The sequence below is a fragment of the Rhineura floridana genome, chromosome 2 (assembly GCF_030035675.1).
Source record: "Rhineura floridana isolate rRhiFlo1 chromosome 2, rRhiFlo1.hap2, whole genome shotgun sequence".
NCBI lineage: Eukaryota > Metazoa > Chordata > Lepidosauria > Squamata > Rhineuridae > Rhineura > Rhineura floridana.
Window position 1 is genome coordinate 187,749,811 of NC_084481.1, and position 60,948 is coordinate 187,810,758.

The 60,948-nt window shown below is 42.2% G+C and overlaps 1 long non-coding RNA gene across 2 annotated transcripts; it reads left to right on the forward strand.

The window, feature by feature from the left end:
• The first annotated feature begins 20,454 nt into the window (after positions 1 to 20,454).
• LOC133378388 (uncharacterized) lies at positions 20,455 to 59,633 on the forward strand. Of its 2 annotated transcripts, none has more exons than XR_009760995.1 (3): positions 20,455 to 20,587; positions 56,237 to 56,353; positions 59,271 to 59,633. It is a non-coding gene; the product is annotated as an uncharacterized LOC133378388 (long non-coding RNA). The 2 variants fall into 2 exon arrangements; XR_009760994.1 differs by lacking the exon at positions 20,455 to 20,587 and adding an exon at positions 43,117 to 43,192.
• Positions 59,634 to 60,948: the final 1,315 nt, after the last annotated feature.

Sequence of the window (60,948 nt, forward strand, 5' to 3'; positions counted from 1 at the left end):
GCCAAGGACTCTCAGTTGGTTTGGGTTGCTTTTTAAAAAAAAAACTTTGCAAGAAGAGGGGAAAAAGTCAGGAGAGAAAGTCTCTACTCCAGTGACCTCTCTTAGCCTTTTAAGCTATTGAATGTCCTAAGCCCACGCTGTTGTGTAGAAATAAGTAAATGGTACTCGTCAGCCCTTAAGAGCCCTTCAGCACCAAATATTTGCTCTTTCTCTTATGGCTTCTCTCCAGTGGCACCAAAAACGCTCCTCTTCCAGCCTCTGTGCTAGCTAAGTACACCAACCCTTTAATAGCTCTTCGGAGTATCTGGTTGTGCAGTGCTGGGGAAAAGGGAATTCCCTCGGGTGGAGGGGAAAGGAATTTGCTCTCAAGTCACCAAAATCTCTTGATTTAAACTCAATCTGTTCCCACCTACTCCAGACACGTTGTTCTCAACTCAAGTTTTCTGGCGGCACTCTGTTCCCCACTCTGTTACTTTGGGGATATGTTTTAGCACTTGCTCTTGCAGAAGGAGCAAGCCTGTGTCTGGACTGTACCCCTTCAGACTGCGGAGGGGGATGTCACATAATGGAATCAGTCCCCGTGCAATCAGTTGGTCAATCCTTGTGCATAGAAACCTAGCGTGTCAGTGTCTCCCTGACATGCTAGGTTTCTGTTGTGGTGTTAAATTTGTTAAGCAGAGAGTAACAGCGGTCTGAAATGCAAGTGTGTCAGTGTATGTGCGCGTTTACCTAAGAAAGCAGGCTTTTATCCTGCATTAGGATCACTGAGACTTAAGACTTAGTAAAATAAGAAAAACTACTTTATTTATAGAAATACATAGTAGATAGAAAGGCATACCTAGTTCTAACTAACTAACTAAATTGGAGGCGCAATGCCCAGGCTTGGGAATTGCCCTCATGGCTAGGAGAGAGAGAGCAGAGACAAAGGTGTCTCCTCTCTCCCAGACAGTCAGAGAAGAGAGGAGAGGAAAGGCCGGAAGGAGGAGGGGCAGATAAGCTTCCCTTAAGACGTATCAGTCTAGCGACTGGAAGGAAGTCACTCAGAGCATCACAGGTAAAGGTAATCAAGCCTGTCCATCTGGAGGACCCTAACTCTATCTCTCTTCTGGAACATAAACAAAAAGAACAAAACAGGAGTTGCTCTTGCCCCACTTCCAACAGTTTCCGTGTACAAAGATTGACTGACTGTATGGGGAATGATTCCATTATGTGATACACAAACACACCCGTAGTCTGAAGCTGTACAGGGGTTTCTTTGGTTATGGCTAAGATTCCTACATGTGAGCTTCCAACATGGATTGGGGGGGGGCACAAAGTAAACCACGGAAGGGCAGAATGGGAACATCTAGCCTCTGCCCTGTTTCAGATGATGTGTGATTATTTTTCAGGTGGAACCTTTACATTCCTGCCCCAATCAGCGGTTCTACTCTCTACTCTGTTATAAGCAATTAAATGGGCCCATATTTAGATATTCATGAAAAAAGAGCTAAAGTCTTTGCTTGATACAAGACATGACTGATGTGTATTGATAACATTGATGTCACCTGAACAAATGCTCTTAGAATTCTCCCCCCCCCCCGTTTCATCTGGAATTAAGTATAATATATCCAACAGCTGACTTTACTTAGCATCTTGTGCACATCCATTACCAAAGGCCTTTGCTCCCACTTTACTGAAATATGAGTCAGTGTCCTTAGGACCTTCCACAATGAACCCAAATAACCAAAGCAGCCCCAAAAGCAACTCACATAGGAGCTCAGCAAAATCCCAATTTATTTTGAGCAGATTGGCTCTTTATCTCTAATAAGGAAGAGAAGACATCAAAAGAATCAGCTAGGTGCCCTTGGCATGCCCTGAGAGTCATCTGTCAGTAAAATGGGGTTGTTAATGTGCTCCTCACAGGACTGTTGTCAGCATGAATGACTGTCAGCGAATTCCACATGAGGTAAGAATCAATTATAATCTCCCGTGGCTTTCAATGGAGTTTACCTCCACTGGCAATTAAACTCTTGACATTTCTCAAGCAGTTCTATATTGATTGACAATTTTGAACTGGATTGTGGAGATGGAAGGGACCTTGGAGGCCATATAGACCAAGAACAAATACAACTCAGCTTGGTTTTCAAGGAGGTTGGAATTCGTGGAATGAAGCTGATAGCCATGATTAGGATTGGGTCTGATTTTATTATGAGTCAATAAACACCTATGTGGATGTGTGTGTGTGTGTACTACCTTCAAGTTGATTCCGACTTATGGCAACCCTATGAATAGGGTTTTCATGAGGCTGAGAGGCAGTGACTGGCCCAAGGTCACCCAGTGAGCTTCATGGTTATGTGGGGATTCGAACCCTGGTCTCCCAGGTTGTAGTCCAACACCTTAACCACTACACCACACTGGCTCTCAAGTGTGCAAGTTGAACTCACAATCATACTGAAAATGTTGAATAACCTATCATATTGTGGTGTGGAAAGTATTTCAATTTGCATTCCTCTAGACCCATCATCCTTGTTCCCATTTCCAGTACATTTTTGTTTGTGCACCAAAATCATATATATGTACGATCTCCCTGGGGGAAGGGATTTCAGATTTCCCTCCCCCAAACCCATCAGTTATTTTTTGAAATCAGAGGCTAAACCCCCGTTCATTCCACTTAGATGAGAATTAGTAAATTCAAATACAAACAGCTCATTTCACCACTTAGTTCTGGCAAGGTTGTGGCAAGGTTGTCCTTATCAAATCAATAGCTCAGGCTCCCCAGTTCTAAATGTACTGTTTGGAGGCAAATCCCATTAACATCAGTGAGGTTTATTTCCATCTATGCCATAGGGTCTATGGTGTTTAGCACTGGAATATAAAGTAGCATGAAATGCTATGATTTAGATCCCAATCCCATACACATTTGCCTACATGCCAGATTAATTGCAATTCAACTTGCAAAGACTTAGTCTCTAGGTTCTGTCAAATCAAAGTTGCCACTAACTGCACTAACAGGCATGCAGACAGATTTTTCTAGGAATGCTTACTCAGAAGTAAGCTTACTACTTCTTCCAAGTACCTGTGAATTAATATAATTGTGGGTCAGGTTTATTCATTCATTATTTTTTTTTATTTTTTATTTTTAAAAATTATATACTGCTTGAATGTATATTTAAAAAATTCAATAAAATTGTTAAAAACAAGTAATTAAAACATATTTAAAGCAATTAAAATAGCTACTAACTAAAAAGATTAAAACAGATCAAGATCTATATGTCTGGAAAGACTTGCCTAAATAGAAAGTTTAAGCAGGCACCAAAAGGAATACAGCAAAGGGATCATCATCCTGGTCATCAGACAGGAAGTTCTAAAGAGTAGGTGCTGCCACACTAAATGATTTCTTACAAGTGTAGAAGAAGTATTATGTGGCACCTGTAACAGTGCCTGTTCCCCAGAATGAAGTGCTCAGGTAGGCACATAGAAGATAAAGTGGTCTTGCAAGTAAACTGGTCCCAAGCTATCAAGGGCTATATACAGTAGCAGTAACATCTTGACCTTGGCCTGATAATAAATTGTCTATCAGTGCAGATCTCCAAGCAGAGGGGTTATGCTGACATGGTCTCATCCCACCAGCAATCTGGCTGCATCATTCTACATTAATTTCATCTTCCGGGTAAAGTGCAAGGGAAGTTCCACATAGAATGCATTGCAGTAATTCAGCATTGAAGTCACCAGTGCCTGAACTACTGTGGCCAAGGTCTCAAGGTTGTAAGGCATTACTGATCCCCCCAAAAACCCCAACCCTTAATCCAGAGTAGGTCCATTGAAACTCAGATCCAGAACAAGTAGGCTTAATTTAGCAGTCTGACTAGTTTGTTTTCTTGGAAGCTTGTCCTTTTATTTCAAAGGCTATACAGGCAGCCACTGCCCAGGTTTTTCTGGTGGACTGAGTTGGTTGTCCCAGGTAAGATTAGTAAGAGAAGCCTGAGTGAAAAAACCTTTATGTATGTTGAGGATCTTGAACTGTTGTTTTACTGGAAGGCGACCTATGTGCAAAGTAGGTCTGGGTGGTAGAAGCCTAAAACTGAACTATGCTGTGTCCCAGAAGATCCTCAAGGGAAACACTGGAGACTAAGTGGTTTCCAGTCACTCATTGATAGTCCCTGGCCTCAAGCAAGGTCAAATGATATAAGCAGCACTGATTTCCAAATCCAGCTGTTTAGGATGGAGGCTTGAGTGCCTTTGGAAGTACAATATTAAGTCACCTACATTCCAACTGGTTCTTTTCAATTAGCAGGTCCTTTCTCTAAATAAGCTTGTGGCCCTCTAACAAAATTCAGTACCAGTTGAAAAACCCATGGGGGAGGAGAAAGGTGGATTTTGCTGTCCAATTACTTTTGGCCATCTGAAAAGTGATCTCAGGTGCAACCCTCCCCGTCCCCCTTCTTTTAAAAAACAAAATAGGTAGCCACTCTATTTTACTGTTACGTAGTAATCAGTGACTATTCTATCTGTGTTACAGAAATATATATATGCAGAGATACTCAGCCGTCTGAGCTGTGTGTCTGCCAGTGTGTGTATTTACCTAAGAAGCAGGCTTTAACCCTGCATTTAGATCACTGAGACTTTAGTAAAATTTATTTAGTAAAATAAGAAAAGCTACTTTGTTTCTAGAATAAATTTATAGAAATACATAGTAGATAGGAAAGCATACCTAGTTCTAACTAACTAAGGGCTCATCCAGACGACTGCAAAATGTGTGACACGCCCGCTATATGTGTTCATTATTTTTCGGTCATCCAAATGACGTCTCGCACTGTTATGCATTTTCGTGGGTTAAATCCGCTCCTTAAAATACTGGCAAAATTGTGATTTCCTGTTTAAAATCAGGAATAATCCGCTGTGCCTTCAGGAGTTAGGATGCAATACCTCGGACTTTACAGCTGATTGGCAGTTCTTCGGCGTTTCTCCTTGCCCCTTCTCATTCCAGCCAATCACGTATCTGCACTTTTGCGCATGTGCAAGAATAAGCCTGGGAAAATTGAACCAATCATCGCAATGGTGGGGTGTTGGGGGGGTCTGCAACTACTGCGCAGATGCATTTTATTTTTTGCCAGCCTGCAAACTGGGCGGCCGCTCTGGGTGAGATCTGCAATGCACAGCAAGCAAGAAAGGGGGGGGGTCAGTTTCAGCCTGCCTCTGAAAGCTTTGTCAATTTCATTCTACTTGCTGGGGTTTTTGCTTCAAATAAAAAAAGCATGCATTCCTTTAAGTGTAATATGGCAAATGCAAACAAGAAAAGGGCTTCTAGTCGGTTTCAAGCCTGCTCTGGAAAGCTTTGTCAATTTCATTCTCCTGGGAAGGCGGGTGTGAAACGACCAGCAGCCTTTCCTTCCTAGGGGAGAACTTCTTTACAGCCTTATTGTGCTTAGTTGCAAAGGGGGAGAGGAGCATACGTAATTTTTTTGCTGACCAATTGGTTGATAGGGGGAGGTTTTAGAGGAGGAGCTTAGAAAAAGCAAAAAGAATGTAGGGGTCTTACCGCTGCGTGTTCATGTGCAAAAAAGCGGGGTTTTTTAATTGGGAAAGAGCGAACTAAAAGGCAAAGTGAGGACTATCAGATGACAAACCGAATATTAAAACCGTGGATTATCCTGCTCCGTTTGGATAAGCCCTAAGTTGGAGGCAATGGGTATTGCCTTCATGGCTCAGGACAGAGAGCAAAGACAAAGATGTCTCCTCTCTCCTCGGACAGTCAAAGAAGAAGACACAAGAAGTGTTTAAAGTGGGGCAAGAGCAACTCCTGTTTTGTTCTTTTGTTTATGTTCCAAAAGGGAGATAGAGTTAGGGTCCTCCAGACTATCTTGACTAGGCTTGACTATCTTTACCTGTGATGTTCTGACTGACTTCCTTCTGTCGCAGACTGATATGCTTAGAGAAGCTTATCTACCCCTCCTCCTTCCACCTTTCCTTTCTTCTCTTCTTCCACTGTGCGAGAGAGAGGAGACATCTTTGTCTTAGCTCTCTCTCCTGAGCCATGAGGGGAATTCCCACATCTGAGCATTGCGCCTCCAACTTAGTTAGAACTAGGTATGCCTTTTGTATCTACTATGTATTTCTATAAATAAAGTAGCTTTTCTTATTTTACTAAATCTTAAGTCTCAGTGATCTCGATGCAGGGTAAAAGCCTGCTGCTTAGGTAAACGCGCACACACACGCACACTCATCTCAGACTGTTGATGATCTCTGCTCATTTATACAAATTTACATAACAGGAAGGAGGAGCAGGTCAGAAATGCCTACATCATTGAACAGTTCAAGCAGCCATGTCAACTGTCTGCTAGTTTCAGAAGCTGACACATACTCTGCTTCTGTGGAAGAGAATGCTACAGTCTCTTGTTTCTTAGTCGCCCAGCTGATCACAGAATCTCCATTGTAGAAAATGTTTCCACTGGTGGAGTTTTGATCTGTAGTATCTTCAGCCCAATCAGCATCTGCATATCCCACTAGTTTGGGATCTCGGGTAGCCTCTAACTTCAGATCCATGGTTGCAATCCCCTTGAGATATCTCACCATCTTGATTGCTTCCCAGTCCTTCTTGCTGGCAAGCTGGTTTTTCTGCACTGGCATCCCACTGCTACCGCCACATCTGACCTGGTAAGAGTGCTGTTATATAGAAGTTTCCCGGTGGCTTGTATTGTATCTTTCATCATTTCCTTCAGCATCTGACTTTTTCTTGAAATCCACTTGCAGCTTACAGCTTTTCTTCCTTGACGAAACTTAGTCAGTGTCCAAGTTTTATTGCTGTGTAGAGCTTCCAGCTCTTCCTTGGCTGCCTGCCTCCACCTCTCAGCTTCAGCTTTGGGTAAGGCTTCAATCTCTTTCCAGGTCTGTGGCTCTGGAAGTTCATCTCTCACGAGGTAAGCAAGTATTTCTCATGGTACACCTTTGTTGGTGCATTCAGAGCATCTGGGTACTGACACTTTCACTGCCCCTTCTGGCTCTGATGCCTGTTCTGGCTCAGACACCTCATATTCTTCTGCTGGTGTATTACTGTGATCCCTTCTGTTGTGAAAGAATAGCTCGGTGTCTTTTTCCATTTCGTTGTCATCTGCTTGGTGTGGCTCCCCTTCTGGTTGGTGTACACACTTTCCTTCATCAAAGTGGACAGTTCTGTATACTCCAACTTCACCAGTTTTGGCATCTATGACTCAGTATCCCTTCTGTGTTGAAGAATATCCAATGAATATTCCTTCATTGCAGTGTTGTCAAATTTTGACCTCTTTTGTTTCATGATTGTACAAAGACCTTGTAGCCAAATACATGAAGGTGAGACTCACTTGGTGTCCAATCATGCCATAGCTCACAAGGTGTTTTGTTGGTTGCAGATGCCAGAAGTCAGTTCTGCAGATAGGTGGCAGTAACCACTGCTTCCCCCCAGTACTTCTGTGGGAACTGTGCATCTTCCAACAAGCAATGAATCATCTATCCAAGAGCCCAGTTCATGCATTCTGCAACCCCGTTTAGTTCTGGAGTATAAACAACAGTAGTCTGGTGCTCTGTGCCTTCCTCATAGAGAAAGTCTTGCATAGCCCTGGACACAAATCTCCTCCATTGTCATATCTTATAATTTGTGGCTTTCTGCCAAATTTGTTGGACACGATTCTGATATAGTCCTTCAGTTTTTGAAGTTCTTGATCTTTCTCTTTCAGTATATACATTGTAGTATACCTTGAGTAATCATCTATGAATAAATAAATTTCTGCCGTGTGATGGCATTTTAATAGGTTCACAAAGGTCAGTGTGAGGCAATAGTGAGACCACTCCTGAAGAGGCCCTCCCTGGACCCAGAAAATCTTAATAACTATAGGTCGGAAGCAATTGTTCCATTCCTGGGTAAGGTTCTGGAATGAGTGGTTGCAGGCCAGCTCCAGACACTCTTGGATGAGACCAATTATCTAGATCCATTTCAGTCGGGTTTCAGGCCTGGTTTTGGCATGGAAACAGCCTTGGTCGCCCTGTATGATGACCTTTGTCAGGAGAGAGACAGGGGGAGTGTGACTCTGTTGATTCTCCTTGATCTCTCAGCTACTTTCAATACCATCGACCATGGTATACTTCTGGGGAGACTGGCTGAGTTGGGAATGGGAGGTACTGCATGGCGGTGGTTCCGCTCCTACTTGGCAGGTCACCTCCAGAAGGTGGTGCTTGGGGAACATTACTCAGCACCCTGGACTCTCTAGTATGGGGTTCCACAGAGGTCAGTTCTGTCACCCATGCTGTTCAACATCTACATGAAACCATTGGGTGCGGTCATCCGGAGCTTTGGAGTATGCTGATGACACACAGCTCTATTTCTCCTTTTCATCTTCTTTAGGTGAGGCTGAATGTGCTGAACCGGTGCCTTGCTGCGACAATGGACTGGATGAGGGCTAATAAACTGAGGCTCAATCCAGACAAGACTGAGATGCTGCAAGTGGGTGGTTCTTCTGACCAGATGGTGGATGTCCAACCTGTCCTGGATGGGGTTGCACTCCCCCTGAAGGAGCAGGTTCATAGCTTGGGGGTTCTCCTAAAACCATCTCTGTCACTTGAGGCTCAGGTAGCCTCGATGGCACGGAGTGCCTTCTACCAACTTCGATTGGTGGCCCAACTACATCCCTATCTGGACAGGGATAACCTGGCTTCAGTTGTCCATGCTCTGGTAACCTCCAAATTAGATTACTGCAATGCACTCTACATGCAGCTGCCTTTGAAGACGGTTCGGAAGCTGCAGCTTGTGCAAAATGCAGCAGCCAGATTGGTAACAGGGACAAGACGGTCCGAACATATAAAACTGATTCTGACCCGCTTGCATTGGCTGCCTTGCATGTTTCTGAGCTCGATTCCAGGTGCTGGTTTTGACCTATAAAGCCTTACATGGCTTGGAACCACAATACCCGATGGAACGCCTCTCCTGATACAAACCCACCCATACACTACGTTCAAGATCAAAGGCCCTCCTCTGGGTGCCTACTCCAAGGGAAGCTCAGAGGGTGGCAACAAGGGAGAGGGCCTTCTCAGTGGTGGCACCCAAATTATGGAATGATCTCCATGACAAGGTGAGACTGGCACCAACCCTGTTATCTTTTCGGCACCAGGTCAAGACTTTCCTCTTCTCCCAGGCATTTTAGCATGTGTTTTAAATTGTTTTAAATTGTTTTAAATTTTTAAATTGTGTTTTAAATCGTTTTTAAAATTTGTGTTTTAAATTGTTTTTAAAATATGTGTTTTAAATTGTATATTTGTTTTAATGTTTTTGGTTGCTGTAAACCGCCCAGAGAGCTTTGGCGATGGGGCAGTATACAAGTGTAATAAACGAATAAATAAATAAATAAATAAATAAATTCTAGAGGTTTTGTAGTTTTAATTTCACTTAAGAAATTTTGGTTTCACACTTTTTGTCTTTATACAACATTCACATTTTTCTGTGGATTTATGTTGTTCAATTTTAATGCCTCCAGCCAAATTTTCCTTCTCTAGAACATTGATTCTGGCTAAGCTGGCATGTCCCATTCTTTGATGTCAAACATGTAAACATCCAGAATCACAGGTTTCTTTGGCTGTATTTGCATGCATAGTTTCAAAATATTCCAAACGCAAAAGTCCATTTTTTCAATTTTGCAGTACAACATACTTCTCCATCATCTAAAACTTGGCAAATTTTGTTACTCAGATAAAGTTGACATCCAAGCTCCGTTATTTAATGGTACTTATTAAATTATCTTTAAATGCTGGAACAAAAAGGCAATTTTTCAGTTTAAGCTGTCTAGCACCCTCTGGCATTTTGCAAAGCAGACCCACTGTGCCTATTCCTTGAGAACAGAAAACATCTCCTGATGCTGTAATTACATTCTGTGTATATGGAGCCTAAAGTTCTTAAACAAGTTTTCATTATTTATTAAATGTGCAATACAAGCCGTGTCAATTAAAAATCTGGTTTTATAATCATCATTCTTTCCATCGGATACATAGTAACTGGAATGCTTCACTTTAGTTTGGCTATTTGATTTTCTTTCAGCTTCCTTCTGTTTAAAATCACCTCTTTCTCCTATCTCTCTTCTAGGATAATCTCTTTGAAGGTGATTAGGAGATTTGAAGCAACTCTTCCTTTGTTTGTCTGTGCCCTGCCGTGGCTTCAGGGCATGACTCATCTCTCTACCCTGCCTTTGGTTGCTGTTTCTGCCCACAGTAAAATTTGCTTTTTCAGACAGAGCTTGTTCCTGTCTCTCTTTATAGTCCTGACCTTTCAAATATGCAATAATCTGATCCAATTTCTGATCTGTCTGTTGAAGTATGCAAGCTGTTATATAATAGCATTCATTTAGAGAGGCCAGGAGTATTACTTTTTGTAAATCTTTGTCTAACAATCTTCCACATCTTTCTAATTCTCAGAGCAGACTTGTAAATCTCTCCAGATGTTGATTCAGATCCTCTCTATCAGATTGTTTCAGCTTGTATGGTGACATATAGAGAAACATCACATGATTTCTAGATTTTCTTTGATATGGTTTTTCAAGCTTTTCCCATATTTCCTTCACATTCCTACAGCCTATGCAAACATTTAGTGCCTCATCTGATAAAGTAGAATAAGAAGCTTATGTTTCCAGGAGGCAGTGGCTGCTTCATCCGCTGCTGAGGGTTCAAGATCAGTCAGGACTCCATGCAGATTCTCGCCTTCCAGAAGTGCCCTCATTTGGAGACTCCAAATGCATAATTGTCTTCCTCCAGCCTTGAGATTCTTGCCTTAAGTGTTGATTCTTCAGCCATAGTTTCCTATCTTTTGTTCTGCTTTTCTTTCTCTAACCTAAAGTCTCCTTTTAATCTCTTAGCCTTTTTAGCTTTCAGGCACAACTCAAAATTCAAGCTGGTTTCTGGCACTCATAACCCTTTGTTTATTATGTACGTGTTCGATTTTATTTTTGTAAGCTGACCAAGTGCCCTATTATAGGGTAGAAGGGTGGGATAGAAATATTTTAAATAAATAAATAAATAAAATATATGCTGGTATGAGCTCTATGTGTGCCAGTGTGTATATTTACCTAAGTAGTGTTGGGCAAGAACAACGCCTGTTTTGTTCTTTTGTTTATGTTTCAGGAGGGAGATAGAGTTAGGGTCCTACAGGTGTATAGGCTTGACTACCTTTACCTGTGATGCTGTGACTGACTTCCTTCCATGGTTAGACTGATATGCTTAAGGAAGCTTATCTGCCCCTGCCACCCTTTCCCTTCCTCTCTTCTTTGACTGTCTGAGAGAGGAGACACCTTTGTCTCTGCTCTCTCTCTCCTGAGCCATGAGGGCAACTCTCAAATCTGGGTGCTGCACCTCCAAATTAGTTAGTTAGAACTAGGTATGCCTTCCTGTCTACTATGTATTTCTATAAATAAAGTAGCTTTTCTTATTTTACTAAATCTTAAGTCTCAGTGATCTCAATGCAGGGTAAAAGCCTGCTTTCTTAGGTAAATGCACACACTGGCACACAGCATCTCAGACCATTGACAATCCCTGCTGATTATACACTAGAGTGGCTGTATACTACAGCCAGGGTGGATTTTTCACATTCCGCAATGTTAAATTGGGAATACCCCCCATGCCATTCTGATGCTTCCCACAAGCTCATTTCAAAACAAAACCTTACAAAACTTATAGTCCTGAACTCAGAAACACTTGCTTAACAAGCCTCTAAATTTTCATGGCAATAAACAAAACTGTCAGAAAGAATGGAGAGTTCAAAGTCTAAAGAGAGGGGGGGAAACCCTAGACCCCTTTTTGACTTTTTTCTCTGTGTTCTCATAATCTGTTGAAATTCATTAAAAATCAGCCATGTTCACAGAGGACCTGTAATCCTAATACTGATGTTGCCCCATACTCTGACCTTCATCTTCTGCAGTTGAAAAGTTTAAAAAATGCCTGGCTGATTTTTAATTAATTTAAGAAATGTAGCATTGAACTGAATGGTTATGTTGGGCATGCTCAGTAAGAACCAACTGTCAGTGTTCTAAAAGCCAGACTCACAGCTGCTTGGCTTGCCTAATCAGGGGGCCACACCCACACCAGACTTTGATTTCACATGAGACAGTCATGCCTTCCCTCAGAGAATCCTGGGAAGTGTAGTTTGTGAAGCGTGCTGAGAGGAGACTCTTATTTGCCTGAGGGAGCTCCAGTGCCCAGATGGTTTAACAGTCAGCCACTCTGATTGAAGGTCTGTGAGGGGAACAGGGCATCTCCTAGCAACTCTCAGCACCCTTCACTAAGTATACTTCCCAGGATTCTTTGGGAGAAGCCATGACTGTCTAAAGTGAAATAAAGGTCTGGTGTGGATGTGGCCAGGGACAGCTTTGGTTTAAATTTGGGTGGGAGACTACACGTGCCTGCTGTAGAATAAAAAGGTGGGGAAACCCTGAAAAGCAATGATACTGTTCACAATGTTTTCCTTTTGGAAAGAAAAGGGGCTTCACCTCTGCCCAGTGCCCACCCATCTAATCTCCTCCCCTCCCCCTCCTCCTCCCCTCCCTGCCCCTCCCCCAGGTCAGTGTTGGACTACAACCTGGGAGACCAGGGTTCAAATCCCCACACAGCCATGAAGCTCACTGGGTGACCTTGGGCCACTCACTGCCTCTCACCCTCAGAGGAAGGCAAGGTAAAACTACCTCTGAATACCGTTTACCATGGAAACCCTATTCATAGGGTCCCCATAAGTTGGGGTCAACTTCAAGGCAGTCCATTTCCATTTTCAAACATGATTGCACAGAAATAATTCCCATTGAACTCAAAAAGTATGCAACTAATCAAACCCACCCTCCCTTCTCCTCCCTACTATCCCCTCCCTCTTGCCTGTTCCCTCCCTCTCCCCCTCCAATCCCCTCCAATCCCCTCCCCCTCCAATCCCCTCCTTCTCCCCTCCCCTTCCCCCTCCCCATGGTCAGTTTTACCTATCTTAAGCATAATTGCATGGGAGTAAATACCATTGAACTCAATAAGCATACACATTTTTAAACCTGCCCTCTCCTGCCCCTTCGTTTGCCCTTCTTCTCCTTCCACTCCCCTCTGCCCTCCTTTTCTCCTTCACTCTCCTCTCCCCTCCCCTGCACCTCTCCCACAGTCAGTTTTACCTATCCTAACCATGATTACATAGGAGTAAATCACATTGAAATCAATAAGCATGCAAATGATCAGACCTGGCTTTCCCCTCCTTCCCCTCTGCTCTCCCTTCCCCTCTCCTCCCCACTTCCTTTTTCCTCCTTCCCTGCCTGCTCCAGCCATCCCTCCCTCCCCCCCCGGTCAGTTTTACCTATCCTAAGCATGATTGCATGGGAGTAAATCCCACTGAACTCAATAAACATGCAAATGATCAAACTTGTCCTTCTCCTCCCCTCCCCCTCCTTCCTGCTTCTATCCCCCTCCTCCCCTCTTCCCTTCCTCCCCTCCTCCCCTCTTCCCTTCCTCCCCTCCCCATCCCCTGTGGTCAGTTTCACCTACCCTAAGCATGATTGCAGGGGAGTAAATCCCACTGAACTCAATAAGCATGCAAATGATCAATCCATTCTCAGCAAGCTTGCACAGGATCCCATTTCTTACCTCCTGGATTAAAAAGCAGAGAAATTCACTAATAGGCTAAAACATACCTATAGCCAACAGATATTTCTATTAAACTTTAAAAAGCAGGGAAACTGGGCAGCTATAGTGAATGCACCAGGGGAGCAGACCTGATCTTCTCTCTGAGATATTGTACTGCCCTACAAATTTATAAAAATGTAAACACAATTTGGGTTGGTCTTTCACGTCCAATCCACTTGCCGTGTAGCTTGGAAGAATTTGATAACCTGTGCCTCTAGTTAGTTAGAACTAGGTATGCCTTCCTATCAACTATGTATTACTATAAATAAATTAGCTTTTCTTATTTTACTAAATCTTAAGTCTCTGTGATCTCAATGAAGGGTAAAGGAGACTTTCTTAGGTAAATGCACACACTGACACACAGCATCTCAGACCGTTGACAATCTCTTCTAATATCTCTACAAATTAACACAACAAATAGGCGTTTACCCTGCATTTAGGTCACTGAGACTTAAGACATAAGGGAGGAAGAGCGGGATATAAATCAAATAATAAATAAATAAATAAAATAAGAAAAGCTACTTTATTTATAGAAATACATAGTAGATAGGAAAGGCTGACCTAGTTCTAAGTTGGAGGTGCAGACTTGGGCATTGCCCTCATGGCTCAGGAGAGACAGCAAAGACAAAGATGTCTCCTCTCTCCTAGGACAGTCAAAAAATAAGACAAAGGAAGGAAGGGCAGGTCAGCTTCCCTGAGCATATCAGTTTACAATGGAAGAAAGTTAGGTAGAGAAGAGCACAGGTAAAGGTAGCCAAGCCTAGCCAGCTGGAGGACCCTAACACTATCTTCCTTCTGGAATACAAGCAAAAGAACGCAAACAGGAGTTGCTCTTGCCCCACTTCTAACTATCTTCAGGGCATGGTTTGAAGGCACATGAGGCCACCACCTTGCTAAAGCTAAGCAGGTCTGGGTCTGGTCAGTGCCTGGATAGTTCCTTGATGAAAAAAACTTTCATCCAAATTTACACAACATAGCCTCCCTCCTCTCTGTGGCATTTCCTTAGGCTGGCAGCAGCTTATATGAATTCAACTGAATATTGCTACTGCTTCTGGGCTGCAAGGATTAAGCAATTCAGAGGTTATATTCATTAATTAAAAACTGTTTGTGGATTGAAAAGATGTCCTTATTAAATGGGCAACAAGGTTTTTAAAAAAGAACAACAAAAATATTTCTTTTAAAAGTGGAGAAGGTAAGCACTATCACAGAATAAGTATCCCTAGGTTGACTCTTTGTTTAACTGGGAAACACCACCCTGTTTGACTTGAGACAGCAGTGATGATGACAGTAGTTGCATTAGAAGTAGCAGTAAAAGTCACAGCAGCTGTACAGCAAAGTTGTCCTCAGTTGTCATACCATCAGAATGATTAAGCTGCTCCTCTCCATTTTTTTTTCTGAAGGAAGAGTCTTGATGCTGTCAGGAAAGACAGTAACTGTAGCAAGACAGATAGGGGAAGTTTTTGCAGCTGTTTGTTCTTATCTAAGCAGATGCCCTAATCTGGCAGATCTCCAGATCAAGGCCAAGCAGGCAGCCTAGGTAGTTAAGAGAAGACACAGCTGTTGTGAGGAGCAGCCGGAGAGAAATCCATGTGTGAAAGAAGGAGTGCACAAAGCTACAGGGCCTGAACTACACACACACACACACACATATACAGAAGGGGAGAGACTGGAGAAGAGGATGAATTTTAATTTGTTGTGCAATCTCCACTCTAAAGTTATCCGGGAATAAATAATAATTTCCCTCTTAACAGAATACTGGGAGTAGATACTATTTGATTATTATTTACTACAGGTAATAGATGCTGCTATTACAATTACAGTGGGCATTTACTATTAGTAACAGACCAAGCTGAAATCCTATTCCATTTTGCCCAATGCTAGAGACAGATCTCTCTCTCTCTCTCTCTCTCTCTCTCTCTCTCTCTCTCTCTCTCACACACACACACACACACACACACACACACACTCTTCTTCAAAGGTACAGTCATTCTTCTTTGTGTGTGTGTGTTCCTGATTAAATAACAAAGAAACAAAGAAAAGGGCCGTCAGCTGCAGCGAGCAAAAAATATAATTTCTGTGTGGGGTTAAGGGATGCTGAAGTCCTCACAGAAAAGCTGTCAAGAGTAGTGGTGGCAGGGATGGGGAACCTGTGGCCCTCCTGTTATGGTTGGTCTACAGCTCTTATCATCCTGACTATTGTCCAGGAAGGGGAGAGGATGATGGGAGTTGGAATCCAATTGCATCTGGAGGGCCACAGGTTCCTCATCCCTGCCTTCAAACGTGACTGCCTCAGGGGTTTGGCAGTGCTCTGATCAGCATGCTGCTCAAGCCCTAATTTATTATTTCTAATGAGAGTAACACTTTTGAGAAATAAGGGACCTGGCATGCAACCCCACTGAGTTCAAGGGTGTTATGCGTTAGCACAGCAGAAAATTGAAGATGCAGCAGAGTTAAGCTACGTGTGTCTGTGTGATTTACCTGAAGGGAGCAGGTTTTTACCCTATATTCAAATCATTGAGATTTTAGACTTTGTAAAATAAGAAAAGCTACTTTATAGAAATACATAGCTGATAGGAAAGACATATCTAGTTCTTACTAAGACTGCAATCCAACACATGTCTTCTCTGAAGTAAGCTCCATTGGGTTCAATGGGACTTACTCCCAGGTAAGTGTGTATTGGATTGCAGCCTAATCACTGGACTCGGTCATTTGCCTTATGCTGGAGGAGAGGAACAAAGACAAAATGTCTCCTCTTGCTTGGCTGGATGGTGAAGAAGGAGGCAGGAGAGTTTGGACATGAGATCCGCACCCTGAGTATATCAGTTTACAACAGAAGACAGGTAGAGGAGCATCGGGTAAAATTAGTTGTGGGGTAACCCCTACTGAACACAGTGGGACTTCCTTCTGAGTAAACATGCATAGGGATGCGCTGTCAGGCACTTAGAAGCCTGGCACTCTGCTACTAAGCAGTTAAGTATGTGATTCTAAACATCCTTACTAAATGGGGCTTGCCTTTTAACAATAATGCTTAGGATGATACAGTCTTGTTCTCCCAGGAGGTTTTTAAGATCAGTTTGTTATCCTCAGCACAACAAATCTGTTGAATAAAATATTTCAAGGATGTGGTGCATATGGTCTGATAGCTGTGCTCCTGAGCATTACTTAGAGGGGAAATACAAGGGAAAGCTCAAGGGAAAGTTTACTACCAGCCCAGGACAAGCACATTTCAGTCCCATTGACTCCAGTGAAGCACGTTCTTAAATCTTTAGAATCAATGGGCCTTAAAAGTGCTTTGCTTGCACTGTTGGAATTCTATTGAGTTGCGTAGCAGAGCAGAGAGTATTGAGCGAGCTTACATGTATGTTTGAATCTTTGCTAAGATTCTACCTTCCCTGCAAATTAGTCAGGCAGAGACTTTAAGCTGTAAAATAAGAAACAACTACTTTATTCTGGAAGTACATGCTTGATAGGAAAGAGTCCTATATCTAGCTAACTATGTTGGAGCAGTCTGCACTGGTCCCAGTGCAGCTCTCATGCTGGTTGAGAGGGAGAGACAAAGGAAAGATGCCTGCTCCCCTCTCGAGAGAGAAGAAGGAACTGGGAAGGCAGGAAGGAACTGGGATCAACATCCTTTGCATATCAGTCTAGCAGGAGGTGGAGAGACAGCAAGGATCAAAGGACAGGTATAGCCTAGCAACAAAGAGGTCTCCTCCCTAGCTACCCTTTTTAACCCCATGCAGCCTCAACCCATCAAGTTGGAGTTGAACCTCATACATTCCAACATGCACTGGGTCATTCCCAGGAAGTTTATGGGTGCAGTCCAGTTCCAGCTGAAGTTAGTGGCAAAACTATTCAACTCAGCATAAAATTGAGCTGTACATCTATAGTTACTTTGGTTACTAAAGTGCCAGGTTATTCTTTTTTTGGAAGAAATTGTTTTAAGTTGGTTTACTTAGGCTATAATCTGTTGTTCTTGGAAGTGATAGGAAAACTCTCATTACTTTTAAAAGAGCTATATCACGACCTACAATATATATACAAACTGGGTTCCAAAGAGAGAAGTTATAAATACCATATACTAGTTGATTTCTGTTTCACGAGATGACCATTTTCATGAAGCTGAAACTGGAAAATCTGTAACCATTTTAGGGTGATGGGGGCAGTGGGGTTTTTTTTGGATGCAGACATATTTCAACATACCTTGAAGAAATAATAAGCATAAAGCAAATCAGGGGTCTCTCTTCAAAGCAGCTTAACAGGCCAATGGGGGGACCTAGTGCTTTAAATCCAGACTTTAAACAAAGAGAAGGTAGTGACAGGAACAAGGCTCTGCTCTGCAACCAACAGGATCCACGTGCATAATGGCTGAAAGGGTGACCACCCAAAGTGACAACTTGTGGCATGGATGATGAGCAGTTTGACCCTTCACTTGTGACTAGACAGAGTTAAAGAGATGCTCACTGCATAGGAAGGCCACTTGAACCTTGTTTGTGAACAAACATCAGTGCCTTAGAAAACTGAGGCAAAATCGTCTGGTTGTTAGAGTATTGGTCAAATTAGCAGAGTTTAACTGAGTGTAGCTTCCTCAGCATTTTATGTACAGAGTGAGTGTGTGTGTGGCTTTTACCTTGCTTTGAATCACTGAGACTTTAGACTTAGTAAAATAAGAAAAGACAGCTTTATTAATAGAAACACATACTTGGTAAGAAAGGCTCTAGTTCTAGCTAACTAAGCCGGAGGCACAATGGCCAGGCTTGGTCATTGCCCCCATGCTAGAGGAGAGAGACAAGGGGAGATGTCCGCTCTCCCTCAGCTGGTCCCAGGGGAAGAAATGAAAGAGAGGATGGAAGTGAGGTCAGTTCCCTGAGAGTACCAGTTCAAAACAGAAGGAAGACTAGAGCAGCATCAGGTAAGACAGGCAGCCTAGCCAGCTGGGGGACCTTCTCCCTATCTCCCTTCAGGCATACAAGGAGAACCAAACGGGAGTTGCTCTTGACAGACTTCCAATAGTGGCAATATAACCACGATGTAAAAGTCAGGGAGGAGAGGAGAATTTTAGCTGTGTGTGCCACAATTTGGACTGTAAGCCAGAGGGCAAGGCCTGTTTCCTTTTTAATTTTTGTACAGCCACAAGCGATTTCAGGCGCATCCTCATCGACAAAAAATGATAATGAAAGTAGTTATTGTTTTATTTTTATTTATTTAAAATATTTTGATACTGCATTTCATAAAAACATCTCAAGGCAGTTTACAATAAGGCATTAAAATAAATAAAACCCATCAGTGCATCAGAACAAAGTCAGGATACACTCAACATGCTGAGATTCATGGCCAGAAAAAGCTTGAGGGGAAAAGTAAGCAATCCTAGCTGTTCCAGAATAAAGCATCATGGATCTCTTGATCCTGAGTATTTTCTGCTGAAATGTATTGGGTCTCCACTGCCTCCAAGTAAATAGTATAGGAAGGATGAGCTCTGCTAGCAATAAGCATTAAGACAGACTATCCCATCCCTATTTCCCTGGGAGCAAGCCCCACTGAACTCAGCGGGACTTACTTCTGAGCAGGCATGTATACGATTGCGCTGTCAAAGCGAAGGCATAGCTCCATTTTGTTGGAATATGTGGTTCCAACTTGTGGGTTGAGGCTGCATGGGGTTAAAAAGGGTAGCTAGAGAGGAGATCTCCTGATTGTTGTGCTGTGTGTATTTGTGTGTGCTTAATTTCATTTTAAAGCAACACCACAGCAGCAGAGTAACAGCAGATGTTGAAATGCGAGTGTGCCAGCGTGTGCGTGCGTTTTACCTAAGAAAGCAGGCTTTTACCCTGCTTCAGGATCACTGAGACTGGAGACTTAGTAAAATAAGAAAAGCTACTTTATAGAAATACATTGTAGATAGAAAAGCATACCTAGTTCTAACTAACTAAGTTGGAGGCATAACGCCCAGGTGTAGGAGTTAGCCTCATGGCTTGGAGACAGCAGAGACAAAGGGATGTCTCCTCTCTCCCAGACAGTCAGAGGACAAAGGAGTGAAAAGGGCAGAAGGAGGAGGGGCAGGTAAGCTTCCCTAAAGACATAACAGTCTAGCGACAGAAGGAAGTCAGTCAGAGCATCACAGGTAAAGGTAATCAAGCCTATCCATCTGTAGGACCCTAACTCTAGCTCCCTTCTGGAGCACAAACAAAAGAACAAAACAGGAGTTGCTCTTGCCCCACTTCCAACACTGATTGGTAGGCTAATACCTATCCTTTGATCTCCAGCTGTCTCTGCCTTCCTGCTAGACTGATATGCATAGGATGTTGACCACATCTTCCAGTCTCCTTCCTTCTTCTTCTTTCTCTTGAGAGGGAGAGCAGACATATTCTCTTTGTCTCTCCCTCTCCTCCAGGCATGAGGGCAAACACTAGGCTTAGTGTTTGCATCTCCAACTTAGCTAGTTAGCTAGATGTAGAACTCTTTCCTTTCAAGTATGTATCTCCTAGAATAAAGTAGTTATTTCTTATTTTGAAGCTTAAAGTCTCTGACTAATTTGCAGGGAAGGTGTAATCTTTAGCAAAGATTCAAACACACATAAGGGCTCACTCAGTCTCTCCATTCCCAGTTTCGCCACTCTCTGACACATTTCACATTGGCGACACCTATTTCAAGAACATTTGCGTAGGGGGGAAAGGAGTGATTAGAGGAGACTTTTGAAATCTGCATGAGAACCAGCGTGAGTTCTGTGCAAAGTTTTTTAACCATCCTGGCCTTACTAAGAACGGGGCCTTCCTGAAATCAGGCCAACAACCCATCTAGGCCAGCATCACCGGATGCCAATGGGAAGCACGCCAGGGGACAGGAGCGCAACTCTGCCCCTTATCATGGCTCCCAGCAACTTGTGATTCACAGAGGCATCCTCCCTCCTCAGGCTGGATCTGCCTCTCTGACTTGAATGAAGGATTGTCTGCAGCTGCACAAGGTAAGAACCAACCATAGCCTCTTGGATGAAAAGGGAATGGCGCCAGCTATGTAATTTCAATCCTCTCATTGCAGCTAGAGATCAGGGTAAATATGCATTGGAGACCCCACAGAGGGGAAGGCGCTGGGGCGAAGGAGGCTCGGAGAAAGTCCCAGGTTCAATCCCCAGCATCTCCAGGTAGGGCTGGGAGAAACCCGTGCCTGAAACCTTGAGGAGTGGCTGCCAGTCAGTGCAGACAATAAAATGCTGGGTGGACCGATGGTCTGACATCAGTATAAAGCAGCTTCCGATATTCCTATTATAAATTCTTCCAGGCACAGCCTAGTCTCTTTTTTTGGCTTATACCATAAAGCACCCTATGGCGCTGCACAGATAATAAGTGAGGGCGCCACGCGTGACTCACAGGCACTGGACTCAGTGAGAGTTTCGGCCCGCGCTGCCCAGGCCTGAAATCCACGAGCCTTCCAAGTCATTTTTTCTTTTCTTTTCTAAGAGCATCGCATTTCACATTCAGTTAAGGACGTTCAGCTTTTCTGATTCAGCAAGAACTCCTGGGTTTTTATAATCCGGTCATCCCACCCTGTGGCAAATAAGAACAATAAATGTTTAATAACCATAAATATCAGCGCCGTTATCTCATCTAATTGATTTCGCCGTTGACTGGCAGGGTGCGGGGAGACAGATAAGAGGCTGGGCAAGTTTGGCTCTCCTCTCCCGGGTTTGGTTTGGTTTTTAATTTGCTTGGATGCGGCAGCTGTAACCCAGCTGCAGCCACAACGTCCTCTCTGGCACCCTTTCGTGCTCTCAGCAGCTCTTCCCAACTCGCTTTGTGCTCCTCCCTTCCCCGCTTTTTTGTCTTCATGCCGGGAGAAAGAGCATTTATTTCATGTAATTAATTTATGTATATGGAGCAGCACTGTTAGTGCTCCTGCTGTTAGCGCTTTGATCCTTACCAGGATGCTTTAAATGTTCACTTCTGCAATCCCATTCACCGAGGCTGATCCGCGACTGCTGGCAACGCAAGTGCCAGAGCGCCTCGCAGCAAGCCAAGCTGGCTTCGGCTGGTTGAAGTCCGCGGAGGAAAGCCACCTTAAATCCGAGTGCACCGCGTTTAACTGGGTTGCAAATTGTTTTTACAAATCCACAGGACCCCAGAGAGCTGGATCATTAGCATGTGAATTAATACAGGATTGCTTTGTGGTTGTTGTTTTATTCCTGACAATAGGAAAGTCTGGTTTTATTATTCTTATTTTGAAACTGGGTGCAAATGCGTTAAGATTAGCTATGCAGTATTCTTACACAACCTAAGCAACATGATGGTGCATCAGAATTGCGAGTTTTGGAAGATGCTACTAAGGTTGAGCATATTGGCCCAGCAACAATTAAATTAATTACTTTTTATTTTTTTAAAAAAGTTTTTAAAGCTGTTTTTAGAATTTATTTATTTATTGTACTTATATACTGCCCCATAGCCGAAGCTCTCTAGGCAGTTTACAGTAACTAAATGTTTTTAACTTTTTGTTTTAATGTATTTTAAGGTCTTTTTATGATGTTTTAAAGTGTTTTTAGCATTTGTCTGCCACCCTGGGCTCCTGCTGGGAGGAAGGAAAAGGTAAAGGTGTCCCCGCACTTGTAGTGCGAGTCATTTCCAACTCTTAGGGTGACGTCTTGCGACGTACACTAGGCAGACCATATATATGGGGTGGGATTGCCAGTTCCTTCCTTTACCCCCCAGCATATGCCAGGTACTCATTTTACCGACCATGGATGGATGGAAGGCTGAGTGGACCTTGACCCCTTTTACCAGAGATTCGACTTCCTCCTTCCGTTGGAATCGAACTCTGGCCGTGAGCAGAGCTTCACCTGCATTACCACCACTTACCACTCTGTGCCATGGAGGATCTTTGCTGGGAGGAAGGGTGGGATATAAATCAAATAATAAATAAATAATCATATGAGTACCAAAACCATACCAACATTAATACTGATATGTCTAAAATCCCCTTTTGGATTTTTCTGCCCCAAGCAATTGGAAGTAAATTTATGTGGCAATATGTCCTAGATGAGAGTTGCATAGGAGTTGCTGCCTTTATTTTTCACTTCCAAACCAGCCTTCATCAACCTGATGTCCTTCAGATCTTTTGGACTACAACTCCTACCCACCCCGGCCTTATGCAGCTGAGCTGGCTAGGGTTGATGGAATTGTAGCCCAAAACATCTGGAGGGCACCAGGTTGGCAAAGGTTGATTGTTGCATCCATTGTTGCAATCCAACTTTTACTGGGGTCAAACCTCCCATTGTTTTTTAAGGTTGCTCCACTTTTCTCTGGTTCTGCCAGAAACCACAGAGTGGATTACAGCATCATGGATAAGCCCCTTAAACCTGAGTTGATGATTCATTGTGAGTGATTAACTATTCTGGAGGGTTTAGCAGTGTAACACCAATTTCAAAGAGCAATCCAGAGGAGATACAGGAAATTTCAGATCAAGTCTGTTCTGGAAATTGTTCAGTATTATAAAAATACACACAGAAATAGGAACTAATTTGGTTGGTCCTATTTCTTAGCAGAGTTGTAAAAATACAAGCACCAGAATGAGAATATAAACCAGCCCCACCTTTCTCTATATAAGTAACAACAGACACAATCCTTTAGGTATTAGATAAAGAATGTTTACTCACAACCTCTTCACATGTTCAGAAGAAGATAGGCTCTAGCTTAGAAGAAAGAAAAATATAGAAGTCTCAGTACATCTTGGTGTTTGTAATGATGCTCTTAGAGAGAGCATCATGCCATGCGGCCTCTCTCAAAGGTAGGAAGATCAGCAATGGAGAATATTCAAAAATCCCCCAGGACAAAGGAGAAGGAAGTCAGGTAACTAAACCCCACCCATTAGGAAGTTACATCATGGTAAACAGATACATGGGATATTCCCCAAATATCCCTTAAAGTGACCATGCAATATTTGTTTACTCCAACAGAAATATTGGTAGAAATTATTAATAAATATATACTTACCAGGCATGTATAACAGGGGTAGCCCATGTTGTGCTCATCAGATATTGATGAACTAGAACTCCCATCAACCCCATCCAGCCTGGACAATGCTCAGGAATGATAAGAGTTGTAGTCCAGCAACCTCTGGAGGGCACCATGTTGGCTACCTCTGATATAGAAGAAGGCTTGCTGAAGCAGAACCAGCATGGCTTCTGCAAGGGTAAGTCATGCCTCACTAGCCTGTTAGAGTTCTTTGAAAATGTCAACAAATATATAGATAAAACACATTGGCAGAAGTGATCCAGCAGACATTTTGTACTTAGACTTTTAAAATGCTTTTGTTAAAGTACCTCACCAAAGACTCCTGAGTAAGTTTAGCAGTCCCATTGTGTGGAAATGTATGTTAGTGAAGAGGGGGATTACCCCCCCTCCAAAATTGGGACTTAATCTAAATTTCTGGTTTACTGTGCCCCTTAAGACTTCCCTGATAGGGTGGAAAAAACTTCCTGACTTGGGTAGAGCTGAAAACTAACAGGCTCATTGCTCCTAGGATTTAGCTCCTGATATCTAAGATTTTACATGGTTTAGCTCCTTACACACAGTTCCCTTATTACAGTTGATGTTTTAATTAATTAAATGGGTGGAATTTACCCTGTAGTGGCTTGGCTTGTTAATTCATTTGTTACCTTGATCCTTTGTCACTGAGACTCAGAGTCTTCATCAGTTGGAGCTCCCCTCTTACTCATGAATCCATCCCATTCAAGTCCTGCTTGTGAGCTTCAGAGGTACTTGGCTGACCATTGTTTGGAATCACTGTTTGCCCTAAAAGGCAAGGTGGGTTATGTGTCTCCATAAACTGTAAGGATTAACACACTTTTAACATTGCAGTTTGCACTGATATGAGGAATCCCTTTCTCTGTTACGGAAATATGCAGAGATACTCAGCCTCTGAGCTGCGTATGTGCCAGTGTGCACAGCAGCGTCACTAGCGGGAGTGCGGGGGTGTGTGCGGACCTCTGGTGCGCGCCCTCCCAGGGGCATGGACGAGGTGCCTGGGCTTGCGTGTGTGTGCGCACTCGAAGCCAGCCACCCCGTCCATGCCCCTGGGAGAGTGCACACCGGAGGGGCACCCAGCCAGAGAAGGCCTGGGAACGCCGGTGTGCCTCCCTCACCCCGCTGACGCTACTCCTGGTCTCGTCTGCCCACCCGCCTCCAAGAAGGAGTTGGAGCAGCCTTGCCGGGCAACGGCGCGGGGCGGGGCAGCTCTGGGTGTCACCCCCCTCATGGTGACACCCGGGTGCAAGCCGCACCCTCCGCACCCCGGTAGTGACGCCCCTGAGTGTGCATATTTACCTAAGTAGCAGGCTTTTGCCCTGCATTGAGATCACTGAGACGTAAGACTTAGTAAAATAAGAAAAGCTACTTCATTTATAGAAATACATAGTAGATACGAAAGGCATATCTAGTTCTAACTAAGTTGGAGATACAATGCCCAGACTTGAGTATTGCCCTCATGGGTCAAGAGAGACAGCAAAGACAAAGATGTCTCCTCTCTCCTGAGTTTCAGTCTACAAAGGAAGGAAGTTAGGTAGAGAAGAGCACAGGTAAAGGTAGGCCAAGCCAGCCAGCTGGAGGACCCTATCTTCCTTCCAGAATCAAACAAAAGAACCCCAAACAGGAGTTGCTCTTGCCCCACTTCCAACATTCTCTTTGTAGATTTCTTTCTAATGTTCTTGTCACCAAAATCGAGAAAGGGTCATCAGTGACATGCTTCTTTCTTTCTTTCTTTCTTTCTTTCTTTCTTTCTTTCTTTCTTTCTTTCTTTCTTTCTTTCTTTCTTTCTTTCTTTCTTTCTTTCTTTCTTTCTTTCTCATTCGCAATGTTTATTCTCTCCTTTTCCAAAATTATCCAGGTGACATAGATTAGCCTTCTGGATGTGATTCTTAGTATACAAAAGAATTCTGCAGGGTGACATTTTCAGTATAATTTTGCATAATGGGGGAGCGGGCATGGCATAGTATTTTGTGATATCTTGTTCAGTTGATCACCTCATGCTTATCTGGTCAAAGGGTGCTCTGGGCCGCAGAGGCCAGTTTTTGCTCCTCCCCCTTTGTTTTTGTCCCAGAAGGCTGGGCGACTGGCCACTTGGCTGCCTTGTGCACCATCATCAGTAAAGCTGTCTGTCTGTCTGTCTCTGTATGTGTGTGTCAGTGAGTGAGTGAGAGAGAGAGAGAATTTTTGAGGCAGTTTTCACAGCAAACTTCTTGGCTAAGGGGGAAAGGGATTTGGATCCTTTATTTTAAGTCTGCTATTAACTGTGTGTATGTGTATTGGGGTGGAGGTGCACCCCTGCAGGGCTGCTTTTAGCTTTGTTGACAGCTTGACTTTGCCCTGGACTTGAAACACCACCCTGATAGGTGAGTATCTTCTGCACATTGCAGATGACGTTTGTTATGTTGGAATATGTGGTTCAACTCCAACTTGTGGGTTGAGGCTGCATGGGGTTAAAAAGGGTAGCTAGAGAGGAGACCTCCCGATTGCTAGGCTAATACCTACCCTTTGATCTCCTGCTGACTCTCCCTTCCTGCTATACTGATATGCTTAGGATGTTGACCACATCTTCCAGTCTCCTTCCTTCTTCTTTCTCTTGAGAGGGAGAGCAGACATCTTCTCTTTGTCTCTCCCTCTCCTCCAAGTATGAGGGCAAACACTAGCCTTAATGTTTGTATCAAGTATGTAGTCCTAGTTATTTCTTATTTTAAAGCTTAAAGTCTCTGTCTGACTAATTCCAGAGAAGGTGTAATCTTTAACAAAGATTCAAATACACAAAGCTTAGAAGCTCAAATATCTAATTTCACTACTCTGCAACATGTTATGGAATATGCAAAGTAATTCAGCAGTCTGAGCTGCATGTGCCACTGTGTGTATTTCCCTTAGAAGCAGGTTTTACCTTGCATTGAAATCTCTGAGACAGGACTTAGTAAAATAAGACAAAACTACTTTATTTATAGAAATACATGGTAGATAGGAAAGGCATACCTAATTCTAACTAACTAAGTTGGAGGCCCCCCTTTAGGATGCACACCTTAACGTGGTGAGGGGGTTTCAGAGTGTTGAAGAAGCTAAGAGCAATGTTGTCAGAAGTCTAGACCAAGAGGCTAAACTCCTAGCAGGGACACCAAACTAATATGCATCCAAACTCAGAGGTATGGTAAACCACCTCTGAATTCCTCTTACCACAAAAACCCTATGAACAGAGTATCCAAAATGCAACAGGAGATAGTGCTGGAAGATGAGACCCCCAGGTCAGAAGGCACTCAACGAACTACTGGGGAAGAACAAAGGACAAGTATGAGTAGTGCTGTGACTAATGACACAGCTGGGTTAAAGACGAAAGGAAGCCCAGAGGCTTATGTGCGCAGATGCGAAAGGAGAGTCCGGAGTTGTACAATGCACACAATAGGAACATGGAATGTGAGAAGCATGAACCAGGGAAAGTTAGAAATTGTCAAGCAAGAAATGGAACGTATCAACATTACAGTACTTGGTGTGAGTGAATTAAAATGGACAGGAATGGGATATTTTCAGACAACTACAAAATATTTTATGCAGGAAATGAGAAATTAAGAAGAAATGGGGTTGCTTTAATAGTGAGAAGTGATGTAGCAAAAGCAATTAGAAGCTACAATGCAAGGTCTGAGCGAGTGATATCAATGAGATAAAACGGGAAACTTATTAACATAACCATCTGTTAGAATGTATGAGGTTCAACTCCAACTTGGTGGGTTGAGGCTGCATGGGGTTAAAAAGGGTAGCTAGGGAGGAGACCTCTTGGTTGCTAGGCTATACCTGTCCTTTGATCCTTGCCGATGTTGATCCCAGTTCCTTCCCGCCTTCCCAGTTTTCTTCTTCTCTCTCGAGAGGGGAGCAGACATCTTTCCTTTGTCTCTCCCTCTCAACCAGCATGAGAGCTGCACTGGGACCAGTGCAGACTGCGCCAACATAGCTAGTTAGCTAGATATAGAACTCTTTCCTATCAAGCATGTATTTCTAGAATAAAGTAGTTCTTTCTTATTTTAAAGCTTAAAGTCTCTGTCTGACAAATTTGCAGGGAAGGTAGAATCTTAGCAAAGATTCAAACACACACACACGTAAGCTCGCTCAATACTCTCCGCTCTGCTACACAACTCAATAGAATTCTGACACCATCATCCAAATCTATGCTCCAAAGGCAAATGCAGAAGAAGAGGAACTGGAGAGATTTTATGCAGAAGTACAGGAAGAAATTGATCACACACCAAAACAAGATGTGCTGATAATCATGGAGGACTAGAATGCAAAAGCAGGGAACAGAGAAGAACTAGGAATTGTGGGGAAATGGGGCTTAGAAGACAAAAATGAAGTAGGAGAAAGACTGATTGAATTCTGTGAAGCCAATAATTTGTTTCTTGTGAACACATTTTTTGAACAACCAGAAAGAAGACTGTACACATGGACATCACCAAATGGTCAATATAGGAATCAGATTGTTTATATAATTGGTAGCAGAAGATGAAGAAGTTCCATACTTTCTGCAAAAACAAGACCAGGAGCAGACTGTGGTACAGATCATGAACTGGTCGTATCGAAAATCAGAGTAAAGCTAAAGAAGACCAACAAAGCAATCATAATGCCAAAATACAATTTAAATAACATCCCAGAAGAATATAAAGAACAAATAAGGAACAGATTTCTGGCTTTAACCTTAGTTGACAGAGAACCAGAAGAACTATGGAGTGAAGCAAGAGACATGATCAGGGAAGAATGCAAAAAGACAATACTTCTAGTTAAAAAGAGAGAAAGACCTCAATGGATGAGTGAAGAAACTCTTAAAATGGTGAAAGAGAGAAGGAAAGCAAAAGCAAGAGGAGACAGAAACACGGTCAGAACCCTAAATGCAAAAATACCGCGACTAGTATGTAGAGACAAACAGAACTATTACAATAGTTATTGTATAGAAATAGAAGAGGACAACAAAAAGGGAAGAACAAGAACAAAAGATTAGAGAAATTAAAGGGAAATTTAAACCAAGAGTAAGAATGTTGAATAATCAACAGGGGAACAAGTTGACTGATTGAAATGAAATAAAAGGAAGATGGGAGCAATACACTGAAGAACTCTATAAAAGAGATGACAGGATGACAGATTCATTCACGGAGGAACTATATGATGAAGAACTGGAAATTTTAGAATGTGAGGCAAAAGCTGTTCTTAAAATACTTGGAAGAAACAAATAATCAGGAACAGATGGCATACCAATAGAGTTGCTACAAGCTGCTGGGACTGAATCTGAATCAAAAATTTGTCAAGAAGTATGGAAAACTAAACAATGGCCTTATTTCCTCCTTCCTCCTAATCCATTTTCCTTTTCTGTCATGGCTTTTCAGATTGGAAGCCTGGAAGCAGGGACTGTCTTTCTTTTTAGTGATCTGTATGACAGCTCTAGGAAACTTTTTTGGCTAAAAAGTGGGATTAAAAAGTATTTAACTAAAAAGTATGATTTCTAGCCAGCCAGCATTAACATTAAAAAATGTAAATGTACTGCCCTCAAGTCAGTTCTGACTTATGGCAACCCTGTGAATAGGGTTTTCTTGAGGCTGAGAGGCAGTGACTGGCGCAAGGTCACCCAGTGAGCTTCATGGCTATGTGGGGATTGGAACCCTGGTCTCCTAGGTTGTAGTCCAACACCTTAACCACTACACCACACTGGCTCTCTCGCATTAACATTAAATACATCTTTTTATTTGTGACTGTGCATGTATATTCATGCAATAATTGAGTTCAGGAATAGTTTAGAATTATATTTTATTTATTTTTCTAATTCTAATCTACAACACATCTTCTAATCTACTATCCTAATGAAGAATATGGCTATCAGTGGCTACTAGGCATGATGACTATGCTCTGCCACCATAGTCAAAGGCAGTATGCTTGTGAAAACCTGATGCTGGAGGCCACAGGAGGGGAGAACACTCTTGCACTCAGGTCCTGCTTGTGGGCTTCCCATGGGCATCTGGTTGGCCACTGTGGAAACAGGATGTTGTACTAGACGGGCCACTGGCCTGATCTGGGATGCTCTTCTTGTGTTCCTTTGGCCTTAACACTTCAATAGCAACAAGCAATGCAACAGACAAGAGTTCACAGTGTTTGGGTAAAGGAGATTCCTGTAATGTGTTTGGTTCCTTATATTTTTCAAACCTTTTTTTTTAATTTAAAGTTTCCATATTTGTGCATTTTGTGGTCCTGTCTCTTTCTGTTCTTTTAGATGTGACAGCCATTTTGTGCTATGCCATGCCATTATGGCATCCATTTTGTGAATGCGGCCTGCTACACATTCTCAGAATTCCAAATGTGCTTATAGGTTCAAAAAGGTTGGGAACCACTGATTTGATGTGTGAGTCCTCCCAACAGAGTGAGTGAACTGACTTAAGTGAAAAGCATTGCAAAGCAATATGGAAATTCCCCCTGTAGTCATTTACACGTTTGTCAGCACTATAAGGTATAAGGTGATGAACCTGTATGTGCAGGCTGACTCAAATAAATAAAAGAGAATTGTCTCAACCTTTCTAGTGACAAGAGAAATGGTATGATTCAGATCATATTATGAATCCTAGCTGCATTCCAAAAGCAGCTGAGAAACAGATAGTTTTACTTTAGTTTTCCATTTTCCTGCAAAACATGTAGACAAAGTTAAACAAAATTTCACCCTAATTTTTATGTGCAGAATTCATTTGTAAAAAATTCTGTCATGAACAACACCATCACATAAACTGAATGTATTTGCTGACTGTTGAGTATGGGAACTATCAAGTTTGGCACAAATCTCCTGTAATCCAGATTAAAGACATTGCAGTGTCTGTGTGCCCATAACTTCAAAAGAGAGTATTTTACTTCATCCCATCTCATGTTCTTATCACTGGGACATTTCTTGCTCAATTTCTCCCTAGCAACCACTTCCTCAGTTCAGTCTGTATGTAAAATGAATCAAGTAGTAATGGAAGAGATCAGAGTTTAGTGGTAAAACATATCCTTTGGATACAGAAGGTCTCAGATTCAATCTCTAGCATCTCCACATAAAGAATGAGGTAGCAGATGATGCAAGAGCCCTTTGCCAGAAACCCAAGGGAGCTGCTGCCAGTCAGAGTAGATAATAATAAGTTAGATGTACAAATAGTCTGACCTGATGTAAGGCAGTTTCCTTATACTGACTACTTGGCTATCTATACACTGATTGTGGTGGTTCTAGCTCCCATGCTGATGAACATGAGAGCAGTGGCGATTGGTGGCTCCATGTCAGTGGGGCAGTGGAATCCAGGTGTTAGTCCAAACTTTCAAGGAGCTGTCCAAGGTGCTTCACTTAAAACCTGGGACTAAAACCTGGAGTAGATTCCACTTCCCTGCTGACATGGAGCCGCCAGCCACCACTGCATGGGAGTAAGGAGGTGCGCCAGGCTGAGTAGCCCTGCTCCCAATACCACACATCACTTTGCCATCCTCCATGCATTTGGGGGTGCCAGATCCCATGGGAGCCTTCAGTCAAATAACTATAAATACAAACCCCACCCCTTCCTACAGATGTCCATACTATACACATGGATTCAAGGGAACAGCCTAGATGGGAGTGTGTGATATCAGGGAGGGGGTCTGTTTGCTGTGGCGCCACTTCTTGCTCCTGTGTTCATGAACACTTGAACTATAACACCCACATGGGGCTTTGAAGGAGACCCGAGTCTCGGGACAAATTAATGTGACAAAACTGGTGTGTTGAGAATGTGGGTTTTGAGCGTACGTGTGCAGGCTTAAATTTGTACTGAGCTTAGACTGAAACTCGAGCTGAATTTATTGAATCACCAAAAATTGTGAAAGTGATTGGAGCCTCTAGGAAGCCTGGTTCTCTCAGGGATATTCCAAGCCCTCTCCCTGATTTTTTTTTTTTTACTTCTATTTATAACATAAGTCTCTAGCCCTTTTAATTATGGTCATACTATAGTACTTTATCCAATAACTCATTAAGAAGTAAAAATGTGCTTCTGGTTTCCAGTGTTGTGGCTACTAATAAATACAAAAGTGCTGGGAAGAGTAACACATATTTGACACTCACTTTTAAAAATTTTATTGTACTAAATTTAATAGATTAAATAATATTACTTCCCACTACACAAATTAAAGCATCATTGATCATTACATTCAAAATTATCTGTTCCCTTATAAACTGTTTCCAGTACAGGACTATTGCAAAAAATCTGAAGGAACAGGTACATTGTCTGGGGTTGCTCCTAGATGCATCTTTGTCACTGAAGGCTCAAGCAACCTCTGTGGTGAGGAGCACCTATGATCAGCTTTGGCTGGTATGCCAATGATGCCCTTTCCTTGACAGGGATAGCTCAGCCATTGTGATTCATGCATTGGTAACTTTATGACTGGACAATGTGCTCGATATGAGGCTTTCTTTAGGACTGGTCTAGAAGCTGCAGCTGGTGTAGAATGCTGTGGCCAGGATGCAAACATATTATACCTGTACTGAGGGAACAGTTGCACTGGCTGCAGATTGGCTACTAGGCTATATTCAAAGTCTTGTTGTTAACATGTAAAGCCCTGAACAACTTGGGTCCATGTTTCCTGAAAGACTGCCTGGCCCTGTACAGACCTGTGCAATCTGGGGAAATTCTACTGATGACACCGCACCCTACAGGATGCGGTAATGCAGTTACCCTGAAACAGGCATTTTCTGCTATTGCCCCTGCATTATGAAATGACCTTACCTCTGTCATACCTGAAGCAGTAACCATCACTTGCTTCAAATGCCTTGTAGACTTATGTTTTTCCCCGTGGTTCCCCTGACCCATAAGACAGAGCCCTGTTTTGTTTGTCTGAATTCAAACAGGAGTGTGAGTTTGCAATATGATGGTGAAAACAATTATTCTTTGATGTATATTCCCTAATTGTATTTGTTTTATGTTTATAATTCAATATGAAAATGTTTAAAGAACCCCTGGAATTCCTTTTTTATTAGTGTCTACATGCTTCTATACTCCAGTTTTATTGGTTTTAGTCTGGAGTTTTTTAAAGAATGTTGTTTGCTTTCATATTGTACACTGCTTATTTTTAAATATAAGCTGTTTATAAATGCTTTTAAATAAATAACAAAAAAGATCATCCTAATTTAATTTATTCAAATAATAATGAAAAAGACTACCAGCAGTGCAGTCCTACTTAGAAGGAAACCCCACTGAGTGTAACGGATTGCAGCCTAAAGATTATTATTAATTAGCAGATTTTTAAACCCTTACAGCACAGTTGTGTGCATGTTTACTCAGAAGTGAAGTCCCACTAAATTCAGTGAGTTTTACTCCCTAGTAAGCAGGTTTAGGATTGCAGCCTAAAAGTACTTAAAACTTAACTCTGAGAATAGTAATCTCACAAGACAGGATTTGTTACAGCTCTTCTTTTAATGCTTAAATATTTTTCATGCTGTTCATTGTTTTCTAAATATTAAGGGCACAATCCAGCCAAAGCTAGGCATTTCCAAATCCCTTCAATTTCAAAGGGAAAGATTTAAGCACATCCTTAGCCCTTCTTCTGAAAGGAATGGGGCATAATATTATTCAACTTTGATTGAACTGATCTCCACCTTCTTGATCTTTTGTTCCCAAAATTTTGAAACTCTGTACAAAGCAAAAGAAAGGTCCTATATCTCCCTCTAGAGGTAAAAGCCTGAAACAACTATTTACTACCTTCAGTACTGTGTGTGAGAAAGAAAATGTGTATTACCAGCTTCTCAGATTCATTGACTCTGCATATAGAATGTGAAAGTTTGCAACCTTTCAAGTAAATGTAAATGATGCCCCAAGACACTTCTTGGATCTGAGGCAGAGAATCAAATTCCATGATGGCAAAAATATTTTAAAAACTAAATAAGTGAAAATTGACTGCCCAAAACAGTAACCCAAAATCTTTGTAGATATGATGTTAAAAGCAACTTTGCATTTAACAGGCACATCTTTTTAAAAACATTTATTTATTTATTTATTTATATACTGCCCGACTAGCATTAGCTCTCTGGGCGGTGAACAACAGAATATAAAAATACAAAACATCTCAGATCTCATAATAAATACAGCATAAACATATATAAAACAAGAAATCAAAAACAATTACAACAAAATTTAAAACTAAAACGAGTTACATATTAAAACGCCATAGCAAAGAGGCAAGTCTTAACCTGGCGCCGAAAGGAGAGCAATGTCGGCGCCATACGCACCTCTTCGGGGAGACTGTTCCACAGTTCGGGGGCCACCACTGAGAAGGCCCTAGATCTTGTCACCGTCCTCCGAGCCTCCCTATTGGACAGAACTCGGAGGAGGGCCTTCAATGTGGAGCGTAGTGTACGAGCAGATTCATATCGGGAGAGGCGTTCCAATAGGTATCATGGTCCCGTGCCGTATAGGGCTTTATAGGTCAAAACCAACACTTTGAATCTAGCCCGGAAGCATATTGGCAGCCAGTGCAAGCGAGCCAGAACAGGTGTTATGTGTTCCAACCGCCTGGTCCCCGTTATTAATCTGGCCACCGCATTTTGGACAAGCTGTAGTTTCCGAACTGTCTTCAAAGGCAGCCCTACGTAGAGCGCATTGCAGTAGTCCAGTCGTGAGGTTACCAGAGCATGTACGACTGATGTTAGGTCCTCCCTGCTCAGATAGGGACGTAGCTGGGCTACCAGCCGAAGGTGGTAGAAAGCATTCCATGCCACCGATGCCACTTGGGCCTCAAGTGACAGGGAAGGATCTAAAAGAACCCCCAGACTACGAACCCAGTCCTTTAGGGGGAGTGTAACCCCATCCAGGACAGGGTGTATATCCACCATCCGATCCGGGAAACCGTTCACCAGCAGCATCTCAGTCTTGTCTGGATTGAGCCTCAGTTTGTTAGCTCTCATCCAGTCCATTATTGCAGTCAGGCAACGGTTCAGCACATCGACAGCCTCACCTGAGGAAGATGAAAAGGAGAAATAGAGCTGCGTGTCATCAGCATACTGGTGGCAACGCACTCCATAGCTCCTGATGACCGCACTCAACGGCTTCATATAGATGTTGAAAAGCATGGGAGACAGAACCGAACCCTGCGGGACTCCACATTGCAGAGCCCACGGTGTCGAGCAATGTTCCCCAAGCACAACCCTCTGGAGACGACCCGCTAAGTAGGAGCGGAACCACTGCCAGACAGTACCCCCGACTCCCAACTCCGCAAGCCTCTCCAGAAGGATACCATGGTCGATGGTATCAAAAGCCGCCGAGAGATCAAGGAGGATCAACAGAGTTACACTCCCTCCGTCCCTCTCCCGACAAAGGTCATCATACAGGGCGACCAAGGCTGTCTCAGTGCTGAAACTGGGCCTAAACCCCGATTGAAATGGATCTAGATAATCAGTTTCACCCAATAGCGCCTGGAGCTGGCCAGCAACCACTCGTTCCAAGATCTTGCCCAGGAATGGAACATTTGCTACTGGTCTGTAGCTGTTGAAATTTTCCGGGTCCAAGGAAGGTTTTTTCAGGAGTGGTCTTACTGCTGCCTCCTTCAGACAGCCCGGGACCACTCCCTCTCGTAAAGAGGCATTTATCACTTCCCTGGCCCAACCAGATGTTACATCCCTGCTAGCTTTTATTAGCCAAGAGGGGCAAGGATCTAGTACTGATGTGGTTGCACGTACCTGTCCAAGCACCTTGTCCATGTCCTCGAGCTGAACCAACTGAAACTCATCCAGTAAAACATGACAAGACTGCGCTCCGGACGCCTCACTCGAATCATCTGCTATAAACTGGGAGTCTAAGTCCCGGCGGATGCATAAAATCTTATTCTGGAAGTGTCCAGCAAACTCATTGCAGCGGACCATCGATGACCCTACCGTGTCCTGAGGGCAAGTATAGAGTAACCCTCGGACAACTCTGAAAAGCTCCACTGGGCGGGAAAGAGATGCCTTAATAGTGGCAGCGAAATATTGTTTTTTCGCCACCCTCACCGCTTCCAAATACTGCTTAGTGGAAACACTTACCAGCACATGATTGCATCCATCGGGAGTTCGTCTCCACTTCCGCTCAAGCCGTCTCCTATCCTGTTTCATCGCTCTCAGCTCAGGGGTATACCACAGAGCTGTATGAGCTCTACACAGGAGAGGGCGCACAGGAGCGATCGTATCAACAGCCCGAGTCATCTCCACATTCCACAGTTCAACCAGGGCTTCGATAGGAGCGCCAGTCTTATCAGCCGGAAAATCCCCCAGAGCCCTTTGAAAACCTTCAGGATTCATTAGTCTCCGGGGGCGGACCATTTTAATAGGTCCCCCACCCTTGCAGAGGGGAAAAGCCACTGTAAGTCTAAACTTCAGCAAGTGGTGATCTGTCCATGACAATGGGAGAGATGTAAAACTCCCCACATCCAGATCACCATCCCCATGTCCAGTTGCAAAGACAAGATCTAGAGTATGCCCCGACACATGTGTTGGGCCGCTGATATATTGAGACAGCCCCATGGTTGTCATGGAAGCCATGAAGTCCTGAGCCGCCCCAGATAAAGTAGCCTCAGCGTGGATGTTGAGATCTCCCAGTACCAATAGTCTGGGGGTTCTCAACAGCACCTCCGAGACCACTTCTGTCAGCTCAGTTAGGGAAACTGTTGGGCAGCAAGGTGGGCGGTACACCAACAAGATTCCCAATCTGTCCCTCTGACCCAACACTAGGTGCAAACACTCCAGACCAGTAACTGCATGGACATGGTGCTTGATGAGTGAGATGGAACTCTTATAGACCACAGCGACCCCACCTCCCCGACCCTCAGATCTACCATGATGCTGAACCAAGTACCCTGGTGGGCAAAGCTGAGAGAGACTAACTCCTCCCTGCTCACCCACCCAGGTCTCGGTTATACATGCCAGATCGGCTGCCTCATCCACAATCAGATCATGGACGAGGGAAGATTTATTTTGTACCGACAACCCTACGGATGTGAGAAGGACCGGAACAAGGCACAGCCATTACATGTCTGGGCCGCATTCCCCTTACCTGGCATGTCCTTCTCCCAACGCCATACCTCCCTGTGCCCGTCACTACACTAATTGGGGCCCCCTCCAGTCCCCCCGATGGGCGAGAAAACCTCTCTCCTAGGCACATGATAGAACTTAAATACCCAAAAACTTAAAAACAATAAAATGAAACAATATACACACACACACTCTCATACACATCAAACACACTTACATATACATAACAAGGACCAAACATACATATATACATTCACACATCATCCACAATCAAGCGCCTCCACACAATCCCACACTCAGTACAACAGGTACTGATGCCAAAAACCCTTCTTCGAACGAGAGAGCTGCGTCGTCAGACAACACTAAAGATGGTTGGAGTGTGTCAGATGTATCAGCTGTGTCAGCTAACCTCTTCGGCGCAGTGCCATCATCAGGAACCAGGCTCCCCCAAAAGTTACTCGTGTCTCTCTTGATCCGAAAAGCGAAGCAACGGAGAGCTAACGGCAACGGCAGCGACAAAGAAGCGCAAGCCGCAACGCAAAGCTGGAACAGCGGCAAGAGAACACGAATCCACAGCGACGAAGCACGGGGCCACAGCGACGGCGACGGCGACTGGAACAAGCTCCGAAGGGAAATCAAAACACAGCAGCAGCCAAACGGAACAGACCGCACGCCCAGCCACACGACAGTGACGAAAGAAGCACAGACCGCAGCGGGGAGCAGCATCAAAAAGAAAAACAGCGGCAGCGACGGAGCGCCGATGGAGAGCGCACACGCCGCCCAAAGAGGCATAGACCACAGCACCAGCGGCAGCAAAACGACTCCAGCCACCAACAAATCCAAGCACAGAGCCAGCAACAGCTGCAGCGAGGCACACAGCAGCAGTGAACGGTGGTGACAGCCAGAGACGTAGGGATGCAAACAGACGGCCAAGAAGGCAGGAGGCCGTCCTCATCCCCAGCCTCAATTTCTGCGCCTCGCAGTTCACAGCTCGCAGCTCATGCACAAGTTCTTAAAGTCACAGTTCTAATAGTCTGTTTATGCAGATTCTGGTTGTCTAGAAGAGCAGAAGCTCCCTACCAATCTCAGGGGTGGTTCTGGATTCCTTGCCAATGATAAAGTGCAGTACTTTCCTGGAAGCACTCTTTCCACCCAGGGTAGCTCCTGCCACACAGGCAGATGGCACTTGGGATCCTCACAGGAGAGGATTGCCTGAAGAATAGGCTGATAGCTAGGTTGTAAAACTGTAGTCCAAATGCAGATTCAGAACTAATTACTGCAAGGAGCCCCAGCTGCCGTTACATCCACACCAAACAGAAGCTTGTCTTTCAGGTCTTTCAGGTCGCCATTTTCATCTGCACTGGTGGGAGTGTCTGTTAATTATTGGGACTGCAGGATGTTGAGGAAAAGGAGTTTAACCCTTTCCTCCCCTATGCGGTCCTCATGAAAATGGTTTGTTTGAAGTTATTTGCATTGGGAGAAAATCTCTCATTGGTGATGATGAGGGCTTTCCTCTCAGTGAAAATAGAACTTTCGAAATAGCAGATTTAATCAGGACAGAAGCAGGGGAGGAAAGGATTAAACCCCTTCTCTGTGTGTGTTGTGATCCTGATAATTATCAGTCCTCACCCCAGAACGCTGCTACGCTTCACCATTCCTAATAGAAGTAATGGTCTTGCCACACTGCTCCATTCTACTCACTGAGGTGGCATCTCCAGCTGAGCACACCTTTGTTTGTGCCAAGCTGAATACAGATGTTTCCACATAAGATAAGACAATTTAAAATTCATCCTAATAATATTACTTGGGAAGGGTTGCCAAAAGAATCAGGGAGATGGAGCAATCCCCTAGAAGGAGAGGTTACAATGTTGGTTAAAAAAAAGGAAAATATGGGGGAACATGGCTGAGGGTTATAAAACTATATATAATGTGGGGAAAGTAGATAGATAAACTTCATCTTTCATAACACCAGAACCTGGGGATATCCAGTTAAGGTTCTTGTATTAATTTACAAGTCCCTTAACAACTTGGATCCATGAAACCTTAAGAACCACCTGACTCATGATGTCCCTGGCCATTCATTGAGGTCTCAAGGGCAGTCATTGTTAATGGTCCCCCATAGCTTGGATACACAGCTTGTATCAGGGAGCCATGCATTTAGTACTGTGGGCACAATTTTATGGAACTCCCTTCCAGATGAGATCAGACGGTCCCCTCACTGCTGTAGGTCCAGTGATAAAAACTTCTTCATGCAGCACATGATAACTATAGGATTTACTACCACAAGTTGGCCACCAACTTAGATGGTTTTAAAAGGGAATTAGACAAATTCATGGAAGATAAAGCTATCAATGGCTACGAGGTAATGATGGCTATGTGCTACTGTTACGACACATGCTCTTGGAAACCTGAGTGTGTGAACTTGCCACCCACATGTCCCATGAAACAGGTAGTATGTGATGTCACCTAGACATTTCAGTTCAACTTTCTTGTTTAGATTACTTGCTAACTCTTGCTTGTCTTGTGGACTCTCATAAGCCAGTAGTAAATCATCTACATAAATCAAAATATAAGTCCATTTGTTGTTCTTGAATCTGCTATATAGGCATTTGTCTGCTTCGCCTCTATTAAAGCCTTCTTTCAAGAGCATTTGGTTCAGTTTGTCATTCCATGTTCTTCTTGCAGCTTTTATTTGTAGATCCTGTACTCTCATCTTCCTGTTGGCAGCGACACTCAGGAGTGTCCTGATCATTGAATGCTTGACTACAGTTTCAATCTCTTTCCAGGTCTCTGGCTCTGGAAGTTCATCAGCTCTTGCAAGGTAGGACAGGCTCAGTGAAGGTGTTGGAAGTGGGGCAAGAGCAACTCCTGTTTTGTTCTTTTGTCTGTGCTCCAGAGGGAAGATAGAGCTAGGATCCTCCAGATGATAGGCTTGTTTACCTTTACCCATGATGCTCTGACTGACTTCCTTCTGTCGCTAGACTGTGACTTTTTTAGGGAAGCTTACCTGCCCCTCCTCCTTCTGCCCTTTCTATTCCTTTGTCCTCTGACTGTCCGTGAGAGAGGAGACATCCCTTTGTCTCTGCTCTCTCTAAGCATGGGGCTAACTCCTACACCTGGGCATTATGCCTCCAACTTAGTTAGTTATAACTAGGTTTGCTTTTCTATCTACTATATATTTCTATAAATAAAGTAGCTTTTCTTATTTTACTAAGTCTCCAGTCTCAGTGATGCTGATGCAGGGTAAAAGCCTGCTTTCTTAGGCAAATGCACACACACGCTGGCACACTCACATTTCAACATCTGTTGTTACTCTGCTGCTGTGGTGTTGCTTTAAACTAAATTAAGCACACAATTACACACAGCGCAACAGGAGGTACACCTCTGTTGGTGTGGTTAGAGCATCTTGGCCCAGGATTCTCTGCTGCCCCTTCTGGCTGTGCAGGTTTCCCTTCATGCTCAGATTCCTCATTGTCTTCCAGTGCTGGCATGTTTCTGTAATCTGCATTACTGTATGGTATTTCTACTTTATCTTCTTCACTATCATGGTCCTGGGATGGTGCCCCTTTTAGTTGAAATGCACCTTGACCTTCATCAAAGTAGACAGCTGTTTGGATTTCAATCCTTTCTGTTATGGGATTTAGGATTCTGTATCCTTTTTGTTTTGTAGAATATCCAACAAAGGTTCCCTCTTTTGTACTGTTGTCCAGTTTGTGTCTCTTCTGGTGTGGTATGTGACCATACACTTTTGATCCAAACACCTTTAGATGAGTCAAACTGGGTATGCATCCATGCCATAATTAGAATGGAGTCTTGTTGCCATTTGCTTTTGTTGGCAAACAATTCTGTAGATAGGTGGCAGTACACACTGCCTCTCTCTGATGTTTCTGTGGGAGATTGGCATCTTCTAGCATTGATCTCACTATCTCAAAAAGGGTTCTGAATTTTCTCTCTGAGATGCCATTTTGTTCTGGGTTGTGAGGTACAGTGGTCTGATGCTCAATCCCATATTCACGCAGGAACTCCTAGGTAGCATGAGACATGTATTCTCCTCTATTGTCAGAACGTAGTATTTCTGGCTTTCTCTGGAATTTAGTGGTCACCATTGCAATATACTCTCTGAGTTTCTGAACTATCTGTCCCTTCTCTTTGAGTACATAGATTACAGTGAATCTTGAATAGTCATCAATAAAACTAAAAATATATCAATTTCCACCATTTGAAAGTATTGGCATTTCACAAATGTCACTGTGAATCAACTCTAGGGGGCGCTTTGCCGTACTTTCACTTTGCTTAGGGAAACTTGGTCTTGTCCCTTTAGCTTTAACACAGCATATACATCTTCCCTTTCCTTGGCAGGGTTCGATTTTCATGCCTTTTACTAAATTCTCCTTTTGGAGGGTATTAATTCTTGCAGTATCTCCATGTGCAAGCCTTCTGTGCCATAAATGCAAACATGGTTTGTTATAGCAGTCCTTCACAATATTAGCCTCTGGACTTTGCTGATCAATTTCATACATTCCTTTTCTCTTGGTAGCTGTGCAAATAATTACACCATCTCAAGAAATTGTGCAGAAATTTTCTTCAGATAGTACTAAACATTCTGTACTGGTTGCCTCACTGTCGGAGATCAAATTATTACTGGAACTGCCCAGAGAGCTTTGGCTATGGGGCGGTACATAAATGTAATAAATAATAATAATAATAGAAGTCCCTGAGTCCAGAGCGCATTTCTGAGGTAAATCTCTTTGGCACCACTTGGTGCCTGGCAAACCAACATTCCAGTTCCTTCCCCCTTTATCGGCACTTCTTGTGACTCAGCAATTTTAACTGAGTCTCCAGGTGGGGTGAGACTTTCAAATAGGGTTTTTGAATTTAGCATATGAGTGGTTGTTCCACTGTCTACATAGACTTTATCATTATTGCATTTTTCAACATTAACTTGTAAACTGTTGAAATCTTTCTTGTCTGTCTTTTCAAATCCTTTATTTTGTCCTTCAGACTTGCCTTTCTTGTCACACTGATCTTTACGCTGAGTCTGTGAACAACATATGAAACAGCCTTTGGCTTTAACACCTTTTGATTGTCTCTTTTGTTCACTAGATTTGCATGTGACTGACTTCTTTGGGGTAGCAGTCAGCTTGCTAAGAAATGAGTCATCAGATTTCCCTGCAGCACCTTTTCTTGAAAGAATTGTTCCCTAACTTCTGATACAATTTCATTCAGAGTCCTTTGCTTCTGTTGTAAGATGAGGCAAAAGGTACTCATTGATTCTGGGAGGGAATCTAGAAACAGAGCAATTTTGGTCGGGTCATCGAGCTTAGTTGCGCACTCTTCCACTCCCTGAGTCAACTATAAACTTAGTGAGATGCTCTTCAAATGAGTCTCCTTCATTTGCAAGTTAATAAGATTTCTTCACATGGAAATTAAATGCCCTTGGCCTTTAGGCTGGTGGTTAGACTCCAATGCATTACACATTTCTCTGGCATTTTTACAGTTAACAATTAAAAGGATTTGCGAGTTACTCACTCATTTCACTATAAGGTCCTGAGCTTTTTCATCTTTCTCCATCCAAACATTTTTTGTTTCCTCTGAGGCTTCTGGTCCCGGCTCTGGATTTTTAATCACTTCCATTAGCTTCTGTTGCCTTAAGTGACATCCCATCCGAAATGGCCAGAGCTTCCAGTTTCCAGGTGAACGTCTGTCGATGTTTAGCTTTTCTTTCATGGTAACCATCCTTAAGAAAAAGGCTTAACTCTTTACTGACTAAACTCTGAAGGTCTTTGCTAGCTTCCTTGGTTCTCAACACAAAAGCTCCTTTAATTACTCAGATCTGAGCTCCATTAACCTTTTACATGGCTGGGCCTGTAACCTGTTGCAGAGTAGGGAAATTAGGTGATTGAGTGTCTGAGTGAGCTTTGTGTATTTGAATCTTTGTTAAAGATGATACCTTCCCTGGAATTAGTCAGACAGAGACTTTAAGCTTTAAAATAAGAAATTACTACTTTATTCTGGAAGTACATACTTGATAGGAAAGAGTTCTACATCTAGCTAACTAGCTAAGTTGGAGATGCAAACACTAAGCCTAGTGTTTGCCCTCATGCTTGGAGGAGAGGGAGAGACAAAGAGAAAACGTCTGTTCTCCTTCTCAAGAGAAAGAAGAAGGAAAGATGTGGTCAACATCCTAAGCATATCAGTATAGCAGGAAGGGAGAGTCAGCAGAAGATCAAAGGACAGGTATTAGCCTAGCAATCAGGAGGTCTCCTCTCTAGCTACCCTTTTTAACCCCATGCAGTCCGAACCCACCAGTTCGAGTTGAGCCACATATTCCAACACTCCAAGAGGTCTTCTGTATCTTTAAAAGTTGTGCAGGGAGAAGGGAGAATTTCACCTTGTGGTTTTTCCCATTACAGTTTTGCAAGAAAACCAGCACTTGGCTGAATTTCCCTTCTCTTAAAGACACAGAATCATTCTCAGGCCCTGAGCCTGGCAACTCTATATGGGACAACACCTTGCAGACTTGGTTTATGCTGAAATGGTAATATCTGTATTTGCCCCCTCTATAATAGTTTATGGATAGTCCTTCAGAACCATGTCATATATCAAGGGAGATGGGGAAAGGTCAGCAAATTGACCCAAAGGAGAGTTAGTTTATTGATTAAAATGGGAAAGGCTTTAAAATGTGTGATATAATGGTCTCATGTGAAATACTGTGCATCATTTAACTTTACTTTAAATACCATTTTGATCAATACAGAAAAATCCAAAGCTATAAATAAATGGTGTTATCACCATAAGCAATGGAACTAACTTAACAGAAAATAAGGGACCCTTTGGATGTTACCTTCATAGTATGGGAGTCACTGAAGTGTAGCTCCTTGCCACACCTTGAAGCAGAGCTTGGAAGATTACTTTTAAAAAGTAATAAATTACAGTTACAGTTACATGGCCCAAAAAGCAGTAATTACCGTTACAATTACAATTGCTCTGAAAATAACTGATTACTTTACCTTTACTCAAAAGTAATCACTACAGTTACATTTCAGTTACTTTTTTTAAAAAAACCGCCTACAAGGTGCTGGCCTTGGCTGCTGCACATATAAGTAGCCTAAAATAACATTAAAAATAAGAACACACACACAGAGGATAGTAGAATAAATTTTTTTATCTCTAAGATTAACAGAATGGCATAACAGAATCTCACATCCCCCCACCCCACCCCCAGCAATGATGATACCCCAACACACATATAATTCACTTGAAATCAAATTTTACATTTGAAATGCTGCTTTTACAATACATTTCTGTTATGTCTCAAAAGAACAGGATGCTCAAAGAGCACGTCAGACTAGGGATGTCTTTATGTTGCCATCAGTACTGAACAGGCGTTCTACAGCGGCGCTTGAAGGCATGCCTGTGTTGTGCTGTAAAAAACAACGCAGCACCCCTTTCAACTAAAACACATTTTGATCAATATGGCAATCCCCTATCATCAAAGAAAAATGCAAACTTTAGTACCTGTACTTTACTAGTTGCCTTTGTAATTTTTTTTGTCAACAGTATAGCTTAGAGGTAACTTAATCCTGTACATACTTACCAGGAAGTAAGTCCCACTGAACTCATTGGGTAGACATGTATGCACAAGTGAACTGTCAGACGCAGAACATAAGAGACATAATGTAGGTAAACAGAAATTGCACATATCAAAAGTAGTTCACCAGCATAAACATTATCCCTTCTCCTGCAATTAAAAATGTGGTCTTGCCCAGGATATAGTGAAACTATGGAATTTACTACCACAAGAAGCAGTGATGGGCACCAACTTGGATGGCTTTAAAAGAGGATTAGACAAATTCATGGAGGATAAAGCTATCAGCGGCACCTAGCAATGATGGCTATGTTCTACTTCCACTTCAGAGACAGTATGCTTCTGAATATCAGTTCTGGGAATACAAGTGAGGAGAGTGCTGCTGGTGCACTCAGGTCCTGCTTATGGGCTTGCCTTTAGGGCATATGATTGGCCACTGTGAGAACAGGATGCTACGCTACATGGGCCACTGGTTGGATCCAGAAGGCTCTTCTTAAGTCCTCCTTTATCCATGTTCTTGCCCATTGGCTCCTTTCTCTCTCCACTCCATTCTTCACCACCACCATCCATTTTTTAAAACAATTGTTTTCTCCATTCCACCCCATCTCACTCTCCACCTCCTCCCTTGTCGCCTCCTAAGCACCCATAGAGCACGAGGGAAGAGCAATGCTCCACAGAAGCCCAGTTTGAAGCACATGATTTTTATCCACAAATCAGAGGAGCAGAAGAGTTCCCCTGCTCCCCCCCCCAAGTAATGCCCAAAAGTAACTCTGGAAACCTTACAGTTACAGCTCAAAAGTAATGAAGTTACTACTCATTCTATTACCAGCAAAATGTAATGAAGTTACCCACTTGTTACTCAAAAAAGTAATAAATTACAAGTAACTGGTTATTTGTAACTAGTTACTTCTAAGCTCTGCCTTGAAGTCCCAAGTCACATGGGAGAAGTCCACACTGGTAACTCCTTCTTTGCTCCTTAGAAATGGGAGCAATGCTGATGTAGAAAGGAACCAGGTCATGGACTCCTTCCGCATGACCCAAAGCATCTTATATCACCTTCAAGGCACAGGAAGAAAACACATGCCAGAATGGTTCCTGGCTGAAAAAAATTACATGAAAATAAGCCCTCAGTGTGCCTTAACTCCTGTTACCATTTAACTGAAAGAGCTATTTATTGTCATCTCCAGGTTTTGAGCAGCCCCTGAGCAAGATGCTCTTAGTGACTTCTCTTCCCTTCTTTTCCTTCTGGCCACACCAGCATAGTGGTCAGAAGTAGAGGGGTAGGTGAACAAAGGCTGTGTTAACACATGTGTCTATTGGGAACCTGAGTGTGTGAATCTACCGCCCACATGTCCCATTAAACACACCTCCTTGAGAGGAGGGGGATCTTGTGCTAGGGATAAAACAAGCACTTTGCCCTGAAATGTGCCTAAATAGTGTGTGTATAACCCAAGAAAATGCAGGTCCAAACCAGACTAAAGCAAAACTGTCTTTTATTGAGAGAAAAGAGAAAAAAGGCATTACAAAATTACTGGGTGCTGGCAACATTAATACACTAACCCACTCATAACTTTAAACTTAGGAAATAAAAGGCCCCTATTGCTATAAGGAATGACAGGTAGCTGAGTTACCTATCCTAGGCCCAGGATTGGGCAGTGGAATACAGCTGAAGTGATGTGAAGGAGCTCTGGCCCAAAAGCAGGAAGGAATCTCTTTGCCTCAAGGTTTTCACCGAGACACAGATTCCCTTCCCAATCTGTACCCTGTAGTCCTGCATCGCATTGCTTGAGAGCATAGTCACACATGTTGGAGCTCAGATCGCCATCTTAGGTCTCAAAACCTGCTTTTAAATACCCTTTCCCTCTTACAAATCAATGTGAAAGGAGGGATCTGGGTCTGAGGTGATCTCATGTTGTGTGTGTGTTTCTTGCTGACACGCAGAAAAACTAGTTCTGCTTTCTAATGCTGTCTTTGAACAATGGGATTGTTCTGCTAGGCATGAGGGAAGCCTGCCAAGGAAGAAGATAACATTTACTTCAGTTTTCTCGTTGTTCTTTGAGTTGCCAACAGAATGGCCTTGGTTCTGTTGTCTTTCACAATACTTCAGGAAGGCACAACGAGTCAGAAAATTGGGGGTGTGGGGTGAGAATTATAGTTCAGCTGACTCCAGGGCCTTGCCACCCCTTTGACTCCACATGAACAAAAATGGGGTTAGCCCGATCACTCATAACAGCTGCTACTCCTTCTCCTCACTCTTGTTGCAAAAGATCCCAAGTTCAGTCCCCAGCATCTCCAGGTAGTGCTGGGAAAGACTCCCTGGCTGAAAACCTGGAGAGATGCTGCCAGTCAGCGTAGACAATACTGAGCTAGATGGCCAACAATCTGACTCAGTATAAGGCAACTTCCTATGTCTGCTAACTAATCCAGAAAGGTCAGATGAACAGGCACCAACACATGGAGAAGAAGGAACAGGGCCAGGGGGCTCCAAGGATTGGCACTGGGGCCCCTGCAGCAGCAGGCCCTGGAACAGTTATGGCATATTCCATTTTAAAGAAGAGTAGATATTTCTAATCCTCACTGTTTTTCAGGAGAACATTTCCAGAACAGGTCTACTTGATACCTTCACAAAGTGCCTCTGTCCATGGCAAAGAGAATGACTACTTCCTCTCCAGGGTACAACTTCCTGTGGCATCTATATCCAGTGAGATCAGAGACATTTTGCATCCTCATTGGATCATTGTCAAGTTAAGGCCAGAAACAAGGGGCAGGTTTTTCCCCCCAGTGCATTCTTGTTCCCAAGTGTGACATTTTCTTTTCCCCAAAAAAATGAATGACTGCCACAGGGAGAAAGTCTCAGGGGCAGTTGTGGACACCATTAGTCAAGGGCCAAAAAGCAACCCCTGCCCTTGGCAACCTAAAGGTCTAGTGGGCAGGAAAAGCTTTTGCACTGCTACTATGTCCCATAGCTTGCTGCCTATTTGAGAGAGACTGTAGCTCAGCGGTACAGCACATCCTTTGCATGCATGAGATCCCAGGTTCAATCCTTGGCATCTCCAGTTAAAGGGATCACACAGCAGATGATTAGGAAAACCTCCACCTGAGACACTGGAGAAGTTACTGCTAATCAGAATACTGTGCTAACTAGACAAACAGGCTGACGAACAGGTTGCTTCTGAACAATTCTGTGAAGAATGTTGTACACCTACCTCATCAGAACAAGGTAAACGCAAATACACAGTGGGCTCAGCACACAAATTATCTGCATGTATTTGCAGCTTTACGATCAGGACTAGAGTTGCCGGGTTGCTGGTTTTTGCCCTATGACTCCAGATTTTTTTGGTCCTATCTGGGTTTCTGGGTGAATTACCCAACTCTCTGGACTCTCAACTTTCATTTTTTTAAAAAATTAAGGTAGTCTGGTTCAAGAAATATACACCAAAAGTCACACACACCCCTGCAACTTCTGGTAAATGAGCTCATAGCTGGCTGCTCTAACCCTGCCCTTTGAGATTTGTAGCCAATAAGCGAAGTCAGGGGTGTGATTGAAAAGGGATTTGTTGACCTCCACGCAATAGCTAGAACCCATTGCAAATTCAGAAAACTATTGTTTTTTCATGTATTGAGTAAGTATATAACTTTCAGCAGTAGCAAAAAATCCCTTTGTGTGTGCACAAGATTTAGAACAAAAAAATCACAGAAGGATCTTGGTAGGCAATTGATTACTGTAAACCATTTCAGTTATGATTATATTAAAAGTGTACATGCAGGGTTTTTTAAATTACTTGGAAAAATAGCATATTATACATTTTATCTTTCAAATAATTTTTGAACAGAAATTTAAAAGAAGTGTATATGCAGCTTATGATTACAATGTGTTATAATTTTCTAACTGTAAGGAGTCAAACAGGTTTTAATTTTCATGGGCTGTTGAAGAGGGCAGTTTATTTGTCTGATTCATAGCCTGTTTTGAAAACTTTCACAATATGAAGATTTAATCCTATACTTGCTTTTACTGGGAGTAAACTCCATTGAATTCAATAGGACTTACTTTTGAGTAAACATGGTTAGGATTGTGCTTTAAATCAATGGGACTTTTGAATGAACATAGCAAAGGATTGTGTTTGTGTTGTAAATCTTTCTCTCCCACAATCCTATTTTTAAAGCAATTAGGCACGGCTTACCTAGGTGTCACTGCTTTTATCTTGCAGGAAACTAATACTTTTTTAAAAAGTGTTCTGCAATGACTAACTGGTTTTTACAATAAACTATTATATGGGGTATATGTAGGGTTGCCAGGCTCAGGGCCTGAGAATGATTCTGTATCTTTAAGAGAAGAGAAAATTCAGCCAAGTGCAGGTTTTCTTGCAACACTGTAATGGGAAAAACCACAAGGTGAAATTCTCCCTTCCCCCTGCACAACTTTTAAAGATACAGAAGACCTCTTGGTTGCCAGGGCCAGCCTCCAAGAGGTCTTCTGTATCTTTAAAAGTTGTGTGTGGGGAAGGGAGAATTTCACCTTGTGGTTTTTCCCATTACAGTGTTGCAAGAAAACCTGCACTTGGCTGAATTTTCTCTTCTCTTAAAGATACAGAATCATTCTCAGGCCCTGAGCCTGGCAACCCTAGGTATATGTAGTTTTACATCTCGTTCACGTGCCTGCCTGCCTGCCTGCCTGCCTGCCTGCCTGCCTGCCTGCCTGCCTGCCTGCCTGCCTGCCTGCCTGCGGTCTTTCTAACAACCCTGTGCGGTAGGGTTGCCGACTGGAAACCAAGGCAGCTCACAAAAAGAAATAAATCTATTTAAAATCCAATAACCATAAAAACAATGATAAAACAGTTGCAAAATAGCTTAAAGTGGCATGACTGTGAATTTTGGGTTGGGTGAGTGAAGTTCCTTATCACTTGAGGTTGCAGTCCTATGCACACTTCCCTGTTTGAATAAGCCCCACTGAATACATTAGAACTTGCTTCTGAGTAAACATACATAAGATTGTACTATAAATATCTTTACAGGCTATGTAAATAATAAAAATCCTTGACAGTCATGCGTATATAAACATTTCTTCATTCTATGTCCCAATAAATATTCGATTTCACACTATGGTAGTACATTATTCTTTCCTCTACATTTTAAGTGTGCCCTTCTTCCTTGGAGTGGTCATGGTCTGCCTCTATTGTTTTCATCCTGAGGGGCAGATTAGGCTAAAAAATGGTGATTAGCCCATGGTCACCCAGTAAAGTTTGTAGCTGATTTCCATTTTAAAAAATTAAAATGATTTACATGCAGTCAAAGTTTATGAAGCAGATCCACACAATACAAGCACATCCAACTCACACTTAAAGAGCATGACTTCCCCCAAAGAATCCTGCGAAGTGTAGTTTCCCCCTCACAGTTATACTTCCCACCACCCTTAACAAACTACAAAACTATGTTTTGTTTTAATGTATTTTAAAGTCTGTTTTTATAATGTTTTGAAGTGTTTTTAGTGTTTTTGTTTGCTGCCCTGGGCTTCTGCTGGGAGGAAGGGTGGGATATAAATCTAATAATTAAAAAAAGGTAGGTGCCACTACACTAAAGGCCCACGTCCTATGTTGTGCAGAACAGACCTCCTGATAAGATGGTATCTTCAAGAGGCCCTCACCTGTATAGCATAGTGATTGACTGGGTATATAAGAGGTAAAATGATTCTTCAGGTATCCTGGTCCCAAGCTGTATAGGGCTTTGTACACCAAAACCAAAACCTTGAACTTAGTTTCACTGTAAAAAAAAAAACCCTCAAAGCAATTTACAGAAGGAATTAAGAAACTAAAAATATTGGCAAAAACAGTTAAAGACAGGTATTTAAAAACATTCAAAATAATAAAACCAACAATGAGTTAAAAACAGATATAATAGCTTCTACATGCCTGGGTAGGCTTGCCTAAACAAAACATGTTTTCAGCAGGTGCTGAAAAGATTACAGTGAAGGCACCTGCTTAATGTTTTCTGCCTTACTCATAGGAATCTTGTTGTGGTTGGTATGGTATTGCATTTAGGAAATCACCACTGTCTTTTGTTGTTGTTGTTTGCCTTTCATTTACCTCTGACCTCACTCCCTTGAAAAAAATGAAATGAACTGCCTTTAAGTCAATTCCGACTTATGGTGACCCTATGAATAAGGTTTTCATGGTAAGCGGTATTCAGAGGTGGTTTACCATTGCCTTCCTCTGATGCTGAGAGGCAGTGACTGGCCCAAGGTCACCCAGTGAGCTTCATGGCTCCCTTACATCCATAGAAACAACAGTGGTTCCATGTGCTCTACTCAACCCCCTTAAACCCACTGATGATGTATCTTATTGTTTGCATGATGGTTTGTTTCTTGCCCAATAGTGATAAAGGAGAATTCACATACTGGGAAGTGTGGCTTCAATTGCTATTGTTCCCAAGGGCCTGCCTGTGAAGGTAAACCAAACCATGTGTATTTTCTCTCTGTCAGTTATTACTCACTGGAATTGGTTGGCTGTCAAAGTGAGTTTATAGTAGCCCACATGGTAGGCACGAAAGGGTAGAGAATCATCTTAACTCTTTCACTCATTTCTCAAACCTCTCTCTACAGTGAAGGGTCGAGTCTGTAAAGAAGTTTAGAGCAGCCACATTAAAAGGCAGGCAGGACTCCAGGCAAGGGGTTGCCAACTCTGATTTGATATTGATATCTTTACAGAGGGTCCCTAGTCAAGCCTTACCAAAGCACAATCCTAACCATATCTACCCAGAAGTAAGTCCTGTTGAGTTCTATGGGTCTTAGGCCCTTAGTAAATGTGCTTAGAATTGCAGCCCTCAGGGGCATCCATCTTTACTCCTGAGTGTTTCCATCTAATATATCCACAACACCAGGCTCCTTTCTTCCTACAGTGACCTTCTGGTGACTGACCTGGCCTGAGAGCTCTTAAACCCTTCTTGCCAGAAGCAGGTAGGCTAGATTAAATGTTCCCTACCCAGGTGGGAAGGAATGATCCTGTCACTTCAGCTGAACACTGTCATTTAGCTAACATTTCTATCTTAATTTTGAATCAGAGAATATTTTTGGTTTAAGTGGTATGCTCCAAGCAACTGTGATTGATGCTTAATATATCCTACTTAATGACATCACTAGGGCCCACTCATGTGGCATCACTAGGGCCCATCCCTGAACTCTCAAGGTTTGGGATGCTTCTGACCTGGCAATCCTAATGAGAACATACATTACATGCTGTAACCAAGAGAGCCTTTGCAGTGGTGATCCTTAATGTATGGAACTCCTTCCCAAGAGATGTGTGCCTGGCCCTTTGAAGGTCTTGAAGGCCCAGCTGATTGAGCTGGTTTTTGTTGGAAGCATAAGTAGCCCTGTTACCCAGTTGGTTGAAGCAATAAGACACCAGATAGACTGCCACAGCTTTGTTAAGGAGAAGCTTTACTTGCAATAGACGAATAAAGTTCTCTGGATACACAGGATCATAAACAAACACAATAGCACCTTCCTCACACGACTCCTGCATCCCCCACACTTTGCTGCAGCCACCCTCCTTCTTTTATGGGCCTTTGCTTAATTACTCTGAATTCCTGCAGCTGTGAAACTGATGCAACCGGCTCCTTGTTAACTATTGCCGTTAACTCATTCCTTCCCTGTATAACCTGCCTTCTATAGGAATCACAATAAAATGCAAGTCATGATGACTGTAACATTCCCCACCCTTGTGTTTTCTGGTGATTACGTCGAGATGCAGGTTACAGTATACAGACAATATATATACAATATGCAATATACAGGTTACATGTTGCATACAGTATTACTTGGCTCTCTTTGTCTTATACATTTTAGACCAATACTAGAGCATCCTGCTGTTCCATCCAGTCTCTATCCCCATCTAACATTTTAAACCATTGTTCATAATCTTGAGCAGTCCATTCAGCAACATCATCGTCTTCCTGTATGGGTTCATTATTGTTCTGGATGGTTTGTATTGTAGCTATTTTAAATCTATCAGGAGGTTTACCTATATTAGCTCTCTGTGACCTTCGCAGTTCAGTAACTGCTGTCTGGCTTGTCTCACCCCCCTCTCCTATTTCAGCGGCCTCTTGTTTTACTTGTTGAGTAGGCGGGTCAGTATGCATAGCTGTAATCTCTACGCTACAGTCCTCAACCGTTTCTTTTACTTCTGGTTGCTTGACCTGTTCTACTTCTGAATACATTTGTTGCGGCTTATCTACTTTATAATCATTCCCAAAATAGACTATGTCTTCTTTCTGTTCTGGGGTCACTATATATTTCCTTTGTACAAAGGGTTTGTGTTTCTTGCTAGTAACCTCCCGGCTTGAGACCACTCTGTGGGAATGAAGTAACCATACCCTGTATGTCATACGTTCATACCCAAGGACTATTCCTTTAACCCATGATAAATCAGGTTTATTTTTGATGTCGGGTACACGCGCCCAACAAACTTCACCGAAAGTTTTCAAGTGTGCATGTTTAGGTTTCTTTCCATATAACCTTTCATAAGGAGTCATATTAATAGCTATAGAGAACAGTCTGTTAATTAAGTGGTTCGCATGCATAGCAGCTTCACCCCAAAACCCTTGTGATAAACTGCAACCTTGTAGCATTGAACGCACCATGTTTTGCAAACATTTGTTTCTGCGTTCAGCAATTCCATTCTGATGAGGAGACCAGCTGGCTGTAGGAGAGTGCTTAATGCCTCTTTCCTTAAGGAACCGCTGTAAAGAGTTGGAAAGAAATTCCCCACCTCCATCTGAATGTAGCTGTGCCACCTTAACTTACTGCTTGGCTTCCACCCACTTAATGAAATGACGTAAGTTGTTCTCGGCTTCAGCTTTTGTTTTTAACAGATATACGAAGCTGTATCTAGTATAATGATCCACTATAACGAAATAAAATCTTGCCCCTCCTTTAGATTTAGGAAATGGACCATCTAGATCCATACTGAGCAGTTCAAAAGGTCTACTCGCCTTACAGTCACTGCTTTTGTTTTTTGGGAGCAGCCTCGGCTTTCATTTCTTTGCACACTGAGCATTCTAGAAACAGTTTACAAGTTTTAAAGCATATATCAGCACTATGTTTAGGCATTAATTGTAGGGTTGAATAGCTTGCATGTCCCAATTTATCATGTATACACCCTTCATGGAGGGGTTTGTTCAATACTGCCTTCACTTTTTCTTTGGGGTTTATCTCTATAACATAGAGTGCATTCTTTAAATAGCCTTGCGCCTGCACTTTTCCTTTTCTACTTATGGTACATTTTCCCTTAGTAAACATAACATCATAATTCATTCTGTTCAATGCAGACACAGACATAATGTTTGTTTCCATCTGAGGAACAAAAAGCACATTGGTTAAAGTAGTTTGCAAACATTCTACAAATACAATGCCTTTCCCTGTACCTCCAATTTCGTTCCGTCAGCTAAATAAATGTTCTCGCAAGTTGCAGTAAGTACTTTAAATTGTTCTTTTGTGTTACAGAGGAACGTTGTCACCCCCGAATCGATCACCCAAATGGCGTTGTTTCTCTCTGTCTTTTCACACTTGTTGCTGTTTGTTACAACCCGTATAGACATACTGTCCTTGTCTTTTTCTGTTTTGCTTTGTGCTTTGCAATCTTTACGAAGATGAGTGGTAGATCCACATCTGTAGCATTTTCTTAACGCGTAGGCTTTCTCTTTGTCTTTGTCTTTGGTCTTCGAGGGTCCGGCGACGGCGTGTTGCATTTTAGTTTCTGCCCGTCTCTCCGCCTCTTGGAGCAATTTACAGGAAACATACTGCATGGTTAACTCTTTGTCTCTCATAGTCTCTAATGCTGAAACCATGCTATCATAAGAATTGTCCAATGAAGAAAGCAACAAATAAACTTGTAATTGTTCAGCAAATACAACGTCTCTATCCTGTAGCTGCGCAAATAGACTACGTATAGTTTGTATGTGTGCATTCATACTCACACCTTCTTTTAGACGTGTCTGGAACAACTTTCTTGAGAGTAGCACTTTGCTTCCTGCAGTAGTCTGAATATGGACATTATGCAGTGCATCCCAAACTTCCTTGGCTGTCTCCATATTTCTCACGTTTATTAGGTGAGAATCTTGTACACCAAGTATTATCGTGGCTCTTGCCTTTTGATCTTGGCGATGCCATTCCTCTGTGGGGTCATCCGGCGTTTCATCCTCAATAACATGCCATAAATCTTCACGGATCAGCAGCATCTGCATTTTTACGTTCCAACTAAGATAGTTAGAATCATTTAGATGCTCAAGCGGTATTCCGGATGCATAGGAATTTGGCGTGGCCATCCTTGCCTCTTACTTTGAAGGAGTTGCGGTGCTTGCCTTATCTTGCAGCTCTCCAGTACTGGCTGCACTTTAGGCTTTGAAGCTGGGCTTTCACACTCAGGATCTGGGCTTTCGCGCTCAGGATCTGGGCTTTCACGCTCAGGATCTGGGCTTTCACGCTCAGGATCTGGGCTTTCACGCTCAGGATCTGGGCCCATAACCTGTTGTTGGAAGCATAAGTAGCCCTGTTACCCAGTTGGTTGAAGCAATAAGACACCAGATAGACTGCCACAGCTTTGTTAAGGAGAAGCTTTACTTGCAATAGACAAATAAAGTTCTCTGGATACACAGGATCATAAACAAACACAATAGCACCTTCATCACACAACTCCTTCATCCCCCACACTTTGCTGCAGCCACCCTCCTTCTTTTATGGGCCTTTGCTTAATTACTCTGAATTCCTGCAGCTGTGAAACTGATGCAACCGGCTCCTTGTTAACTATTGCCGTTAACTCATTCCTTCCCTGTATAACCTGCCTTCTATAGGAATCACAATAAAACGCAAGTCATGATGACTGTAACAGTTTTAAATTAAGATTATTTTATTTGGATTGCTGCTGTTTTAGAATTTTGGTTTTTAATCTAATGGCTGTTTCACTTTGTGGCTATACTCAACTGCACCTTTTTCAATGTTGCTTGATCTATAATTAACTGTTCAGTATTGTTTGTTGTATGTTGTTGAAACTCATGTTTTGACAAACATCAGAGGGCATTGTCCCGTAAGGTGACTCTAAAATATTTTAAAAGAAATAATACAATAAAAATAATATATATTATAATATATTATATAATATATATTATATATATTAATTATATACATTATCTGTAATATATACAATGTGTCTGTTAAAATATATGCCTTTTACATAGCAAAAGAAGCTAGATCTTGACATTACTGTTTGAAAATGTTTGGAAGGGCATCCTACCATAATGCCCTTAACTCACCTTCAGTGCAAACAGTGTTGCTTAGTTACAAGTTCCATTGATGCCAGTTGAATTAATTTCCAAATAAATGTAATTAAAATTACAGTGTAAAGGGAGCTATTTTCATTTTAGTTCCTACAGGAGTTCTTGTTAGTCAACAGTAGGTGTCCCAAAGAAGTTCCCTTTATACATTTTACCATCAGACTTGAAGTATTTTCTTCTTTTAAAAGCACCAGTCTTTGTGGTTTGGTAATAATTTGTTTGCAGTTTGGTGCCTTACTGTGTGACTATTAACTCATAAAGGCTTATGTTTTCATAAAGAAGGCAAGTATCAAGGATCATGCTGACTAGTAACCAGGTAATAATTAGTTTTCTCCATATTTCATGAAGTTAGCAGAAAATAAATAGTTCAGATTTTTCCGCAGTCCACATGTGAATAATTGCTAGCAGTGAAATAAAGGTGTCCTTAAGATATGTTGAGAAACAGGATTACTATTCCATGTTATTTCTTTTGCTCAAAACTCTCCATATAAGATACTTCACAAAAAGCTATGTATCCAACACTCACTGTTTACTTCCATTGGAATCTATATTCTGACATGGCTAGTTCATGCACCCAGTATATTTTTTCCTGACATGATTACCTGGAAGCCAAACTATGGGTTCTATTAAATGTGTGATTTGCACTTGAGTGTTTTGTTTTGTTTTGTTTTAAAGATCTGTGGGGAGAGAGAATCAGAGTTATGAATCGTGATAATTATACACCAGAAATTCCATGATCAAACCTACATATATGGAGCCCAAGGTCAAAAGCTATGGGATGTATTTTTCAAGGTGGGTAAGCTATTTCCATGGCAAAATTAAAAAACCCAAACCCAACTTTTTCCCCTCTTCCTTCTCTGTGTTTGCTTTATTATATTTGAAGGTGTGGAATTTTGTTTATTGTGGAGTTTTTCACCATTAATATTTGGGGGGAGGGATAATTGCTTAATTGTTTTGAGAAAACATGGCTGCCTTTTAATGTGTTTCTGTTATTTTTAAATATATATGAAAAGAATATATTCGTCTTTGTTTCCAAAAGGTTATTGACCACTCTGCTCCTTTCTTAAAATTTATGTGCATAATAAAAGCGACATGTAAGTATTTCAGAAGATTTATAACTACATTAAATGCATGCAAAGACTTTTGGATCTAACATGGGAAAAGGTGTCAGCTTGACAACATTTCCTTCACAGAACTGTCAAAATATTGCACATTAAACACTTGTAATTACTGACAGCAAACAGTAGTGATAAAATCAAAAATTAAGCTCAAGGTGTCAGAAATGAAAACAGCTCTTTAAACCATAATGATCAAGAGCTGGGGCCATACTATTAATTTATTTACAACACAATCCTAACCATGTCTACTCATTCAGGGGGGCTTGCTCATAGGTAAGTGGGGTTAGGATTGCAACCTTTGTTGTTGTTATGTGCCTTCAAATTGATTATGACTTATGGCGACACTATGAATCAGAGACCTCCAACAGCATCTGTCATGAACCACCCTGTTCAGATCTTATAAGTTCAGGTCTGTGGCTTCCTTCATGGAATCAATTAATCTCTTGTTTGGCATTCCTCTTTTTCTACTCCCTTCTGTTTTTCCCAGCATTATTATCTTTTCTAATGAATCATGTCTTCTCATTATGTGTCCTAAGTATGATAACCTCAGTTTCATCATTTTAGCTTCTAGTGATAGTTCTGGTTTAATTGTTCTAACACTCAATTATTTGTCTTTTTCACAGTCCATGGTGTCCGCAAAGCTCTCCTCCAACACCACATTTCAAATGAGTTTATTTTTCTCTTCTCCACTTTTTTCACTGTCCAACTTTCACATCCATACATAGAGATTGGAGATACCATGGTCTGAATAATCCTGACTTTGGTGTTCAGTGATACATCTTTACATTTGAGGACCTTTTCTTGTTCTGTCACAGCTGCTCTCCCCAGTCCTAGCCTTCTTCTGGTTTCTTGACTATTGTCTCCATTTTGGTTAATGACTGTGCCAAGGTATTGATAATCCTTGACAAGTTCAATGTCATTGTCTACTGTAAAGTTGCATAAATCTTCTATTGTCTTTACTTTAATCTTTTTGACGTTCAGCTGTAGTCCTGCTTTTGTGCTTTCCTCTTTAACTTTCATCAGCATTCGTTTCAAATCATTACTGGTTTCTGCTAGTAGTATGGTATCGTCTGCATATCTTAAATTATTGATATTTCTCCCTCCAATTTTCACACCTCCTTCATCTTGGTCCAATCCTGCTTTCTGTATGATATGTTCTGTGTATAGATTAAATAAATAGGGTGATAAAATACACCCCTGTCTCACACCCTTTCTGATGGGGAGCCAATCGGTTTCTCCCTATTCTGTCCTTACAGTAGCCTCTTGTCCAGAGGATAGGTTCCGCATCAGGACAATCAGATGCTGTGACACCTCCATTTCTTTTAAAGCATTCCATAGTTTTTCATGATCTACACAGTCAAAGGCTTTGCTGTAACCTATAAAGCACAGGGTGATTTCCTTCTGAAATTCCTTGGTCTGTTCCATTATCCAACATATGTTTGCAATATAATCTCTGATGCCTCTTCCCTTTCTGAATCCAGCTTGGACGTCTGGCATTTCTCACCCATATATGGTAAGAGCCTTTGTGGTAGAATCTTGAGCATTACTTTACTTGCATGGGATATTAAGGCAATAGTTCGATAATTACTGCATTCTCTGGGATCCCCTTTCTTTGGAATTGGGATGTATATGGAATGCTTCCAGTCTGTGGGTCATTGTTTAGTTTTCCATATTTCTTGACAGATTTTTGTCAAAATTTGGACATATTCACTCTCAGTAGTTTGTAGTAACTCTATTGGTACGCCATCTGTTCCTGGTGATTTGTTTCTTGCAAGTGTTTTAAGAGCAGCTTTCACCTTGCATTCTAAAATTTCTGGTTCTTCATCATACAGTTCCTCCATATCATCCTTGCATCTCTTTTATAGAGTTCTTCAGTGTATTGCTTCCATCTTCCTTTTATTTCATCTTGGGCAGTCAGTGTGTTCCCCTTATTGATTATTCAACATCCCTATCCTTGGTTTAAATTTCCCTTTCATTTCTCTAATCTTTTGGAATAGGGCTCTTGTTCTTCCCTTTTTGTTGTCCTCTTCTATTTCTATACAATAACCATTGTAATAGTTCTCTTTGTCCCTACTAGTTGCTGTATTGTTTCATTTAGGGTTCTGACTGTGTTTCTATCTCCTTTTGCCTTTGTTTTCCTTCTCTCTTTAACCATTTTAAGAGTTTCTTCAGTCATCCATTGAGGTTTTTCTCTCTTTTTAACTAGAAGTATTGTCTTTATGCATTCTCCCTGATCATGTCTCTGACTTCATTCCATAGTTCTTCTGGTTCTCTGTCAACTAAGTTTAAAGCCTCAAACCTGTTTGTTATTTGATCTTTATATTCTTCTGGGATGTTATTTAAATTGTATTTTGGCATTATTATTGCTTTGTTGGTCTTCTTTAGCTTTACATATTCTGATTTTCGATACGACCAGTTCATGATCTGTACCACAGTCTGCTCCTGGTCTTGTTTTTGCAGAAAGTATGGAACTTCTCCATCTTCTGCTACCAATTATACAATCAATTTGATTCCTATATTGACCATTTGGTGATGTCCACGTGTACAGACAGCAAAATCTACTGAGCTTACTTTCTCCATTCAATTTTCAGGAACTCCAAGTGAATGACAATGGAGAGACCCCAGCTGATATCCAATATGCAGCACCTTACTGGTCGAGGTCTGCGTCAAAGTTCACAACAAATCTTGGGAATTACATAATTGAAAGCCCCAAAGGCTAGGTGCTGATTCTCAACAACAACCTCATCAATCACACCTGTCATTATGGTCATGTTCTTGTTTGTTAAGCACCTTTTTTGAAGTTTATACCAACTTAATTCATTTAATTTATACCAACTTAGTTCACCTTGCTGGAAGGTCCCCAACACTTATCAGTGTTTATGAATATTTTCACAGATGAGCTCATACCAGTAACTATCCACCTTGAATGGAATTGTTAGCTTTATTAGTTACTTATTACCAGAAGGTCTCTAATGACTTACTACATTATTAAAAACAAAAATAAATATATTATACCATAAAACTAAATAATACAACAATATCCACCCACACACAGCCCAAATCATGCCATAGAGAGTTAATGCCTAGGAAAGAGTAGATAAGTTCACTTGTGCAGATTTCTGGAGGGCAGAGGAGCCAATCAGGATAGGTATGTCAAAGGGAAATACAGTAGGGCCCCACTCATACAGTGGGTTACTTTCCGGACCCCCACTGTAAAGTGGAACTCATTGAATAGAATGGTATGCGATGCCTAAAAACTGCCGTAAAAGCAGAATAATATGAGTGGGGCTTTAGTCTAATTGCGTCTAATTGAGACCGCTGCATTAGCGAAGTGCCTTAAAGTGAAGCGCCGTAAAGCAGGGCCCTACTGTATTATAAAGTGATATTTGATGTAGGTGGAAAATGTCCAAAGAGCTTACAGAGCTTTACTACTAATGTTTATTACTTTTTGTTTGCTCTTGGAGTCCCTGTAAATTATGCTCAGGAATACTACCCCTACTCCAGCTGTTCATTTTTTTCTAAAAATGTAGCCTTTTGCTGCTGCATAGTAGACAGAAAATTGACCCCAGACAGGCAGCCATTACCAACACTTTTGGTTTGTATGACAGCTTTGTCATCAGACAGAGTTTGACCTGAATGCTTTGAGCATTACAGAATGTTTCACACACAAACACATTCCAATGCAAACTAAGTTTTCTGTGTCTTTCAGTCTCATTTTGCAGCTTCATATGTCACTCAGTGACCATATGCAAATACTATATTGAGTTTATCCAGTCCTGCTGGCAATGAACGGTATGTCAGGACTGACAGAACAGCAGGGTGGGAGGCAGGACAGCTGCAGATTCACTTGGTGCTTAAATACATTGAAAGGTATCCTCTTCAGATGAGTACTTGGCAACCGTGTGGGATAAGCAGTGCAGTGGGAGGGTAGGGGTAGATGTAGGACATGAGTTCCTTTGTGGAATGAAATCTACCTACTTTGTGTATTGGATTTTGAGATGTATCATGAATTTTCCTGAAGAACAGGTTCTGAATTCAGAGAGGGGAGGAGAGGGCTAAAGGAACAGCCTATGGGAACTGATGTCCGGTTCAGATGAGGGACTTTAAACATATCAGATTGCTTACTGTTTTATAAAGACTTATGAGCTCCCTCACATTTTTCACCTTGCAGTGTTAGCTTGGGCCTCACCATAAATTATGGACCTGAGTTTAGCCTTTCAAACGAATGCCCCCAGAACAACATTCTGGCAACATTCATTAATCTACAGT